Source organism: Podarcis muralis, chromosome 4 (assembly GCF_964188315.1).
Source record: "Podarcis muralis chromosome 4, rPodMur119.hap1.1, whole genome shotgun sequence".
Lineage (NCBI taxonomy): Eukaryota > Metazoa > Chordata > Lepidosauria > Squamata > Lacertidae > Podarcis > Podarcis muralis.
In genome coordinates, this window is record NC_135658.1 from 59,758,674 (window position 1) to 59,830,762 (window position 72,089).

At 43.3% G+C, this 72,089-nt stretch overlaps 1 protein-coding gene and 2 long non-coding RNA genes across 3 annotated transcripts; all 3 read right to left on the minus strand.

Annotated features, from left to right (window-relative positions):
* Positions 1-4,391: 4,391 nt before the first annotated feature.
* Positions 4,392-13,705, minus strand: LOC144327520 (uncharacterized). The gene is made up of 3 exons (XR_013392594.1): positions 9,557-13,705; positions 7,900-8,016; positions 4,392-4,631 (listed from the first exon to the last, which is right to left on the minus strand). It is a non-coding gene; the product is annotated as an uncharacterized LOC144327520 (long non-coding RNA).
* A 13,347-nt stretch (positions 13,706-27,052) lies between these two features.
* MID1IP1 (MID1 interacting protein 1) lies at positions 27,053-28,845 on the minus strand. The gene has a single exon (XM_028727383.2). It carries the CDS (start codon positions 28,498-28,500, stop codon positions 27,991-27,993), a length of 510 nt encoding a protein of 169 aa, XP_028583216.2. The 5' UTR covers positions 28,501-28,845; the 3' UTR covers positions 27,053-27,990.
* Positions 28,846-45,042: 16,197 nt separating this feature from the next.
* LOC114595342 (uncharacterized) lies at positions 45,043-48,606 on the minus strand. The gene is made up of 3 exons (XR_003706262.2): positions 48,445-48,606; positions 47,865-47,977; positions 45,043-45,915 (listed from the first exon to the last, which is right to left on the minus strand). It is a non-coding gene; the product is annotated as an uncharacterized LOC114595342 (long non-coding RNA).
* Positions 48,607-72,089: the final 23,483 nt, after the last annotated feature.

The window sequence follows — 72,089 nt, forward strand, 5'->3', positions numbered from 1 at the left end:
TACTTCAGTTCACTAGTCACATTCAGTTCAACTGGGCTTGTCTCGAAGTTCAGTGTGCTTAAGGCGATAACTCTTTATAGAAAATGAAGGCTTTATGATAGGTTTACCCCAGCAAGCTTTAATCACACAAGCAAACACGGAACTGTCCTTTACTCCTGCACTGCAGGCAGGGAAGTTCCGTAGGAAACGCCCTGGCTCACAAAGGATACAGTTGCACACAACCCCAATCTCTGAGCGGTGCAAGATTCCAGGGGTTCCAGGCACTTACCCACAGTTCAGTTTCCTTGGAATGAGGAACAGTGGAGACTGTGATGTCTATAGGATATATGGTTAATTTACAGGTATAGACAACCTGAGCCTGTGATGGAGGGGCTCACAGCATTAACACTCAGTAAAGTTTTACTTCTCTCACAGCCTTGGATTCAAGCAGAAATCAAGCATGCCTCTCCCTCTTGGGCAGGGGTCAGCAAATTTACTGCACCTCGGGCCAGTGTCTCCAGCGCCGATTGCGTGGCGGGCCGGAAGGCTGGGGAGCGCGTGCCCATACGCGTGCGCACACGCTATTTCCAGCACACTTCCGGGTCAGAGGAGCACCGGAAATAACTTGTGCACATGTGCATAGGCCTCCTCCGACCCAAATGTGCACCGTAAATAACGCTTGCGCATGCACAAATAACGCTTGTGCATGCACAAATAACGCACGTGTGCAAATAATGCTTGCGCATGCGCACAAGCTATTTCCGGTGCTCCTCTGACCAGGAAGTGGGCAGTCACGCAGCGCAGCGCCGGTAAGAGCGGGCGGCGGCAGCGGGCATCGCCACGGGCTGGATAAGTGAGTCCCTCAGGCCTTATCTGGCCTGCAGGCCTTAGTTTGGCGACCCCTGCTCTTGGGCTTCTGCCTGCAGCCTGCTTCTGGCCTAGCTGTCACACACCTCTGGCCCTTGTCCTTCTCACCGACAGCCAGAAGAGGGAGGGGGACCCACCTCTTTACCTTCTGGCACAAAGTCACTTCCTATATTACCCTAATAACCCATACTTAGGGGGGCATTACCTTACCAAGACACTGGCTTGGCTGTTCCAACAACGGAATCCTCCATTAATTTTAACTCTTGCTGGATCCAGGAAATAGAAGGGGCTCAGGCATACAGCCTAACCCCACACCAAAATCACAGAATTGCATTTCAGTGTGTCTGATCTGTCTCTTGGGAACTGTGGTACTTTCAAAATGTCCTTACCGTTCACCTCTAATCCTTGATTTCATTTCCACTGGGGTTCTAAATGAGTTCAGATCAATTTTGTCCTATACACAAGCCAGATAGTTCGGGTAATACAAAATATAGTTGCTTGTGTATGATCAATATGGATCACAACAGTTTTGCAAAATCCAGCACAGTTTTGCTGTGTTGGTACTCCACAAAAACCACATTAAAGCAATCCAACAGTATGTAAGCAGAACTGACTGAGCAGGGAGAAAACAGGGGCGAGTCCTCAGCCGTGGGCAGTTTAAATAGCCTGCTCCATGCCCCCGGACCGTCCGGATTGGGAGGCCTAAGGATGACTTGGCCAAGGACCATCCAGTGGCGCAGGGGTTATCCCGCCCAGTGCACATGAGGAGGGCTTGTTCCCAGCCCGCAACGTCATCTCCCTGGGAATGGGAAATGGCTTAAGCAGGAGATCTGATTTGTGCACAGAGCATCCATGGGAGCCACCCCTCTTTTCTCTCTCTTATGTACTAGTCTTCAGTTCTAGGAATTTTCAGAGTGACATACGCAATAATGAAGATCACAACAATACCAAAAACAAATGAAACCGTACAAGAAACAAAATTACTAATAAAAGTCAGAGTTGAAATGTTAAATTTAAAAGGCCTGGAGAAATAAACATGGAGTTCCAAGTGCTGAGAAGATGTTGATGCCACACAAATCTCCTTGGAAAAGAAATTGCACAACCAGGGTGCCACCACTAAAAGGGCCCTATCTTTAGTCACCACCTGATTGGGGTGTGTGTCAAGGAAGGGCCTTCAAGGCTGATCGTAGTGCACAACTCTCCTACAAATTAAGAGTTGTGTTTGTAGCTATGGATTAGTCCCTAGCTGGATAACTGAAGCTGCTATGTGAAACTGGGAAATAAATTCATTCCCAGATCAAATACAGTAGACATACATGAGATGCCCATTTCAGGAGATGCTGGTTATAATTAGAAGCTGCAGTTCATGCTAGAATGCATCACAAGTTTTGTTTTTATTCTGCTTATATATGTTGCTTTCTTTAGATTGCACTGATTAGTTGCTCATGGCATATAAAGTAAAAAATAACCCCAAGAAAACAATTCTTAATTCAGCACTCAATGTACTAATAAGGCCCAGTACAATATTAAGCCATTGCACTTAGGGAAGGAAATGTCTTGTAGAAAATTGTCCGGGTACTGTTTTCCTACGTGCCACAAAATTCAAAATTGAATGGCAATCTTGTTTCATGGATTCTTCTTCATTCCAGGAAGTGTGTACTTAGGATGCAAATTTCAGTATTTTTCACAGAAATTGAGTAGTTTAGTTGATTCCACATAGCCACATTGTCATACAGCTTAAAGATTTTGTGACCAAAATCTCAAATCGGTTAATGATTAGCCTTGCTAGGGAGGATAAAGGTAATAATATAAAGAACAGTGTGTCACTAGTAAAATCTGGTCTAGCAGGTCTGCCCAACCCCAGAGTTAATTTAAGTAAGTCCCTAGAGATTTTGTTAAATAGATAAACTAAAAATAAAACTTTGATTCCCTCCCTCCTTTCTTCTAGTTTATTTAAGATTTTTTTCATGTATAAGTGTGGATCATTTAATTTTTCTTTAACCCTCTTATCACACCAGGATTTGTATCATTAACTGCATTTGTGGGAAGTGGAGGGCAGGAAGGGAAGGAGGGATTGACAAAATATGGGGAACTGTATGGTGGAAACAAATAGAAAGGTGAAAATCTAAAATATTAATAACAAAACAGAAAGAAAATAAAGGGGAACTAGTTAAATAAATAACACCAGAAATAAATGGTGAGGCAGGATATGAACATAAGAAAAGCCCATTGGATCTGGCCAATGGACCACTAGTCGAGCATCCTGTTTTCACCATCAAGCAGGACCTGAGCACAATAAAACTTTCCCCTCCTTTGGTTTCCAGCAACTAGTATTCAGAAGTATTGCTATCTCCAGCTGTGGAGCCAGAGCATAGCCATCATGTCTAGTAGCCATCATGTCTAGTTATCCTCCATGAATTTGTTCAATCTTCTGTTAAAGCCATCCAAGGATCTGCTAGCAGGAACTCAATCCTCAATTTCTTTCTCAGTTGTCTCTGCTATGACAAATTTTCAGTTGTACGCCTCTTGGACAGGGAACTTTCCTCTTGTAATTTATACGAAAAAGAACAATAACTCATTGTCTGGAAACAATGGGTCACAGTGGTCTGCATCTTCTGATGGCCAGGTGGCAGGACCAACACAAAATCCTCAACAAAGACAGCCATTATACTTGTAGATTCCTTAGCAAAGAGTCATAGGAACACCAGTTGGGAAAACTCTTGTGTGAAGAGGCAAAGTCTTTACAGGGTATTCCATTTTAATATTAAATTTCCTTACTTTACAGAGTTTTGTTGGATTTCAACAAACGTCACTAGAAATACATTAGAAGCGGCTACCTCTCTCAAATGAGGATTTAATTTAGGCACAATCAGATAAGAATGATATTTTCATTAATCCTCAGAACCTTAAAGGCATTGTCCAGTATGCTAGGAGTGAAGGTACAGATACGTTTGATGAAACCATTAAGTTCAAAATGATAGTTAGGATATGCTTAATGAGTTTTAGCTGGCTCACGCAACAGACAGATTATAAGTGATGTAGATAATTCATAAAACTTAATTTAAAATGAGAGAGCATTTTTTTAAAAGAAACATTCAATCATCTTTTTTAAAAGAAGGAGGGAATCTATCAGTAATGCAATAAAGGAACAAAGGTAAGAAGATTCAGAAAATGCCTTGATGTCCTCTTCTACAATCCATTATTGATGTGTGTGTTGGTGTGTGTAATGTGCAATTCACATTGCAACTCAGAGCATGGAAAGCTAAAAAAAACACACCCAGAAAACCAACCACCTTTGGTTGCACTACATTTAGAGTGGTGGCTGGAGGGAAAGAAATAGATCATCTGAATCATTTACCAGGAACACAAACCACAATGATGCACATCTTCCAAATGAATGTTAAGTGGCAGTATTCAGAATATCCATTATGGAGAAAATTGAGCTCTATTCTGTATATGAATCTGTATATTTCTCTTGATTCAAGTGTCTTCTGTTTTGGTCAATTGGGATAATAATAATAATAATAATAATAATAATAATAATAATAATAATATCATCATCTTGTGAGACAATGGAGGAGTGCGCCTTTAGGGTTGAAGTCAAGCTGATGGAAGGTTGCAGCGCCAGTTGTGGCTATAGAGACTGATGCAGGAGAGACATGTTTTTTGCAGCAGGGGCAGACAAAGGCTTCCAGTTGTGCTGCTGCAGATGCACCATGGCGTTTCTTCTCTCTGCACTCCTCCCAGAGGTCATTTCTCCTCTCATCACTGCTGTGGATACATGACTTGATAACAACAACAACACTGACAATTGTAATTATGATTGTAATTACACTGCACTATCCCTGGAAGAATGAAAGGACAGATTCCTGCCTCTGTAGGAGTTTCTGCAATACGTTTAGCAGGATGCGAATTTGTTCGATTTTGAGATTTTACAAGGAATGGTTGGTTAGCTGACCGTTTTCAGGATGTTTTATGGGAGGTATGGATAACTTGTGGCCTTTTGGATATTGTTGGACAGCAGCTTCCATCACCCCTGAACACTGGTCACTAGCTTCATGGCCATTGCCCATAGTTACTTATTTTCTGAATCTGGCCCACTTGTGCTCAGGATTACAGGAAGAAACATCATTGTAATATACAGAGACATCCCACAACAGCCAATAGCTGCGTCCACATTCAGAGCAACTCTATTGCCTCCATCCAAAGCTGCTATGCTAATGAAAAACTGTTTAGTCATGGAATCTCTCACAACAATATATTTCTATCATTCTAACATTCTTTGTCAAAACACATTTTGCCTTTCATTGTTTTTTGTTCTTTTATATATATATATATAAAAAGTATTTAACAATGTAAGTATTAAACGAAAATGTCATGCCTCTCAATAACTTCCATTGTTGCAACTGTGGGAATGTAGATGGCTATGATATCACCACTGGGAACAATTTTTAAATTCCCATTGAGGGGGAAAAAGAGTCTATCCTGAACAGAACCATCTCTGTTCCATAGGCCCAACAGAATTTAAATTGGGAACTCAACCACCACAAGACCCCCTCCCTGCCAAAAGTGACTGAATTCACAAGGTACAAAGAGGAATATCCCATAGCTTCTGGGTAAACAAATTGCCATATATCTAAAACGCTGACTCATAAGAAAAATATTCAGGGTAGCACTTCTCTGAAATAGGGGTTTTTATGCTGACAAATAGTTAGAGAAAGATGCATGTAAGCAGACCTTTTAAGTACCCCCATATTTTATTTTCCTCCAACTTTAGCCCCATTTTCAGGTAGCAATAAGAATAAAATTAAAGAGGGAATAACATGTGCTAGTGCTTTGCTTCTCCCCACCTTCTGACGGTTGTAAAAGATGGGGGACACAAACAGAAACAAGCCACATAGACCACAAGCAGTAAGGCCAGAATTTGGCTTCTTTCCTTCTCCATACAGCACAGTCATGGGCTGGGGAGAAGCAAAGACTTGTATACATAAACACACCCAGGCAAACAAGAGGCAAGGGGACTTGATGAGGGCAGAGAACAGGTGGAGTGAGTGGTTGGTCTTGGGACAGTCTTGAGGGCCATATAGAAAGTCCTGGATTGACACATTGGGCCCCCAGGCCTGAGGTTTCTTATCCCTGTTGCTTGTCCTGCAATTACAGTTATAGTGAATGGCAAAAGAGAGAGAGATACTTGGCACCCACTTATTTTGTGATTCTAGCACCAGGCAAAAAAACTTTCATTATTTTCTAAGGCATTTTAAGTTGTGTTTTATATTCAGTTGTTTAATATTATATCTACCATATGCTATTTTATATTTAATAAGTCTTTTCTATTTCTTCTTAATATTATTGTTTACATTATTGGATTTTTATTGTATTGTGCAGATGCCATCCTGGGAAACCTTTCATTGTTTTCCTCTTCAAAATAAGTCAAGTCTCATTGTGGCATTAGTTGCAGATGTCTTTTGCCAAACATGCCTCTGTGTGCATGTGTGTGTGCACCCGCACACTTTTTTATGCACATGAATTTTTCATTTGCATGAGCAAAGTAATATGTGAGTTGATAGATGAATGAGTCTCAGCCGTGTCATTTTTCATGATTTCCAAATAGTATCCAAAATCGCAGACTTTACTGTGTCTGAAACTCATGAGCTGTGAGCTCTTACTACACAACTCGCATGAATGGAGAGCCCTCGCAAATTAAAAGGTGACACCCCACTGAGTGTAACACGTGAACCAGTCCTCTGCGAGAAGAGCCAGAAAACCTAGTCAGCAGAGAGGGAGAGATGCAGCGAGTTACAGCATATGGGCTCTGGACTGTTTGTTCCTTATTTAAACAGGAACTTCTGTAAGTAGAAAGTTCAACAGAGCAATAAAGTGAGCAGAAATAATCCAGATTATGTATTATGAGTAAATAGGGCAGTGAAACACAATATCTTAGCTTCGTCCATGAGCACAAGTGCACTTGACTAAAGGTAAGATATGACTGGTGGGCACTTGCTCAGGCTTTACACTTTTCTTCAATCAAAGGATGTGCCTACCATTTTTGTGGGGACATGGTACTCTCACTTCAGTGGAAAGCTTCTTCAGCGAGAAAGTTGGTGATGATCAGGAATCTATGTGAAATGTCCTTTTTATTCTGCATTTGTGATGATTTATGCTCAAGATGTTATGAGGTTGGTTGTATATATGTGACCTTGTTTTCAATACTGTTCATGCAAAGTGTTGCTAAGTTTCTAATCAGTGCATGTCCTGTGCTTTGTGTGTGTGCGTGTGTCCCACTTTTGTTGCACTATAGTCCAAGAGTGCCCCTCCAGAGGGCAATAATGCAGTATTGTTAGAGAAGCATCACAGAACAAAGCAGAATGATATGTGGACAGGCCACACCCCTACTGCAGACATTTTGTGATTGATGAAAAATATGAAATATGCCCACAGGTTCAAAAATGTTGGCAACTCCTAATTAGAGTGCCAGACAAGACCTGGGGAGATCTATGCTCAAATATGCACTCAGTCATAAAATTCACCAGTCGCCAACCTTAACTCTAACCTACGAGGGAGAACTATGTATGCTGCCTTGAGCTTGTTGGAGGAAAAGCAGGATATAAATAAAGCAAATAAGTAAACAATAAATAACAGACCTGGAACTCAGGAGACTCAGGGTATTACATTAATTTTTCCATCATTTATCCTCCACCTTCCCACAATTTCTTGTAAGCCCCCAAATGGTAATGATTTTCCTTTTTAAAAAATATTGTGCGCTTCTTCACCTTAGTGATGTGATACCAAACAGAGGACGATCTAAAGGTCTGGGTTGTAATCGTAGATTCTGTTTCCATAAGCTGGCTTTTTTTTGAGAAGGTTTCCTCAAAACTTCCTCACCTTCAGCTTACAATGAAGATGTGAAAGCAAGTAAAATCCACCTCTTACTAAAATCAACAGGAAACCCTCATGCTTCTGGCAACAGAGGATGTGGTATATTATTCACGCTCAAGTAGAACTCTGCATGCGACCTGATTGCTTCTTTCCTATGAAATATCAGCCATAAAGTACCTGTGAAGAGCAAGGCATTCTTCTGAAAGAATTTTTCCATGGGGTGCTGGAGGAAAAAAAAAGGGAGAGGAAGGAATTCGCCCCTGCCTTCACCTCTGCTCTGGAATGCTGATGGTCCTGTGGAGATTCCAGAAATTGTTGGAAGTCATAATTATTGATTGAGAAGCCACATGTGCATTCAACTCCCTGCTAAACAACCAGTTCCCTCAGGCTTAAATTATCCTTAAAGGCAAGGTAATTTGTTCCTGTGGTCGGACTTCACTTAACACAAACCTCGTATGCTATTGAATATACATGGAACAAGCAGAGAGCTAGGGCACAAGCACCCAGAGATGGCCCAAGGCATTTCTGTGCCCATGGCATATGATTTAAATGGCACCCCTCCTAGTGGTAAAAATAATGGACAGAGCAACCCAACTGGAGAATCCAGGCTGGAAGAAACACCAGTTCCAGAGCCATGCTAGTCATGCACTGACCAGGACAAGAGTTGGGAGGGGATTGCCTCTTGACACACCCTGCTCACACTCATTTTATCTCCTTACAACCATTGGAGCACTGATGGTGGAGGGGCAGCAGCTATACCAAAAAGGCTTCCAAAGACAGGTCTTGTCTCTGTTGGGAGACCCCCAACATCCTATGCCCCCTAGGTCACCTTCCAAGAACCACAGGTTTGCACCCTAAATTGTACTCGTTACATTATTTCTTTTTCGACCTTTAAATAACACCTCGTAATCCGCATCTGAGTCGCACCACAGCTGTGAGATGGACAGTGTGTGTCTGTATTGAAGAAAATCCTCTTCAGACATTATTTATTTGATTTATATGATATCTCCCCCCCCCTCCGCAAGGAGTTCAAGGTGGCATGCATGTATGTTTCCCCCCTCCCCATTTTATTCTCACAACTACACTGAGTGTTAGGTTAGGCTAAGAGACAGCGACTGGCCCAAGGTGACACAGTGACCTTCATGGCTGTATGGGAATTTGAACCCTGGTCTCACAGGTCTTAGTCCAACATTAACCACTACACCACACGGACTCAAATCATAGGACTGGGTAATATACAAAGACTCCCACACTCCTATTTGGCTCAGGAGCTGCAAGATTCAGTGTAACGGTGGTTAATGCTGCAATATTTGGCCAGTATTATTTGGTGTTTTATCCAAGATTCCAGGGTGCTGCACATATGGAATTCAACTATGGTGCAGAATTTATTTGACAAGGTAGGAGTAAATACCACAGCCTTTCTTACCTCCTTTCACATCTGACAGACCTTCTGCTTTTATGCTCTGGGAAATTGCATGGGATATTTTGACAGCTGAAAGTGATTTTTGTATCTGACACAGCCGTTCAGGTTCAGGTTCTAAAATATTAACAAGCAATCTCGTGCTCTCGTTGCTTCTCTCAGGGTTTAGATTACAGAATTTTGCAAAGTGCAGTGAAAAGGATACGTTCATGTTCCTCTTATTCAGGGATGAGGAACCTCAGTCCTGGGGCCTGCGTGTAGCCCCTCAGGTCTCTCTGCCAGACCCCTGGGAATCTTCTTAGGCCATGCTCCTCCTCACACACGCCTCTCCCCAGGTCACACCCTCCCATGCCCTTCTCAAATACTTCTTCCTGGTGGAAATGGGTCCTCAAAGCAATAGTGTCTTCTGCTTACCTGGATGGAGCGTGGAGAGTGCCATGTATTGGCTCTCCTGGCTTGCTGTACGAGGAGCTGCCTGAGTTAACTCTCGGGCATGGTGTTTTTAGTTTCTGTTCTGCTTGCGCAGCCTGCTGTGTGGTTTTTAAGTTGATCTTGTCTATGCTACCTCAGTGCAGCTTCAGAGTGTTGTGTTTGTGAGTGTGGGTGAAGAAAATATGGGTTTTCCATGGCTGAATGTTGCCTACTACACCAAAGTTGGAGCCACATCCATTGCTCCTCCCCCATTTGCCTATGGCCATATCCTATAATAATTATAATTTATTATTTGTACCCCGCCCATCTGGCTGGGTTTCCCCAGCCACTCTGGGCAGCTTCCACAAATACCAAAAATACACTAATATGTCATACAATACATTAAAAACTTCCCTAAACTTCCTAGCTGCCTCTGGCACTCATAGCTGTCAACTTTTCCCTTTTATTAAGGGAAATTCCTTTATTTTGAATAGGATTCCTCACAAGAAAAGAGAAAAGTTGACAGCTATGCTGGCCCTATTCACCACCACTAGTCTGTAGCCTCTGGGAAGTTGCCCATGAGGGAATGTGGCCTTTAGGCTGAAAAAAAAAAAAGCTCCCCACACCTGTCCTATGTCTATACAGTGGTACCTTGGTTTTCGAATTTAATCTTTTCCGGGACTCTGTACAACTCCCAAAACCATTCAAAAACCAAGGCATGGCTTCTGATTGCCTGCAGGAGCTTCCTGCACTCAATCGGAAGCTGCGGAAGCCACGTCGGATATTCAGCTACCGAAAAACGTTCACAAGCTGGAACACTTACTTCCAGGTTTGCGGCATTCGGGAGCCAATTTGTTTGACAACTAAGCTGTTCGGGAACCAAGGTACCACTGTAGTTATATTTTTCTGATTTCCCATTTTACCCCATGCTTAGGTTCTTTTGAAAAGCATAACAGAAGCCTCCAGAAGTGAGCTGCCACAACGTGAGGAGCAGAAGTTCAAATGCACTGGTTGAAGGGGAGCAGGTACAACTTACTGGGCTGCTGGGAAGGGGAAGGGGGGTCAAGCCAGGCTGCAGGTTCATTGGAGCTAGATCCTGCTTCAGGATACTTAAGCAATTTGACCTTCCACAACAGTTCCTCAAAAGCGCTTCCGGTGACATGAACATTTGCCAGCCAACCTTGACCCAAATCTAGGAAACACTCGCAGGAGTAGCACACAGAAAGGAGGGATATAAAATACTGTAATTTCATCATTGTTTTTCCTGCTTGGTCTCTTAAAAGAGTAAGAAGATAAACGAGACCTACGGGAACTTACAAGGCAAACATGGTGACTTGTGGAAAGAACTGTCCTGTACAGATAAGAACAGAATTAAAGTCTTTTGATATACAACTGCACTTGATTTATTTTAAGGCAATAAGGTTCATTTGGAAACAAAACATGAGTATTTTAAATTCCCAGCAGTATTTGTGAATCTCATCTTTATTCATTTTTACACTTAAAATCTGTGTTTCTGGGTGTGGGAGAATTCAGTATTGGGTTCCTTTCCCATAACAGCTGAGTGTACTAGGAGGATATACTTAAAATCGCCTCACCATCTCCATGACACAAGAGCCAGTTTCCATCATGGAAACTAACTTCCCAGAAACAGAGAGTACAACTGATACAGGCCCTCTCATCCTGGAAACAAGAGATATCCCAATGTTTTGTTGTAGTTAATAACTGCAAGGTGTTTAACGTGTATTGCAAATATAAAAGAAAAAAGATGAACAGTGGTGGGAGTGGAATAAAATTGGCTAGCATCCAAGCAAGGCTTATAGATTACAAAAATAGTTTATTTGGCTACATAGAAACTGAGCAGATAAAGAATCAAACCGTAGAAGAAGCACATACTTCGAAAGGCTGGGGAAAGGACACAGGAACTAGATAAAGAGTGAGTCAGCATGAAGCTATGCTCAAGAAATGAAAAATGAACACTTGGGAAATGAGACAAGTGGAAATTTGGTTAGCTCCATAGGCATGAATCAGCAAAGAGATACTGAAATACTATCTCTGCACCATGCTCCCATCCATGAGAATGGATCAGTAGCTTCCTATAAAAAAATAAGGGCCATTGACCTTTTATATTTGGATACAAAACACACACAAATAGTATGTTGGATATGAAGACCTTGAACATACAGGAGTGGCAATATCTTTCCTCTTGTGTGTATTTTAAAGTGAAATGTGATCTCTAAACATGCACTTCCATATTTCACTAGTCACATGAGCATTTTGTATTAGGGATCTATAGCAAAAAAAAATTTAAACAAATTTCAATAAGCAGACACAATGAATCTATAATAGGTGATCAGCAGAGTTTATGAGGCAGAGGGCCTGTCTGAATGGTGTTTGCGGCATGTAGTTTAACAGGAATGGCTGGACCCGTGGAAGTCCAGCTATGCCAACCGATGCCAAAGATGTTTACATCCAGTGTCACGGGGTTATTGCAGTGCAGATTAACATTTGGCATGCCAGTATGAATGATCATGTGTGGCAGTGGAGTATCAAGAGCTGAACCAGGCTAAATTCTGCACATGGGTTCAGTTTTTTGTAGCCACCCACCATGCACAGTAGAAATCATAAGAACAGGGCAAATGCTGAATGCCTGTATTCTCTGTGGTTGCACCATCATACAGTGGTATCTCTGGTTACATACTTAATTCGTTCCGGAGGTCCGTTCTTAACTTGAAACTGTTCTTAACCTGAAGCACCACTTTAGGTAATGGGGCCCCCTGCAGCCACTGCGCCGCTGGAGCACGATTTCTGTTCTCATCCTGAAGCAAAGTTCTTAACCTGAGGTACTATTTCTGGGTTAGCGGAGTCTTTAACCTGAAGCGTATGTAACCTGAGGTATCACTGTATTATAGAAAGCACTTGAGAAGATCCAGAAGAACTCTCCCTTTTATCAGAGAGTTGTATTTTATTTACCTACAATTTTATTTTATTTTTTATTTTCTTACCTGTGTTTTCAGCATTTCACAGCCTGCAAGTCATAGCACCATATCTTTCTGTGGAGAAATTTTGTATCATACAGAAAACAAAATGTTCTGCAGATGTAGTCATTTAGGCCTTACATCAATTTCATTGTGAAACTGGGACACTGCAGATTAACTCCTTGTTCTAAAAAAGAATTTCTTTTGGTTTCCTCATCTAATCATTTCTGCGCAGTCAGTTCAAAACCAAGATTTCAGCTGGGCCAGGCAAGGCTATGCCTTGGTTCACTATGCTCCTCTTTCAAATCCTGTTGTAAGTGACTAATGAAGTTAAAGACTTGTATGGACGATCCAATTTTTCTGGGCTATGGGAGTGGCTTTTCTCTTAATGCCACAGTGGCATTAAGCACATTCCTACAACAGAGTACTCCTTGTGCTAACACAGTAAAGGAGGGAAAGTAGCCGAAGATTGGGGGTGGGGTGGGGGAGGGAAACATATCCTTTCGTTGTTACTCGTTGTTACACCATGGAGATGTGTATGCCAGTGCAGGAAAGTAAGTGTGCACATTGTTCCAAGAAAATGCCGGTCTTAAAAATATTGAAATAATTGGATTATTTTCCACAATAATTTTTCCTTTTAAAAAGTATACATTTATATTAATTAAAAGTTTATAAAATCCATTTTTTCTTCAGAGAATTGGGATCCCCTCCTCAGTGAATCTCCCCCATTAATCTACACTGGAAAGCTTAGGCCAGAGTAAATTTGGTTTAAGTGCAAATATATATATATATTTTAAAAAATCTGGGAACCACACTATTGGGGAATATGAGTTTGGTACTTAGTACTATGCAGAAAGGCCCAGCTCTCTTACCCCTCCATTTTGCTCAAGTGAGGCAAACGCATAGTCCAACCAGCTCCTGAATCCAGAGCCCAGGCTAGGTGCGGTGGGCTTCCATTTCCACCAGAGCTAAACATTATTTGCCTGCCCCCAGGGTCTATCTACATCTTCCCAACTCCCAGCAAGGTGTCACATGAGTTATCCGCCAAGCGTGGCCTGTGCTCTGATTGGCCATAAAATGCCAACTGTCAATTCATTCCAGGACGGGGGAAAGAGCTCTTAAAAATGGGCTGTGGTGAGCAGCCAGAGTCCACCAGTCCCTCACCTCAGGGCCCATCACCCATCATCAGAAAACCCTGGAACGGACCACCTACACTTTTCCTTATCAGGAGACCAAAAGCCTGTTAGTAACTAGGTCAGCATTGGTAGATTTGGGCTAAAGTGTTTTTATTTTCCATTCTATTTTGTCCCTCTCCAAAGACTCCTGGAAAGTTTGTTTGGGGTGCTGGGAATTGTAGTTCTCGGAGGGGTAAACTACTGTTCCCAGAATTCTTGGGGCGGGGAGAGAATGTGCTTTAAGCACTTGTTGTGTACGCAAATTGCAATTTGGTGCTTATGCAATTACAATCTCCCTCACTATGTTTTTGTCTTGCTCTCCCTTTTTGGTCTCCTGACTATCTCATCCTCACAATGCCCATCCTGTGTATGTCCCTTACACTGATTCATCATGTTTCTGTCTGACTCCATTCAGGAAAGCAAAAGTGTAGCCAGTCCTATCGTTAGAGCGAGTTTTTGAGTGTCATGAAAGGCTAGCGACAACTTGAACATTTATTTATTTTATTCTTATTGTATTTTTACTCCCAGGAAGAGGCATGTGTGGGATTTTGTGTCTAAGGTGCCAAAATAACTTGGCCAGCCTTAGGTACCTTGACCTAGGGCGGGGCGCCATTTGCTGTTCCTCCTCAGGCAGCAGGAGCCACAGTGCAGGGCGGGGAGACACTAGAAAAGCAGATGGATTAAGATAACAGTGAATTAATGAATTAAGACTAAGTGGGAAACAAGTTCCAAGATTTAAAGAAAACTGTTAGGAAAACAGTGATGAAATTGGAGGGTGCCGAACAGTGGCAAAGATGCTGTGTCTGATGAAGTGTTTGAAAATGTTGAGAGTTCAAGAAAGGCAATGAATGGACAGAATGTGGAGCAGGCCGAATTGGCGTGTTCACCAGGGTCACTCCCTAGACGGCAAATAAGTAGAGGTAGAGCTTGAAGTTTGGAAGCACTCCAGGGTCGGATTTAGGTTTGATGAGGCCCTAAGCTACTGAAGGTAATGGGGCCCTTTATATGTCCAGCTGTCCTTTGTCAATAACAAATTGTTGCTGTTTTTTGTGGAGTGTGGTAATTTATGGACCTAATAGGTATAAAGGTCCGTATAGTTAAAGCCATGGTTTTCCCAGTAGTGATGTATGGAAGTAAAGGCTGGACCATAAAGAAGGCTGATCGCCGAAGAATTGATGCTTTTGAGTTATGGTGCTGGAGGAGACTCTTGAGAGTCCCATGGACTGCAAGAAGATCAAACGCATCCATTCTTAAGGAAATTAGCCCTGATTGCTCACTGGAAGGACAGATCATGAAGTTGAGGCTCCAGTACTTTGGCCACCTCATGAGAAGAGAAGACTCCCTAGAAAAGACCCTGATGTTGGGAAAGATGGAGGGCACAAGGAGAAGGGGGCGACAGAGGACGAGATGGTTGGACAGTGTTCTCGAAGCTACAAACATGAGTCTGACCAAACTGCGAGAGGCAGTGGAAGACAGGAGTGCCTGGCGTGCTCTGGTCCATGGGGTCACGAAGAGTCGGACACGACTAAACGACTAAACAACAACAATAGGTATCTAAAGCCACATATAGAAATGAGCAAACCAGTGATATTTTAGGGAGCAGGCTAGCAGGCGGGGCCCATTACTTACATCATAGGAGCCTACGCAACACAAAACACTGTTGCTGTATGTAGGTTTTATTTTGTTTGTTTTTCTATCTTATATTTTAGAAATGTACATCCAGGTTTTTTTCCTTTAAATTTTTTTGGGGCCTCCAAGAGCATGGGTCCCTAAACTATAGCTTGCTTAGCTTATATGTAAATCCGGCACTGAAGCACTCCCAGGTTAATGAAGAAATGCTGTGTATCACTGATGAAACTGCAGTCAACGCATTTTCAAGCACTAAAACTGATTTCTAAGAAAGGTCATGTGAGTACACAGAAAGTTACATCTACGTTGAGGAAGAAAGATACCTATTCACTCTGCACATATCTGTGCATGTGTCTGCACAGACTTCCTGGTCTCCCACCTATCTTTCCTTGGCACTTGTAGTTTTTCTTGGTCCGCCTCTATCCTTTGGGCCTGCCCCCATCTCTCTCAGCTGCTAATCTATTAGTATGTCACATGTAGCTAAAACAGTCTTGCCTTAAGTGTTTTTATGTCTTGGCCTAGACAGAAGGTAGCTTAGGGAGGCGTTTTAGGTTTTAAAATGTGAATTCCTAAGTTCACAAGTTTCTTATGTATAGTCAGACCCTAATTCATAGCTGTATGCCATGAGCTTCTAATGAACCCTTCCGGACACAGACCAGTTGATAACTGGTATAGCTTTTCCATGAAAAGGAACAGAAGACACTTGCCTCTTCTAGGATGTGAACTTGGCCTTTTCAGAAACAAATCCACTATCAGATCCATTATTGTGTATATTGTTAGGCTTAATTTGAACAGCACAAAACAAAACTGAAATTAAAATCAGGTGCAAAAATACATTTTAAATTATCGGGGGTGGGGGTGGGGGGGTCTTTAAAAATAATAATTACTGCCACTTTAAACAGCTGCATAAGGAGAAGGAACTGATTCAGGCACCACCCCTGAAGTTCTACAGCTAGCCAAGTATTTCTCTCAGTCACTAAATAAATATACAATCGGTTAGTCACAAAACAAAATAGAGGTGTGTTGTGCAGAAGCAGGGTTTTCTTAAGCTCCTTTTTCCGGCCTTAGCTAGAATGTAAATTAAGAAAATCTGGATTGTCTTTTACTTGTTTTTAAGAGAAAAGTCTTTTTTGAGTGAAGGGATTTTGAAGCCACAGGGAGTGCTCACCCCTTTTTTCAACTGTTGTCCCTAGTAGCTTTTCTCCCTGCAAAATGCATGCTTTCCATCGGGGTGGGGGCAGGGAGTGGAGGAATTCCTGTGAATTGTGCTACTACCAACTTGACTCAGAAGCCTAGATAGAAACTTGGCAAGCAGCCTTACTGTATCATGACCATATAAAGAAAATGTCAGTCCCTAGAGGATTACGGATATCAGGCTTTAGTTTTGAAGGCCTCTGACTTTCCATTTCTTTCTCAACCTTTTTCTCTTAAACTTGTTAAACAGGGCTGACTACTTCACTGAGACCAGCATTATTGGAAGCAGTTTTTCTTGCCAAGAGTTTGTTGAACAAGAAGAGAGACCTCAGGGATTTGGCAACCGTGCAGAGATTGCATCAGCTGATGCATACGTATGGAGGATGGGCAGGAGGGAGGAGATGGTTCCTAGGATATCCTTGGCCTGAACAGAGTTTTGTCATCGTTTTCTGCACAGTAATTTTTATTCAGAACCTGAAGCAAAAAAATGAGCATTGTGACATACCCAGGGGTCCTAATGAAAGAGTCCTTGCCGCTCTTTGTACCTTGGGACCCTCTAGGGTCAGAAGGAAGTCCAATGCAGCTGGGCATCTAAGGGCAATAGTCAAGGAAACAGTAACACAATGACTTTCAGCTGTGCAGTGTAAATTGCTTGCCTTCTCCTCCCACCCCCTGTACTCTCCAAATCTGGTCTGGGTTTCCCCCTGCCCCCAACCCTCCAAAACAGATTTAAGGAACTTGTGGGGAAAGGGGAGGGCAGGGAAGTTGCACTGCACGGCTAAACGTCATTGTGGTAGTGTAGCTGTCCACTGTGCTTCATCTTCGTCACAGGAATGAAATCCACATACAATAGGCATATGATGGAATACCTTGGCAGATAACAACAAATGAGTGGTGCAACCCTTAGCCACAAAAGCTGGTGGAAGAGTTGAGAGCTAGTGTAGGCTGAAAGACTGAGCAGAGAACCATTTCTGGTTCAAAGCACATCTCTGCCCTGATCTCACTCGACAGCTTTATCTCTCAGCCTCAGCTCCCCATCTGCAATATGTAGACAAAGCTTTTGGCCTGCCCTTTACAGGGATGTTCTGTAAAACAAATTGCTGCAATAATGTGCATGAAGTGTTTTGAACACTCTGAAAAACATCATATATGACAAATAACAAATGAGTGGAAGGAGAACTCAAGCAAGTGGTATAATCAACAGCCACTAAAATTAATGGAAGAGGTGGGAGGTAGTGTAGCCTAGTAGCTAAGAGACCGAGCTGTCAATTATCACTGGTTCAAAGTTTGTCATGACCTCACTAGGCATCTGTAGGCAAATCATTCTCTCTCAGCTTTAGCTCCTCATCTGCAATGTGGGGATAACATTTCTTATCTACTCTTACATGGATGGGTAGAAGTTGCTGCAATACTGCATGCTAAGTGCTTCGAACACTTTCAAAATTGCTACATAAATACTCATCGTCATTTTCTTTAAGAGGGTTTGGATCCACATTCAGGCTTTGCGTGAAAGGGGTGAAAACCACTGGTTAGAATCATAGAACTTGCGTACCTAATACCTATGTTTTGTCTATGAAAATTAACATTGAATAGACATTAAACAATGGGGGGGGGGACGAGAATTTTAACAATTCATTAATGCATAAGCTTTCATGGGTCACAGTCTACTTCATCATATGAGTGTAATCCTAAATTGGCAAGTTTCTGTCCATACTTGTGAGGTGGGGGGGGGGGGCAGGGAAATAAAATACAAAAAGAACAGACAGTGATGATTATCTAACAGCAAATTTGTTACAGTGACTACTTAGCAAAACTGAGTTGGTGATTACAAACATAGGGTTTTAATTGCTACTTGCTTTACAGCATATTTCTAGTTTGGATGGTTGCTGTTCACTTTACTTTCAGAATATGGTACTTAAGATACCCACAAATGTACGAAAATGTAACCTGCAAATAGCTAAACAAAACATGTTTAATTCCCTACTTACCAAATATGTGTTGGGGGAGTTCAATAAACACTCACGTGGCATTTTGCAATATAATTTTCCACATATCCTCCAGACTCTTCCTGCTATGCATCATGAGATTTTTGATTTGCAGATATCCAAGTGGTTCAAAATGTTGAAAGGATTTAATCACAAGTTTGTTCACATGCCAGTCACAGGTTTGCTAAGCAACACTGAAGACTCAGTGTTGAGATTACCTCAGTTCCTAGGTAATCCATCCAACATTATCATTTTAGCCATGGGAATAACTTGTAGGTATCCTCCCTGGAATACATTATATATTGTAAAAAATTCTAGCTGAAATATGCCCTCCTTACTATTCCAGTCTGGCTTTAAGGCTGGTCTTGGCACTGAAACTGCCCTGATTACCCTTGTTGATGACATTTTGGAGAGAGATGGTGGTAATGTGACACTGCTCTGTCTCCTCAGCTGCTTTTAACACTGTTGACTCCATATCCTTCTGGAGCATCTCAGAGAGGTTGGGGTTGCAGGCACTGTGCTTCTGTGGTTCTGCTGCAGAAAGCAGTCGTAGGAGTTGTCCTGTGGTGTCCCACAGGGTTCTGTCTTGTCCTCCATGCTATTTAACATCTATGTGAAGCCTCTGAGAGCAGTCAGCAGGAGATCTGGAGTGAAGTGCCCTCAGTATGCAGATGACATCCAGCTCTATCTCTCCATTCCATGCTAACTGGGAGAGGCTTGAGGTGTGTTAGACCTGTACTTGAGGAATAGTGGGGTGGATGTGGGCCAGTAAACTGAAGCTGAATCATGAAAAGAAAGAGGTGTTGTTATGTCTCCCAAGCTCTCATGTCTGGAAGGTGGGAAGCAGGCCTGCCCTGGATGGGGTTATACTCCCCTGGAAGGAACAGGTCCATAGCTTGGTGGTGGTGCTGGATTCAGCACTGTCACTGGAGGCTCAGGTGGCCTTCAGGGCTAGGAGTGCCTGTTTCCAGCTGTGGCTGGTTCACCAGCTTACTACCGCTTTTGGACAGAAATGACTTGGCCACTGTACTCAATGCTTTGCTAACTTCCAGAATGGATTGCTGCAATGCACTCTAAATGGGGCTGTCCTTGAAGACAACTCAGAAACTTCCACTGGTCCAAAATGCAGCGGCCAGATTACTGGCTGGAGATCCATTAAAATCTCACATTAAAATCCCTGCTTAAGGTGCTCATGTTACTGTTCACAGACCTAAACAACTCAGGCCCCAAATGCGTGAGAGACTGCCTTCTTCCCTACAGATCCCCTCAGATGGTAAGATCCGCAGATGATCTTGATTGTCCCACTGCCCTCAGAAGCTCAGGGGGGTGGGGGTGGCAAAAGGACATTTTCTGGGGCAGCTCCTAAGTTGTAGAACTCTCTGTCCACCCTCTACCAAAGTACATCTGGCTTCTTCATTGTACAGCTTTTGGTGAATGCTGAAGACATACCATTTTACCTTGGCTTTTGACTCTGCTAAAACTCCCATTCAGCCACAAGGCATAACCCTACATCAGAATTGTGAAGATGCCGCCCTGAGCTCTTTCAAGGAACGATGTGTTAATGTAATAAATAAACACATATCTATATACCTATTCTGTCATTTCAGCTCTCTGAATTATCAGTACATGCTGGAAATTCTTCTGCTCTTCCTGCGGCTCATTCTTCACTCAAAGCTATAATCCTCTCCTTGTGATATGATAATCTTTTCAACGAAGCTATTATATTGCCACAACTAAGGATGAGGATTTGAAGGACAAGCAAACCTGTTGCTCAAGGTTGCTTTCATATCTTGCTAGCACTTCAAAAGCCACTAGAACTGTGGTTCCCAAAATGTTTCTCCCATGGACCACTTGAAAATTGCTCCTGGTCTTGGCAGACCATTTAACGATTCTTTTACAGCAATTGTTATGTTTTGTGGTAGATACTGTATGTTTTTAATGGTGTTTTATTGCCTGCTTTTATGTTATTGTATTCCATAGAATTGTAATGATAATACAATAAAATACATACAAGGAATTAAAAAATCAATTAAAAGTAAATATGAATATTGAAATCAGACAGACCACCTGAATGGACCACAGCTTGAGGACCTTTGCACTGGAATGCACTTTTGTCAGAAGGTTCATAATTATCTTCTACACATTGACAAATTGTGATTATTATGCATCTACATCATAAATAGGGTAATAGTGAACTCAGCTGCCTGAAGGTCTGCAGCAACAGGATTGAGGGAACCCAAAGGTATACAGAATTACAAAAACCCTAAGAAAAAATCCAAACAGGAGGAAAGCAAAAAAAAGGCACCTTCACTGTTCTATTTTCAGTGCTTGCTTGAATTTTTTGTTTAATCAAGCCTATTAAGCCACGTAGCTGTTGTTTTAATCTCTTTTACTGTTAGTTTTAATTATTTTAAAATGCTTTTAATTGTTTTTAACATTTTTTATTGATGATTTGAAAATTTCTTGTAAACCACTGTAACAGTGAAGGCTCGCAAATGCAAATATCTTTAAGTGGGAACTAGGCTTTAAGAGTGCACATCACCAAATCCTCAAATCACTGGCCAATGCCATTACAGTGGTACCTCGGGTTACATACGCTTCAGGTTACAGACTCCGCTAACCCATAAATATTACCTTGGGTTAAGAACTTTGCTTCAGGATGAGAACAGAAATCGTGCTCCGGCGGCGGCGCAGCAGCAGGAGGCCCCATTAGCTAAAGTGGTGCTTCAGGTTAAGAACAGCTTCAAGTTAAGAACAGACCTCCAGAACGAATTAAGTTCTTAACCCAAGGTACCACTGTACATTTGAACTGACTTCCAAATTTAAAAAATTTACCCTACCTAATCAAATGTGTAATTTATTGCAGCTGCATTGACCTTCTCAGTTGCAATGGTATGATGAGACCCAAATGCAACTAGAGCCAGATAAATGTTTTGCAACCTATTTGTTTTCACTTGACTTGCAGCGTATTTCTCATTTGCCACATTGTCTCTGAATGCCTTAAAGCAGAGCTTTCCAAACTTTTCAAGTTGTTGACACACTTTTTGGACATAGGAATTCAGTTTTGTATCATTTTGCGACAGAGTAATTCAGTTTTACTAGCAAACTAGTGGTTAAACTAACCCTTTCCAACCCCAGGAGCAGCACGGGGGAGTGTTTGTGGAACACACCTACACACTGCAGTTGACACACTAATGTGTTGTGACACACAGTTTAGAAAGCTCTGCCTTAAAGAAACTTGAGCCTCCAGCAATTTCTCTAGGCAAGGCCTGACCATGTATAATCAGTTTGCATTCCCCTACTACAAGAGCAGCTAGCCACCAATTTGAACACGCACCAAAACCCCTTTTAATGTCCTCAGCACAGGTGTGTAAATAACATGGGGAACCTCATGAGTATCGTTCAATTGGCATTGTGTTCTCCCATGTAATGAGCAAATCAAATCAGGAGGGTCACATGAGCAGCTACAAGTAGCTGGTGACAGTGTCCTTTGTGGTCATTGTCAGTTTCAGAAAGTGTAAGCCAGGCATCCCCCAACTCGTCCCTCCAGCTGTTTTGGGACTACAGTTCTCATCATCCATGACCACTGGTCCTGTTAGCTAGGGATGATGGGAGCTGTAGTCCCAAAACAGCTGGAGGGTCGAGTTTGGGGGTGCCTGGCATAAGCCATCTACAGTACACAATGCCATTTCCCTCACAAATCAAGCATTTTGAAGAACACACAACTCACTATGGGAAAATGCATCTGGAAGAGCAGGCTTTATAAAAGGATACTATGCTGGTGAATCATTAATCTGAAATAGTAAACTGATGCCTCGGCTCAGTTATCCATTGACTCTGGATGCTGGAAGTCTAACTGACTGGGGAAGGAGGGAACTTAGGAAGAAGCATAAAATGAAGATGTAACAAGATAGCTTGCACCTATGATACCTCTCTACAATACCAGAAACCTGGCTGAGCTTCACAGGGTGTCAAAGATGTGACTGACATCATCCAGATTGCTAGACTGCCTAACCTTGCCATTCCAGCTCCTATTAACACAGCCCATATTTATGGTGTGGAAACTAAGGATAGAATTTTTTTCTCCCTCTTTCATAGTACTAGAACCCGAGGCCATCTAGCTGAGTGTTGTAAGATTCAAGGCATGCAAAATATATTACTCCTTCATGCAGCTCTTGGATAAACTATGGAGCTCACTCCCAAAGGAGCCACTGGTCACAAACATGGATGGCTCTAAAAGAGGATCAGACACACCCACACCATATGTTTAAAGAACTTGGCTTCCCCCAAAGACTCTTGGGAAATATAGTTCACTCCTACACAAAACTACAACTCCCAGCCCCCTTAGCAAGCTACAGTTCCCAGGATTCTTTCAGGGAAGCTATGTGCTTTAAGTGCATGATGCGGCTGTGACATTTCATAGACAATAAGGCTATCAATGTCTACCCAACATAAGGGCTTGGATGCTGTCACAGGCAGCAGTATGCCTCTGAATACCACTTGGTGGGAATCACAAATGGCCACTGCTATCACACTTGAGTCTTGCTGTCTTGCTTGTGTACTTCCCATGAACATCTGGCTGGCCACTCTGATGTATTGGACTACATGGGCCTTTGGTTTGATCCAGCAGAGCTCTTACATTTTTTTTATACTCCATTTCAAATAGCCAAGTTTACAGATTGGCTAACCCTACTTGCGAAGCGTGTACAGTTCATTTTCCAGTCACATACTGGGGAAGATCAAGATGTGGAATGTCTGCCTGTCTGCCTTCGTATTTCCCTTCATGCATGCTAGACATTTGTGGCCTGGAAGACCAACATTGTCCTGCATCAATTGGCTCTTTAAAAAACCACACATTTTAACATCCCTTTTGATGTCTTGTCAGCATTCATTGTTCCAACTTGGCTAAGATGTGGATGCCTTTTGCCAATAGTTACTGACTTCCTCTATAAAATGGAAGTGTGAAAAGTCTCCCAGAAAGTTCCATTCACTCTTTCACTAGTCAGATCTGCTTCCTGATGCCTGGATGAAGCATGTGGTTTGTCTGAAGCTGCCCAGTTTCACTGAGTCTTTGCAACAGGTTGAAACAAAAAGAACAGTATGGGTCTGTTGGACCCTGCCTGTTATTTCATCTTCTCCAGGCAACGTAGCAAAGCATTTGGCAAAATACTGCAGTTATATCTTTTCTTTAAATGCTATTCCTAATTGCATCTTCTCTATAGCAAACCTCTCATTTAATCCGAAGCTTGACTAATTGGCTATTTGTTTACACCCATATTCTTATGAATTGAACTTACCAAGAGCATTTGCTTAGGAACTTTCTTTAAAAAGGGCTGCCAACACACCAGGTATTTTTCCCTAACAGAACAAGCCTAACTATGTCTATTCAGAAGTATTTGCTGTTGACTTCAATTAGACTTTTTACCAAGTAATGGATTAGGATTGCAACTATACAATGTAGTAACATGTTCTATCAGTGCAAAGATTTCTGCTTGCGCAATGGAGATTTCCCTCTCTCCTCCACCTATGCATCCCCTAAATCTGTTATTGGGTTTTCTATAGAGCAGATTTGGGGAGGTCCAAAACACATGTGAATGGGGGAGGGAAGTTCCATTGCACAAGCAGAAATCCTTGCACTGACAGAATGCGTTAGCTGGAAACTGCCCTAAGTGTATTAAATTCTGGCTTTTGAATCATAAGACTACAGTGGCAGCAAATGTTTATTATTGGCAGTAGTCTAAACCACTGGCCAAGATAAGGTAGGTTTTTACTCTCAAGTAAAGACAACAGGAAATTAAAAAGCAAGTAACTAGGTTGACAAAATCATCAGAAGGCCGAGGAAAATTTTTATTTGATTTGCATAGGATGTAGCAAGCAGCAAGCTGAGTAGCCAGCAGGGAGGGGGCCTGTTACGATTGAAGGCAGCTTAGAAAAATGTAAATATGGAAACTCCTGATAAAGTAAAGTATCTCTGTTTCATCTCTAGCCAGTGTTGGAATGTTTCATGAGATCTAACTTCAGGGAGAAACATCTACTATGGCATTAGTGATGCAATTACTAGTTGAACCCATTAATAACAATGTTAGCATGGTATGCAGAAAAGTATCTTAATGAACTAAAATCACTTTCTTTGACTTCTTAAAAATGATTCAGGTAGAAAAGAATGCAATGGCATCATGGCTGACATTCTGCAAACTAAACACCTCGCATATCTAGCTTAGGGAGAGGGACAATAGCTTGGTGGTAAACATCATCTACATACAGGAGGTATCCCAGGTAATAGGAAAGACCTCTGCTTTTGACCCAGGAGAGCATTGCCTGTCAGAGTAGACAATGCTGAACAAAATGAAGAAATAGTCTAGCCTGGCAAGAAGCAGCTCCCCATGTTCCTATGATGTTTTCCTCGTGGTGCATTCCCATCCATGTCTACTCCCAGGTCTCATTGAGTTCAGAGGACTTACTGTTGGAAAACTGTAGAGAGTTGAAGACTAAGTTAAGAATTCCCAGGAACTGAACTAACTCCAGATTTGGGGGTGCTCTCAACTAAGTGCCCTCTGAGGGTCAACTTCCAGGTCAGTGCTTCCCAACCAGGCCAGTGCTACTTGAGACCAGTGGCAGATGACTATGACCTACCATTTCTAATTTCCCACAATGTCCTGGAACTTCTAAAGTAACTGTGTCAGGGCATTGTGGGAAATATAAATAGGTTGTCATTAAAACTTCCCACAGTGCTCCAATGCATGGTGGGAAATTTTAAATAGCGTGCTGACCAGCATAGAGTACCCAGAACAGGTGACAGTTGGCCCTGCTCAATCCCTAACTGTCCAAGGTTGCTGAGGGTAGTGTAAAAAAACAAAACAAAAACAAGTCTGCATTGTTGCTGACAGGATTATTAAAGTACATGTTGACTTTAAAAAAGCAAAGTTGAAGACATATTAAAATAAAAGTGAATTCCATAAAAACTGTTAAAATCTTGGTTTGACTATAATATTAATTAAAAACTTTCAAAAATTGTATGAATTTTAAAAATAGAGTAAGGCCATCCATTCCACCTCTGGTGGCTGCCATCAGATCTAAAAGATTTAATAGCGACATTTTTTCCAGTTATAAAGTCATTTTTTAAAAAGAAAAAATTCTGCACTTGTCTACTCAAAATTAAGCACCATTGATTATATTGGGATAAATTCTGGATGAGGAGACATAGGATTGTAACCTTAAAATAAGATTTCAGTTTAAGCCATTTTATTATAAAAGAGACACAATATTTTTAAAACCATTTTAAGAGCAATTATATCATTTTTACTCATGTAAGAGTGCTTAGCTTCAGCAGGATTATGTACCTTTTCTATTTTTCCACTTCCCTCAAAGATATAGCCCAGAACAGCCAGAAATGCTTTTGCATTAGCATATTATTGTCAAAAAGTTGAAACAAAGCCCAAAGGAATTTTCAGATCTGAATCTATAAAATGCATCCGCATCTTTAAAGGGTTTACATCATTATATGGCTTTTTTGTTTGTTTGTTTAAAATGGTATTGCTGAAATGACCAAACAACTACTCTGTTGTTAAAAGTAGGTTTAAGAGGACTCCAGATTAGGCTGGGTGCATATGAATATAACCACAATGCACTTTATGTATATGTTCTGAAAAAATAGGAAAACATTGGTTCAGACTCCAAGATAGCATAGAATCATAGAATAGAATCATAGAGTTGGAATAGACCACAAGGGCCATCGAGTCCAACCCCCTGCCAAGCATACCTGAATTTAAACTAGAAAATACCACAGAATGAAGCTGTTGATTCCAAGAACAGTCTAGAAGCATCCATGTCACAACATAAATAACTTGCAGAGTTAAGTAACTTAAATCTGATTAGTAGTTACCAAGTCTTAAGGTACTTAAATAACTAGGTTTAAAAGATTGACCTGCATCCATATAAATATCTTGCACTCACTGTAGGTGTTGAATTGTAAAGGCAACTTGAAGAAGAGCTAAGAGAACATGGTTTCTACTTGTTGAGGTTCTTTTAAATTAACTATATGTTGCTTTGAAAGGCAACTCCCTGAGATGGATAGTTAACTTGCACTGTCGTGCAATCTACCTCTCACTGAAGTCCATAAGAAAACTGTCTCTGGTTTTAAAAGGGCTCAGTTCAATATACAGTGGGCACATTGCCCACGCATAGCAGGGCATAATAGAGCTGTGAGTTCATACCCTCTTGAGTGAGGGGATGGCCTGGAAGCAAAGCAAGTCTGGATGTGGTTACTGAATGGATGGCAGAGATCCTAAGAACCCCTTGTATGACATTTGTGTTCCAGGATATAAATGTACAAAATAAGTATGGGCCTGTCCCTGTGCACCACAGGGGGAGAGTGGGGAATACAGGCCTGTCAGCCCTGTAGTGAACTAGATCAAGCATACCCCCCACCCCTCCAAAAAAGATAATGTCAAGAATCATTTCATATGCAGTTTGTGTGTTGCAAAATAGATGTTAGCATTAAATTCTAGTAGAGGCACAACATAAAAACCAGTGAAGTCCATCTTAGTCAATATATTTGCTTATTTATTTTAGAATATACTCTACATCTGAATAAAAAAAGTTTTAAATAAATCTTCAATGCATGTACAACAATGAGACCCTTTTATCTTTCCATTGAAATTGGGGTGCACATTAGTTAACTGGTTCCATCCTCTGCAACTGAGTATAAATAGTTCTTAAGTAGCACAATTGCAGCCTCATATAGACCAGTTCAATGTAATGTAGAAAGGTAAGTAACTTTACTTAAAGGAGAACAATAACTGTTCACCTCGCTTGTAAAAAAAAAAGTTTAATTAATAGTAATGAATGTACATCCTTGTGCGTTGGTAAAAAATAAGACGCCTGCAGATCTAGGAGCATGCAAAGAGAATTCTTAAGACTTTATATACATATATATTAACGTTACAAAAGTAGTGCAAAACATGAAAGAAGTGATGCAATCGCCACTACTATTGCCGCCACCACACATGTGCGTGCACACACAGTTTTCCAGTGATTACAAACACACTCTTTCAGTAACTGGCCTGGGCCACTGTACATCATTCAGAGTCCTCAGAATCTGGAAATATTATACTCGACTACCTGGTTATGCCTGCTACACCAGGCAGAGATTCATCACCCCGCCTCCATGGATGTTCAGCGTTGCCAACAGTAAAACCCCACTAGGTTATGCCTAGCAAGAAAGCCAGTCCCTTCCGCCCTCACATTCTTCTCTCCTAGACACATACAATTTTACATCTGCTGTTATGCTCGCCACTGGCCCCCGAGATGCTCCTTCTCTGCTCCAGTTACAAAGCCACCTAAGAGCATTTGCTTCTCTCGCACTCAGCACACACAAACACACACGTTCTTCCCTAGCCCTTTACAAACTCAAACGTCCTCTGACTTTCTCACCCCGGCAGGCAGGCAGGCAGGCTGGCCGCGTCCTCCCCCTCCCGGGCTCAGTGTCCCCAGTTATTGCCTCCGATCTCCTGCTTGTACCGGTTGGTGAGCACGTTGGCCTTGCGAGTCAGTTTGGAAAGCACCGTGTGCAGTCCGCTCAAGTGGTAGTGAAACTGCTTCTCCAGGTCCTCTTCCACCTCCTCGTCCTCGGGGAGCCCTCGGCTAATGTCCACGGCGCCGGGCCCCCCGTTCAGCTTGTCCTTCTTGCGGCTCGCGGCCTCCTCGCTCGCCTGCTGCAGCACGCCCCACTCGATGTCGTTGCGGATGGACTTGAGCAGCACGTAGTGGCTGTACATGTCTCTGCAGGAGCAGTAGGCGCCGCCGTTGGGAGTCAGCGAGGCCTCCCGCTCCCCGCCGCCCGCGTCCAGCTCCTCCAGCAAGAGGGGCACGTCCCGCAGCAGGCTGGGCACCATCACCGTCTGATCCATGTTGTTGACGGCCCCGATGAAGCGGTTCATGGCGTTGAAGAGCGAGTGCTTTTGGCTGTACGACTCGCAGATCTGCATCATCCTGGCGGCTGGCGGAGGCGCGGCAGGGCAAGGCGGGCTGCTGGGCTGCTGCTGTCGCAGGAGGAAAAGGGCGCCGAGCAAGACTTCGGGGAGCAGGGGCAGCTGCTCGGATGGGATCAAGGCGAGGCCCGAGTTGAAAAAAGCGCCAAACTGATGAAAAGTTGCTGCTTTCCTTTCCCGCCTTTGGTTTCCTTTCTCAGAGAAAAAAAGCGAGCGTGCCGGCTCTTTCTCCCCCTGGCGCAAGGGATCTCTTTGCCAAGGACGAAGCCGTCTTTCCGCCCAGCTTCCCTTGTCCAGTAAATAGTTGCCGGCTGGAAGCAAGAAAGCCTCTGCTGCAAGGAGTGGCTGCGAAAGAGAACAAAAGATGGCGATTAGGACCAGCCCCGTGCCTTGCCCCAAACCCTCAGCAGCAGCAGCAGCAAGCCTCCCTCCGCTTCCCGCCCAGCTCCAAGCCTCTCTTTATGCCTCAGCCTCTTCTGACCCCAAGCTTGCTTTGTGTTCCGCCCCCCACCTTCTTAACGTTTAGAGCTGCGTTCAAACCCAGATCTTATTCCATCCAGGAGAGAAAATGGGATGTAGGCGAGGAAACCACTTGAATAAGCGTCTCCCTGCCCCCACCCACCCGCCAGATCCCATCAATGCAAGTACTTCCGCGGCTCTAGATCTCCGCTCTGAAAACCTCTGAGCTAATGGAAAGTGCTCCTGAGCAGAAGCAAAGAGCCTGGAGAACTGCCGTCTGCCCTCGGTAGAGTTGGCAATAGGCTCCCATCCGGAGAAGCTGGAAACTCGGCATCCTCTTCCCTCGTTTGTTTCCGTTGCAGACCCCTTTCCCGCCAGACCCACCCCAGCCACTTGCATACCGACACAGGCGAGCCTGCCAGAGGAAGCCGACCGCGGCTCACTCCGGGTTTCCTCCCGCCTAAAGGGAACTGCCTTCCCGTCCCCCCGGGCACTCAGTAAAAAGAAAAAAGACTGAGCTGGATTGAGGAAGCTCGGCTCGTCAGCCGTGGCCGAGCCCCCTTCCCTTCCCCGCCCCGTCGCCCTGACCCAGCCCCAGAAACAAGGCACCCAGGGGCGCACAGCTGTCGCCTGCAAGCCGGCAAATGAACAAAGCCGAGCCGAGGTGCGTAGGGCAGCGCGCCGCCGCCTCCCCACTCACTCACCGGGCTCGGAGCGGCGGCTCACACTGGCTGCGTCTGGCCGGTTCTGTGAGCGTCCCGGTGTCTCGCTTCTAGCTCTGCTCCCATGCTCTGAGCCAGTCGTATTTATAGCGTGTATGTTAAAACAAGGTGTTTCCAAGGGCCACCCCCTTGCAGTGAAGCGGGGCGGAGGAGGCGCCTCAGTCCGAGTGACCACATGTAACACCGGGGACGAGGCGGCGGCGGCTCCGCCTCTCTCCCGGCACCCAGGAGGGAGGGAGGGCGCTGCGCGTACCCGGCGACTGCTAGTGGCAGCCGGGGGAAGGGAAATGGTCGAGCATAGCCCCACACCCCACGAGGAGACCAAAGGAAAAGAAGGCAGCTCCGAGAGGCCCAGCTCGTATCTGGGGCGAAGGGGGCTCCACCGCCAGCAGCGGAGAAGCGGTGCTAGGCATCGGCGCCGATTTGGGGCGAGATCATGCTCCAAGTCAGCGACAGGGTGATATCACCCGAAATCAATGACATGATGCGGGGTGCACACACTATTTGAATGGCAATGCCCATCAACTGACGGGGCAGCCCCCCAAATATTTTACTGGGGGGCCAAAGGGACCTCACGCCCTAGTAATTTGCTCATATGATGCTGCAGATCACACTAGCAGTAGAGTTGGGGGTGCAGGTGGGGGCAGGAGTGACAGGATAGTACAGTGGTACCTCTGGTTACGTACTTAATTCGTTCTGGAGATCCGTTCTTAACCTGAAACTGTTCTTAACCTGAAGCACCACTTTAGCTAATGGGGCCTCCTGCTGCTGCCGCACCGCCGCTGCGTGATTTCTGTTCTTATCCTGAAGCAAAGTTCTTAACCCGAGGTACTATTTCTGGGTTAGCGGAGTCTGTAACCTGAAGCTTATGTAACTCGGGGTACCACTGTACTTCTTTTGTCTCAAGTGGTGAAATAGGAAGTGCCCCGCCACATATCCACCCCTGGCACAGAAGCACGCCACCAACTCTATGGGGGGGGCATATGTGAGGACAGGGCTGAGTGCCCCCCAATCTTGAGGGGCCAGGCCGTGGCAGCAGCAAGTCTCCTTTGGCTTTCCTGTGGTGGCAGAGGGCCCCACCAGGCCTCCATGCAGTGGCAGAGGGTAGAAGTCCGCAAAACAAAGCAGGGGTGGCTTTTACGGGTTGGACCCTGTCCTCTTAGGTCTCTGCTTCCTCTTAAGGCAGTATCCTGGTTGGTGCTGGCATGAAAGTAAAAGGTAGCTGGTGGATAAGGAAAGTCATATCAGTGCCAGATTAAACCCTGTGGAGGCCCCTAGGCAGGATAAAATTGAACTAAGAAAGTTTGATTGTAATGTTATTTTAAGATCATATCAATATTATTTTGTTCCATTGTCATGGGGTGTGGGGCCCATTGGCCAGTGCCTACTTTGCCCATTTGGTAATCCAGCACTGATTCATATGCACACTCTCAACCTGGTCAGCTGTAGCCTCAGGTGGTGAATGCCCCCAAGATGCACCCCCACAGAGGCCCTGCCTACTTCTTCCAAGATGTTGCATTATTTTGAGTGAGAACTCGCCTCAAATGAGTGCTGATGGCGGTGCTGCTTCTCTGCCAGGAGTGGGTATGTGGCAGGGCGTACTGTGTGGGTGGCAGTGGCAGTGGCAGCAGCAGGTATGGCAGCACTGGTGGTGGTGGCAGCAACAGCAGTAGCGGGGTGGCACTTCCTTTTTCACCGCTTGAGGCACCATACCTAGCACTCCTGCACCACCTACTCTGCTGCTATGACCGGCTGTGTGATCCCAGTGATGGAGAAGTGGTGCCAGAAATCAGCATCAGTTTTGGGGGAGATCACCCTGATTTCTGGCATTTTCTTGCCTGAAATTGGCACTGATGCTGGCAGCAGTACTCCACCTCATAGCTGGGTCTGCCCTGGTGGAGCATGCCATTAAGCCCAGCTGAGTGACGATGACTTTGGAGTAGTGAGAGGCCATTACTGCACCAGACTGAGCCCCAAACATTTCAGAAGTAAAGATGTCCTTTAATCCCAGACAAAAGGCCAGCTTGCTGTTCCTCCACAATTTCCTATCACAAAAAAGGAGTCTCCAGAAACAGAATTCAGTTTATTTTTCTTTCCTGGGATCAATCCAGATAAGAGGCAGGGAAATGCTGAGCAGTCAGTGGGCGGTTTTGTTTGTTTGTTTTGTTTCATTCTTAATGGAAATGTGGAGACAGCTCTGAGGAGCCACTTAACCCTTTCTAGGCTGGAGCAATGGGTGGGGCAGCCGACTGGGGACCTCGCTAGGGACCAACTGCTTTTTTTGTTTGAGTTTCTAACTTTAGTCTAACAAGACTCTCTCTCCCCCCACCCCGGTCTCAGGAAAGCTCTGACCCTTTCCCACTGAGCCATTTGCTGGATCAAAATAATCCCCAGCTGCTTCCATCTCCCAGAGGAAAGATTTGGGGTGAAAGAGTGCAAAATGCACCAACATTGACTTTTCATCCCCAGACAAGAAAATATGAAAGAAGTCTCTGGTTGCTTGCAGGCAGGGCTTTGTTTATTTCATCTCTTATCTGTTCTTCACTGTAAGGTCACAGGGTGGCTTACAATAGAAAAAAACAAGTTAAGTGCAAATTCCACTATATTCTTATAGTCCAGGGATGGGGAATGGGAGCTCCCACCCTTGTTTTTGGAGTTAGCATAACTAATAGCCTGGGGTGATGGGAGTTGTAGTCCAGCAGCATCTGAAGGGCCACAACTTCCCCATCCTAGTTTTGTTTCTTGCAGGCCCAGCAGCTTTAAATTCCCCCATCAACCCTGGTTGTAGGTTGCTGATTGTAGGGAGCAGAGAATTATTATTAGACTATCAGGTTTTCCATGGCAAGAAATATCGGTTGCAGTCAGTTAGCAGACAGTAGGGGTGTGGAGAGAGATGTACATTTTCTCATACATCCATATTTACTTGGAAGCAAGCCCCACTTAGTTCAGTGGGACTTAATACTCTTTGGGAAACCTGCATGAGGGCAAAGTTACTTCTCGAGCCCAGATGGAAGAAACGATAGAATACAAACACCCCGGGGTTGTTGTTGTTTTTTTGGGTCGTCATTCTCCCTATAAAAGGAAGGTTGTTTGTAACGTCCCCACCCCAATCTGGGGGAAAATGGCGAGCAAATTTCGTCCGATCCCTTTCTTACCCACTGGGTTGAAATTGTGCTTTTAGTTTCTATTTGTATCTTATTGGCAGCCTAACTTGGCTTCTTATTTCACATTTGGGAGGGCTGCCAAGTACATCTGCCTCGACTTTCTACGACGGGAAGATCCCGGCAAGCCTGAATCATGTACAACTGGGCGTGCACTCGGTGGTTTTCCACGCCTCGGCTGCGTGAACACCACCCTCGGCCAAACTGGACACGCCGGTCCCGCGTGCTCCCCAAAGCTGCACACACGCGGCGCGCCGTCTGGAAGCCCCGTCGGAAGGACAAAAAAGGAGACGGGAGCAGTACGAAGCTGACACGGATCGGCGCGCGACGCCGCGAGGGGTAAAGGAGGACACTCGAGCACGAGCGCGCGCGCGCCCTAGAGCCTCGCGCGCGGCCTCCCGGAGCTCAAGTCCGAGAGCCTAGCGGCCTGCCGGGATCACCCCACAGCCTCACCTCCAGCCTCAGCCAATCGGCTCTCGTCCTGCCTGTCATACTCCGTCCTCATATGCTAATAAGCAAGGCTCGGCGAGGCCCAATCAGAAACAACGCTCGCATTCTCTTTCTGCTCCAGCGCCCGTGGCAACAAAGGAGTGGCAGCTGAAAGAGCAGCATGAGGGTCTCGTGGCGGGGAGGGGAAGGGAATGGTAGCTGAGTGTGTTGCCCTGGCAACCTATAAACCACAATAAGCCAAGGCACCGGGACATAATGGGCCCTTATTTCCCGCACACTCTTACCGCGCTTCCTCTGTAAGAAAGGAACGGGAATAAACCTCTTATATTACTTACAGCCTCCTAGACTCATTTCATCATTATACACCCTCACATAAATCAATACCCACAAAAATACAGCTGGCATAAATGCTGGCTTGCGTTATCTAAAGCAGAGTCAGTGCATCTGCAAATGTAAACGATTATGGTGGGAACAGTTGCTGTAGGCGTAAATTATCCGATGGGAAGTTCTCCTGCGCAAGCTCCATTGAAATAAATGGGAACTGCTGGCATATGTTCGTGCATTGTGTATTCCGTTTGTTATAAGTCCCTTCCAGGGCTGATTTTATTAGTTCGTTCATAGGCATTTATAACTTGGCCTTCACCATGGAAGCCCAAGGTGGGTTACACACAGCCCAATACAATTAAACCATGTAATGCATATATATTAAATGGTATTATTACCATTACTAGTGCTGTTATTTCATTATAACAGGGCTTGAGTAAAGAAACTTCCCAGTGCAGTATGCCCTTTTATTTGTGCCCATTTTCTTCCAGGAGGGGGGTATTGTAGATTTTGTGTAATAAGTCTAATAGAAAAAATAATAAACTGGAAAAAGCAGGGAAATAATTCAATGGTAAATCACAAGAGAATTCAGTTGGAATTGTGCAATGACACATAGTTGAGAGTAAACAATACATCTTTAGCAGCAAATTGCCAGAAGTTGTAAGAAATCTTTCAACACATGAAAAATGTTAGGTCATACTACTGACACAGAAGAGGGAACATCATATTCTGGCTGTGTTTTCTTCTATGTAATGACTGTTTAAGAATTACTATACTAGTATAAATATTTTTTATTTTCTCCCCCTAGCTGCCTACTAGACACCCACCCACACATACCCATGCAGTTTTCTTAACCCTATATATATATATATATATATATATATATATATATATAGCAACAAATGTAGCAAAATAGGTACAGATGTAATATATAGCTTCATTATATGTATGTGATGGTTTATGAAAATCAGCATAGAGGCTTAGAGAGGGAAACAGTCAGGACTTTATTTTGTCTAATTCCTTATATCATGTTATTTCCCCCCCTAAGCAGCACATAGCTTAAATCTGCACATCATCAAAAGGGACTTGAATTTGGTTAGTTTCCTAATTCTGAAAAAGAACAAAAGTTGCAAACATATGTTTCTGATATGAAAATCAGCACGTACAAAGATTTTGTGGAGGCTCTGATGCCCGCTTGCTGCCCTCCTATAGTTGTGCAAAGAGTAATCTGTGTCCCAATGTCAACATTCTTTACCATTCATTTATCTTTTAACAGCAGTTCTTTGGGGAAAGCAGTGAGGAAGCTCACGTATTCATTACCAGATGAAGCATGGCATTCCCCAGAGATTGTTTTTAGAGGGAAGACTTTGAAGCGTGATGTTTTGTTAATGACTAAAGCGCAGGTACTGAAGGATATACTGAAGGCCTGTCTGCATAGGAACTTCCTGCACAAACACCGTACCTAAGAAATGAGTAGCGTTATGCAAGTGTTAACCCCTATGTCAAAAAGAAGAGTGCCCTTTATGGCTCAGGGCACACTCTCTTCTGCAGCCAGCTGACAACACCTGTTTGCAATATCCTAAAAGGAACTAGCCCACACAGCTTCCTTGTGTAGGTTCCTCTTCAGAGGTACTAGAGGCGTGCAGCCAACCCATAATACTGCACAAGGGGATGGAGGCAATTCCCTGGCTCTAAACAGCTCTGAGAGAGTGTGTGTTGTGGCTTCATGTGCCCAGAATGTTCCATTGCAGTGAATACAAAAGGAGCCTCCCTGAGGTAACAAACCCACTAGTCTTAAAATGTGTGAGTTAGACTTGTGGCCTACCTATTGTGGGTCCCAACAGCAGCCAGCTACCATCTAAACCTTTGGTAAAATATTAAGAAATGTCCACAAAGGCATGTATGGGCTACAGGTGGGTCTCGGACCTAAACAAAAAGTTGAATATTGTGCTAAGAAACAGTACTGTATTAGGGGCTGTGATCTGAAGGGATTACAGTAGCTTCTCTGCTTTTCAAGTTCACAGCTGCTGACTCTATAATGCTGTTCACACAAGTATTCTGTTATTGTTGAATCAGGTGGGGGGGGGGAGGAAATAGATTCAGGGTGGATTAATAAAGAAATAATTTGTAATAAATGAGGAACTGAAATAGAATAGTGTACAGTCTATTAGGCAATGGTCAGGTATCAACCTATTAGCCTTTGATTGCAAATGGACACTTTATAAAAGGCAGGTTATATTATAATTTGTCTCTGGGTAGCTAGAACCTATGTCTTTCCTTATTCTAAACATAATTGTTAGGAAGAAGCTACCTATTTTGTCAAATGCTGCCCTGCACTCCCTTTATTTTCCTGACACCCTTTACTCAAATGCCTTGTTCCTTAAAGTCTAGTTACCACTCCCACCGCCCAAAAAACTGGGTGAGGAATGTGTGTGTTTGAGCAAAGCTTTATCGTCAAAAGCTTAGATAGCAATGCCTGCCAGTGCCACTTCGAAATTAAAGGTAGTTATAGATTTTTTTCTTCTTTCCTTTTTAAAAGCTTTCCTACACATACTATGGCAGTGACACCTGTAAGGAAAAAATGAGCCCTCAAGTAAAGAAAACACTTTTCCCCCCTGGAAATATGACACAAGGCTCAAAGAAGCCTGAAAAGAAGGCCAAGAAACCCAGATTGATTTTTTCCGAATGAGGCCCATCTTCCCTGTTGAGAAGCAGTGGTCATTAAGTGTAACTTTCTTCACTTATCTATATTTTACAGACTTGTAAATCTGCAGAGTGTGAGAAGAACAGAAACTAAATGTGAACCTCCTTTTCTCTCTGACTTCAATTTCTGTTATCTATGTAGGAGCCTCCAAAAGTAGCATTTTGTTCAGTTCACACCCTTCCCTTCCTTAAAGGTTTGCAATGTACTTTTATCCCTTCCTCTTTTTGCAAACCACTCACCACTGTTAGCATTATCCTCACTTGACGTTCTTGACCTTTTTCTGTTCTAGTCTAACAGCACATTGCTATACATGTCTCCTCAGAAGTAAGTCTTCTTGAGTTCAGCTGGACCTATACCCAGGGAAGTGTATATAGGTTTGCCGCCTAAAACTGTACATTATAGAGTCTTTTTCTTCCACCTTAGGAGCCAGGTGTTGTAGGACTACAACTTCCATCATCCCCTTACCATTGGCAGTGCTGGCTGGGGCTAATGGGAGTTGTAGTCTAACAACTTCTTGAGGACATTATGTTGGATACCCCGGCTAGTACCTTTAAGCTTGCCATTTGGTTGCCCACGTTAGGGGTTGCTGATTATGTTTCTTGGTGACTGTTAACAACATGTATCTACACTGCAGACTTCAACTGGTTTAATAGTCACTGTGTCCATGTGCGTAGCTAGGATTTTTGTTGGGGGGCAGGCCTTTTGTGGGGGGGGGGGCAGAACCTCAGTTTGCTATGTATTTTTATTGATTTTTATTCATTTAGAGGGGACAGCTGCCCCTTCATCCCCCCCCCCCCCCCGGCTATGCCCATGACTGTGTCTCTTCACAGAACCTTGAGTACTATAGTCTTGTGAGGGCGCTGAAACAGAACGTTCAGCCTCTTGAGCAAGCTACACTTCCAAGCATTCTTTTAGACTTAGAGGATGTCTTGCAAGTTAAACTTGATTAAATTGATACAAGTCATTTTTGGGAAGCTCACAATGAATCAGATGAGGCATCAAAGGCCTTTGGAGTGAAATACTGTAGGATGCCCTTGCAACAACTTGTCCCTTCCTCCCACTCAGGAACCTTGTGGAAACAGAGAAGGGCTGTGTTTCTCTCATGCAATTGGTGGGAGGCATCAGCACCACTGCAGGGGTGTGTTAAGTTTGTAAAACTGATAAGGCAGTGGGAGGGCCTGGGGAAGGAAATGTATTAACTCCCCAGCTGCTGGGCTTGTTGTTGCTCAGGAGAAGGGTTCCTCCTCCTTTCCAAGCCTGTGGCGTTCAAGTTCCTTATAATACCATTGACCAAGTCAGCTCTTTGTCCTTTGTCACACAGCCCTTACACTCTCCACTTGGAGGAACAAATTTATGCATTTAAGTTTGAGGTGTTGTAGTCTATACTGTGATTCCACCACCTCACTTTCATGGTGAGGTGTAGTCCCTGTAATAAAATCCCTGACATTGTATGATACAGGAACTGTCTCAAAAATACTGTTTTCCCTGATAGTGTCATGATTTTGTATAAATGCCTTACCACATGAAAATAAAGATGGAAATGTCCATATGCTGGATTTGCCATCTTCCAAGAAAATGGACCTATGTCTTTAATTTATTTTTCTTTTGCAAGCCTCAGTGCTAGTCAGTTATATATGCAGGCCACATCTAAGGTGAGTGCTAGTCAGGTATATATGCAGGCCACATCTAAGGTGGTTTCATTTGGCCCAGAGATGCAGATTTTATGGGAAACCTATAGTCCAAACCTATAGACCATGCAGCCCAGCCCTGCAAGGGCAATCTGTATGCAGAAGCCACATTCAAGATACAGATCGCCTTGCTGGATGCACACACACAAAATGAGATGTGTGGTACTGTGTAGAAAATAAATCCTGCACCCATTACATAGAATTGCACACACCGTAATCCATGCTGGTCTGCACGTATCTTCAGAACAATGTCAACAAACTGCTTGGGAGACAGAGGCATTCAACCCAGTCTTCCTTGCTGTCCCCAAGAGCTGTCATAAGTTTAGTGATAAGCACTGATGTAAGCATTTGTGGATTGAAGCTATGGGGATTAAAACAAATAAATGGGGAACATGTATAAATCATTTTTGCTCAGCCAATACACAGATACTAAGTACAGTGGTACCTCAGGTTACATATGCTTCAGGTTACATATGCTTCAGGTTACAGACTCCGCTAACCCAGAAATAGTGCTTCAAATTAAGAACTTTGCTTCAGGATGAGAACAGAAATCGTGCTCTGGCGGCGCAGTGGCAGCAGGAGGCCCCATTAGCTAAAGTGGTGCTTCAGGTTAAGAGCAGTTTCAGGTTAAGAATGGACCTCTGGAATGAATTAAGTACTTAACCCGAGGTACCACTGTACAGAGCAGTTTTAGACTGCAATCCTACACCCACTTACCTGGGAGTAATCACCATTCAATTCAATGGGATTTATGTCTGAGTACAATGTGTTAGATTAAACTGTTCTTTGAACAGATTAAATTATATCTTTTACCCTTTCTTTGTTTTTTTTTTACTTATTTCTTTAAAAGTAAAGATTTCACAATAAAACAACCAGATGTCTGGTGTGTGGAAGGCAGCCTCTCAGAAACAGCAGGCATTTGGGAAGATCGCAGAATGCAGATCTCTGGAGAGATGACTTGAAGAATGAAATAAAGGCACTCACTAAACCATTTAGCCACCTCAAAGCTAAAGTACTTATAGCAATACCCACCCTAACCCGATGAGAATTTCACTGACACTTTCTCCTCCTTTAATCACTTTCTAATGCAGTTTAGGTAAAGGTCCTTTACCTTACCTTTTACTTTTTAATGCATTTTCTTCTCTCATTAACAGGGGGGGAAACCAACACAGAAGAAAATTTTTGCACAGCATTATAGTGAGTACAATTATGCTACTTTTGTTTCTGGCTTTTGATTTCTGTTTTGGTACCTTTATGAATTCTGAGTTGGGAGGAAGGGATTTGTGTAAAGATTTTAAAGGAAGAGCTTTCCTCTCTCTCCTCTTATTGGATAACTTGTGAATTGGTAAATGAGTTGGTGTTAGAGGACTAAATGATCCTGAGTAATTCGTCTAGGCTGGAAAAAAACGATTCACTGCCTCTAATACCATGTCATCCTGAGTGCTAGCGTGATCGTCACATTCTTGCCTTCTACTTCCTGATTATGACTGAGTGCCTTAGTCCAGGAGGAGAATTGCCTCATGCAGCGTGTAGCAAGAGAGCCTCCTGCTGGGCAAATATGGCGAAACATTTAGCACTGTAGTTTTATTATGCCAATCCATTGTGATTTAGTTTCTGCTCTTTAACAGTACTTATTGAAACTGGAAAGTGTTCCATCTTATACCACCATAATCTGTAGGCATCTTTGTGGATGTGGTATTGCCACATCCTAAAGTGTATCGATTTGAACAGAAGCAAATTTCTCTCTCTGCCTTAGTACTGCATAGAAATCACGCAAACATATGGTAGAGCAACTCTTTGTCCCTTCTCTTGGCCTGGTTTATTGGCGTTGTGTTTTTTGCTTGGTTACACTTTGCAGGATTGTATAACCCTGAGAATTTGATACATGAAGCTCAATAGTCTCTACATGCTGTTCTTGCTTCTTTAAGTACAGATGAGATTGTGATATGCAATTCCACAATGCTTAAAAGATTAAAGGAAACCAAGCAGACTCACATCTCTTTAGATAAAGACCTACTGCCCTTGCAACACCTAAAAACATAACATTATGTTAATATGGGAGCACCAGAAATAGCAGATTTTCATACACAATGCACAGCTACACCAGACCAGACAAAAAGCAAGGTAATGCTGAAAGGCATGCTGCCTCTTTGTCCAGGCTTTCTGCGGGATGAGGTTTAAAGCTGATTGGAATAACTTTCTTTATTTGTTCACCTGCTGCCCTGTAGAGTCTTATTGATGTTTTAGCCCCTCCCTGGGGGAGGGGACCCAAGACTCTCCAGAGGTTGGATTCCAACTCCCAGCAGCCCCAGCAGCTCAGGATCAGGATGATGGGAGTTGTAGTCCAGCGACACCTGGGTTCCCCATTCCTGTTACTTAGCCTTTAGAAAAATCATTAATGGTTGTTTTAAAGTTCTTGCCCTGGAATCATTTGTAGAAGGATCAGTTGTAGAGATGCTAAATCAATAAACCAGCCCCAGGTTTGCAGATAAATGGAAATAAATATCATTTGGAAGCTTCAGACCTCGCTTTGTCATCATATTTCATTGTAGTGGAGCAACTGTCCACCTGCAGAACACAGTTTGTTTCAAAGTGGCCACACAAAAAAGTCCATTTGAGGGCTTTAGCCTTTACATTTTTTCGATTGGCAGACTATGGGCCATCTGATGACACCTTCTTCAGGTCAGCACCTGGATTGGTTCTTTCAAAACAATTATAAACTTTTGAAGGTTTAAAGAGCATTTTCTACAGTGTCCCTGCAGTATGTGCCTTTGCTGGATGCTGCCGAATGTAAACAGTAAGGTTCATTAGATGCAGCATTCAGTTAATCTTGCCATTATGACACATGCTCATCTGGATTTGTAACAGAAGACATGTTTTAACCCAGAGAAAAGATGTACTTTTAAGGTGATAAGAGACTTTATTGTCATAACAAAATAATCCTCAATAAACCTGGGTATTTTCATGTCTCTCTTTAATATACAGAGATCCATACTCCTGGCGTGATGATGCAAATTACTGAAAGATGATATAGTAAATTCTGATGTATACATTAAAATGCAATACCTGTGACTCCAGAAGAGCCTTTAAGCTCTTTCCAGTCTCTAGCATGCATTCTAAAATACTTTATAAATCCACATTAAACTGACAAGAGATTTTACACTGATGTGGGGCTTTTTCCTTATTGGAATTATTCAAGCTACTGTGTTTTGAAAATAGGAATAGCTTGATACGTGTCAATAAACGGGACAATTTATTGTCCCTCACCTCCCAGTGCTAAACAGAGGGACCACAATGGAGGATTGACTTGAATCTTGAATCAGCATCTTTTATGCATGTCATTTTCACCTATACTTACACCTACAGCGTTGAGCTTTGTGGGGTTGGGGCTTGTACCCTTCATTGCGTCAGATAAGGTAATAATCTGAGCATTATCTAAATATAGGGGTTTGTCTTTAATCATCTCACCAGCTCAACTGTTTTATCTGAATCTCCCTCCTGAACAGATAAATCTAAATTGCACATTTTCTAAACCGCTTAGCTTAAGGGCAAATCTTGCAGGTATCCTCAAATGACTGTCTTGAATCTTTTGCACCTGTCTAGCACCATCTACTGTAACTTATTATATTGTCTTCAGTTTCTGTGGCAGCATGCTTATGATTGTTTCAAGATCCCACATAGTGTTGCTAACACTTCGTAAAAAGTGTGAAGTTTGTATTTGCTCACACAAGGGTAAAAGAAAAGCTAAATGGCAAGTGCGTTCATCTTTTAGAAAAGGCAGTATGCATTCTGTATACTGTGGGCTGCTGTAGATTTGAGGCACCTTAATCTTCTGCATTGCCCTCTTCTACAGACCTCTGGAAATCTGTAGGCTATGTACCATTGTCCGTATAAGAGTTTATTTCCCTCTTCGTCTTCAACCCAATTCACATGCTTAGTCCTCACATGGGACTTTATTACTGCAGATTTTCTGAAATGTGACATTTGAAATTTGCTGACACATGAACATTGCTGAAGACATCATAAGCCAAGAGACTTTCACGTGGGGTAGTATCAGACATAGCTTTCTGTGAGCACTGAGAAGCAGCTGGTTTTGCAGAGAGCTGTGCAGGGCACTTTGAGGTCCCAGCAGTCACCTGGCAATTGGTGCTTGCAGAGAGGAAGAGCTTTGAAGCCCCAGCAATCAACTGATTATTGGGGCTTCCAAGTGCCACATACAACACAGGGTTTTGCAAGTGTTGCCAACCAGCCGATAGGCAGTGCCTGCATCTCCCTTTTTGGCACAACCATATATTTACCTGCCCCACACCTGACATCATATATGGCATCAGGTGGAGGGCATGTGCATGTGGCTTGGCCGAAACAGCCTTATGGGCCAAATGGGGGTGCCTGGTGGGCCTAATCAGATCTGTGGGCTGGAGGTTCCCTAATATATCTACTCAGATTTAAGTTGTATTGAATTGAAAGGGGCTTGCTTCCAGGTAAATAGAGTTAGGATTGCAGCCTTATTTGGTTACTAAATCACAGATAAGTAGCTGGTTTGTCCATTAACATGCAAGCAGGAAAGCCGACCATGATCCTTCATTAGGTCATAATGCAAACTTCAAGGACCCTAATGAAGGAGTAAATATTATTTTCAAAAGGATCAAATGGGTTCATGGAAGATAGCTATTAGCCATGATCACGCTGGGAACAGACAGTGAATGAGCCGTTGCCTTCATGCTTGGGCATATGTCTGGCCATTGTTGCTTATAGAATGCTGAACTAGATGGTGCAGTCCAGCAAATGCGCTCTAATGTTCTTTTTGATTTTTACATTGCCCATTCTGCTACAGCAAAACATATGCAAGGCTGTTCACCATGCAGTGAGAGAGTGGGAGGTTGTGATTTTGAAACGTAATATTGTATATTTGGGCATGTTCATATCCTCTACTTTCTATCATCTTCTGGCTAGGTAGATTCCTCTTCTCTTGGAGAGATGCAGGATGAATTTGCTTAGATTTTATCAGGACAAGCTACTAGTTTTGATGTGATGTTTTTAATCCAGAGGCATGGTTTCAAAAAGTATAGAGGAAGAAATAAGCATTTGCACTTCCCACTATGACTGACATCTCTAGTACCAAGGATAGAGATCTCATTTGATAGGCATGCCTAAAAATGCTCTAGGAAATGAACAAGTAGCAGTGTGCATTTTCTTTTGTTTATATGAGCCAAGGAAGGATGGATGAGAAACTGATGGATGAGAAATTGATGCATATGTCCATTCTGGCTTCTCGCTGCTTCTTATTTTTCCATTTTCAAGTTCTTCACTTTTGTGCATGAGTTTGCAAATTTCCAGTCAGAATTTTAGTACAAATTTCTCCTAGCATACACATTTTGAAGCAGTTTCTTGTAATATATGCATTTTTGTGCACATTATTTACTTGGAGAACTGCATCACAAAAATTGGAGAAGTGTGAATTTTAAAGGATAGCTGTGCTTTGGTTCACATGCCATTTCAGAAAGTGTGAAATGGGTAGGTTCATACTGAGATCCAAATCAAACCAAATATCTCCTCCATAGTAACATGTTACATTCTATGCACCCTAGCCATAAATGTATTATAATATGGATGTAGAGGACTTTTTGAAGATACCATCACTTACAGAGGCCTGTTTGATGGCCATGCATGATGGTTGAATGTGCTGCTTTCAGAGCTATGGTCGGTCCAACTCCCTACTTTCTCTGCTTTTACCAAAGATGTGATGGCACATCTTTTTAATTTCGTCTTTTGCATTTTTCCTAGTATTGCTGCTTGTAATGTACTTCATGATGCTCTGTTGATTTAACAGTGTTTATAATGCTGTTGTCTTGATTGTATTTATTTGCAGTACACTACTTTGGTTGGTTTACAGAAGGGTGGCAAAACTTCTTCTTGTTGTTGTTGTTGTTGTTGTTGTTGTTGTTGTTGTTGTTCTATCCTCACTATTCCCTAAAAATAATAATAATAATAATAATAATAATAATAATAATAATAATAATAATAATTTATTATTTATACCCTGCCCATCTGGCTGAGTTTCCCCAGCCACTCTGCGTGGCTTCCAATCAAGTGTTTAAAAACAACACAGCATTAAATATTAAAAACCTCCCTAAACAGGGCTGCCTTCAGATGTCTTTTAAAGAGAAGATAGCTGCTTATTTCCTTCACATCTGAAGGGAGGGCGTTCCACAGGGCGGGCGCCACTACCAAGAAGGCCCTCTGTCTGGTTCCCTGTAACCTCACTTCTCGCAATGAGGGAACCGTCAGAAGGCCCTCGGTGCTGGATCTCAGTGTCCGGGCTGAACGATGGGGGTGGAGACCATAGCTGTCAAGTGTCCCTTATTTGAAGGGACAGTCCCTTATTCCAGCGCCATGTCCCGCTGCTGTCCCTTATTGATGGATGTCCCTTAAATTTCAAAGGAAGCAGCTCCTCTCCCTCCCTCCCTGCTGGCCAGGGAGGAGGGAGGCTCCAACTGTGTTGCTTGGCTGTGTTGCTCTCCCAATAAGAAGTCTAAGAACGACTGGGGGGTGGAGCTTGCATGCCTTGTGTGTGGCTAGTTAATGCAAGCTGAGGAGGTTTTTGAATGCTGGACGCCATTTTGTTGCATGTGCTGCTGCAAACTTTGCAGTGCAAAGCCAGGCTGGGTAGCCATCTTAAGTTGAGGCTGCATAGGCCTTGTGGTGCATGTGATTCAGATTCTATTCAGTTGAAACTCTAGTTACAAAGTTGGTTGGACAGTGTTCTTGAAGCTACCAGCATGAGTTTGACCAGACTGCAGGAGGACAGGAAGACCGGAGTGCCTGGAACAGGTGAGGCTGCAGGTCCCTTATTTTGGCTGCTGGTCCCTTATTTTCAAATCTGTAAGTTGACAGCTATGGTGGAGATGCTCCTTCAGATATACAGGACCGAGGCCGTTTAGGGCTTTAAAGGTCAGCACCAACACTTTGAATTGTGCTCGGAAACATACTGGGAGCCAAAGGTGCTGTTCAGAATCAGATCCCTCTTGAACTAGACAATTTATAGAACACAGCTTGCTTATTTTGGCAAACTTTGGTACTACCTAAATAGGAACACATCTTTCAGTGGCAGATTAGCCTTGCTAAGACTACTCAGCCAGTCTTACATAATAGGCTCACCTGTCTTTGCCCAGATTTGTAGAACAGGTTGGATGAGAGCCCCTTTTTCCTAAGGCACAGGCTATGCATTTTTCATTATGATCCCACAAGTAAGCCTTACGATTCTTTACTTGCCCATTCAAGCATGGTAATTAATTTGCTTCACAGTATATAGAGTATTATTAGCTCTTGTGATCACTTCTATGGTGGGCAAGTAGGTTCATCCAGCAAATAACCATGATTTTCAAAGACGGCCAAGGAAGCATCTTACTGTGGTCCCAATGGTGCTTCTGGGTGTCCCAGAAAGAACTACAGTATGCACATGCTACAACCAAATATATGCAGGTTTTCTGCCACTGCAGTGTTTTATAGCTGTCAGTGGATTTATCCTACAGTCCCAGCATTCAGTAAAAGATGTCTGGAGGAGATTGAAGACCACTCTTCCCATGATTACCTTGCATTTGCTAGTTTAAAAATTATTGCAGCAGCATTTTTCATTTGTATGCATGGAGAGAACCTGGATTTGCTGTAAATTTGTATTTCAAAGCTGATTTCTTTGTCCAACATCATTGGCAGTTTACATTCCTTGTCCCATACCCACCCCAGACATGGGGGATGCTGAGGAAATTGAAATAAACATGGAATAAAAACATAATTTTGTTCAGGTGGGTAATAAATCAGATGGAGAAATAGTTTTGCATGGGAAATGGAAAACATATGTTGCATTCCTTGAGCTTCATTCTTCTTAGTTTGCCGCTTATATGGTGAATCTGATGAAGGAAAACAAGAATATATCACAAAGAAAATAATGCAAGCACAGGTGCTCCTGTTCTAAACCTTTCAAATGGGCAGGAAAAAGAGGGGTGTGGGTGTGACATTGAAAAATAGTGTATGAAACTTTTATAGCCATCTTAGCTGTAAAAATAGCCATCCTGAAATGGCAACTGCCTAGGGTCAAATGCACAGCCTCTTTTTGTTCCTGGAATGTATATTGAAACAATTTTTGCCTATTCTCTGATTTCTCTTTGAACTAAATCTACCTATTCTGCCAAAATCTGAATCAGTGTCACAGCAGCAGAGGCTAACTTTATTTACCCATGCCTCACCAGTCAATTTCCATTCCTTACACACACACACACACACACACACACACACACACACACACCAGTCTTTGAAAGGCTAAACCAGATGTGACAGAGTTCAGGATCTTTTTTCCTCAGACCTCAGTGTTTGTTTGTTTAATTTAAAGCAGTCTTGGAAGGCTGTGATTGGGGAGTTAAAGACCAGTGGAAAGAGGTTGCTTAGGCTTTCCACTGTCTGCATTTGTCTGCTAAGAGTTCCCCTCCCCAAGCAACTTAAGTAATTGTCTTGCAAGGGTCACTGCTGGCAAAAAGGATCCACCCCATTGTAAGGGAAGAACTTCTGAAAGTAAGACAGAAATGAGTAAAGCATAAATGTTGGCATGTCTACAGCCATTTCAAATGTGTCTGTGTAGAATACCAAGACAGAACACAGTCAAACGTCACAACAATTTTTTAAAGAAGGATAGATCATGGGTATAGTCACCTAGGGACCCAGGTGGAAGTGGTGGTGCCATGGACCCCTTTTTTGGCAGCCAGGTTCCAGCAGGGTCAGCTTCCTATGTGAGGGGAGGCAGACTCAGTTGGCCTTTAGGCAATGGTTTTTCCACCTGTCTTGCCCAAGGAACCTTTAGAAGGGAGTTGTTGCCTTGGGCATTATGTGTACAGTGGTACCTCGGGTTACATACGCTTCAGGTTACATACACTTCAGGTTACAGACTCCACTAACCCAGAAATAGTGCTTTAGGTTAAGAACTTTGCTTCAGGACGAGAACAGAAATCGTGCTCTGGCGGCACGGCAGCAGCAGGAGGCCCCATTAGCTAAAGTGGTGATTCAGGTTAAGAACAGTTTCAGGTTAAGTACAGACCTCTGGAACGAATTAAGTACTTAACCTGAGGTACCACTGTATGTTTGTTCTAATGAGCTGAACAGAGTGAAAGCTTATGAGTCATGGGGGTGTGGAGAGTGTGTGTATGGCCTTAACAGTGCTTAGTTTATTTTTTGGTTATGTTGTTAATATTTTTTTATAGATTATAAATGCTGTATTGATTTGTCAGTCATATAATATGACTTTTGCTTTAATTGTGATGTTCAGCTTTCTGGGGAGTAAATTGGTAAGGTGCTGAGAAATCTTTAAAAATCACAAAACTACACTCAGGAAGCTTTAGGGAAAACTTTCGTTCTGGAAGTTAAAGCGTATAATCTCAGACATGGGTGTGAGGCAGCATGGTGTGACTGTCATGAAGGGACCTTGCATTTCTAAATTTGCCACCACGCTACTGGGACAGATCAACCAGAAAGGTGTGACAAGCCTTCTGCTGATTGGAGCAGACAGGAGACACGAAGAAGTTAACCATACAAATTTACCAGCAGATAGGTTGTCAACAATGGGTGGTTGCTACACTCCTCCTCCTTTTCATCTAATACTAAGGAAGCCATTATGAGTTGGGTGAGGGCTAGCAAATGGAGACAATAAAGCAGACAATACAAAGGTTCTCCTGGTCAGCAGGGAGATGGACTCAGAATAGGGATCAGTTCTTTTTAAGATGGGATAATACTCCCCCCTCCTGTCCTTCAGCACTAAAGACTCTTCCACTGGTACTAAAATAAGCAAACTTCCAGGGCATGTGGCACCCACAAGAGGACCTCGCTTGATGACCTAAAGGCTTGAACATGATGATCTTGGAAAAGGAGGTCTCACAGGGAAGCAGATCCCAGGCTGTTCAGGGCTTTACACTTCAACAGCAAAACCTTAAATTAATCAGAAAGCACATTTTAAAATGTTAATTAAGACAAGTACTTAAAAAACTGCAGATGGCAGGTGCTTCCTTCGAAAAGGCATTCCCTCTTCTCTCTCCCACAGGAGCAAATGCTTCTTTTGAGATGGTGACTGTGGTGACACATGCATGCATCATCTGAAAACAATGAAAGTCTGCCTTTTTCTTAATACCTATTGCTTTAAGTCATATGCAAATTTATATCAATTTGATTAATTAATCACTTTAAATTCATTTGATTAATTGACTAAGATTTCTTAATTGGGTGATGGCCCTGCTTGCAATGGTGTGAAATCTTTATATATATATATAAAAATAAATTGTAGGAAGCTTTGCACGTGAGCAGTCTTCAAATTACTATTTTTCCAAGCCTGTGAAAATATTGTTCTTCAACGTGTGGGTAATGAAAATGCTGTGGGGAAATGGCTTTTGACAACTCACCATGGTAAAAACACAGCACCAGTTCATGCGCTTGAGGCCAGTTGCAATGCCCTGGTCAGGGTGATGACACAACAGGAACTTTTCCCTGACTTAGAGGAGGGCACGCCAGACACAGAGGAGGAATGTTGAACCATTTTAAAGAGAACGGCAGTTGTGACTGTTGGAGATCGCTGAGGGAAGAAAAAAGCATAAGAAAGACGCTTACAGAAGCAAAAGCAGTAGAAAGAAGAGCACTGCTGCGACGGGCCAAAGGCCCATTGAGTCGAGCATCCTCTTTCTTCCCACAGTGACCGCTGCCATTTAGATACAGGTGGAAAGCCCACGAGCAGGGCATGTTCCCTAGCAAGTGGTGTTTAGAAACATAGGCTGCTGAAACCAGAAGGTACATGCAGCCATCCTGACTACTTGCTGAGCTGATAGACGGGCCGTGTATTTGTCTAATTCTCTCTTAAAGCTGTCAAAGGTAGAGGCAGTAACCACATCTTGTGGCGACAAATTCCACAAATTATCCTGAAAAGTCAATGGGCAAGATAGAGAAGATAGAGAAGAAAAGGAAGGCAATGACTAAAAATGAAAGGCTGAGCAGCAGCCAGCCCAGCACAAACAACAGCCAAGGTATCCAGAGGCAGAGAGAGTATGTAGGAGGGAGACTGGGTCTAAGAACATGAGCAGATCCCTGATGGATCAAGGTCAGCATCAGAGTGGCCAATCAGATGGCCATGGGAAGCCTATAAGCAGAACATGAGCTTTTTAAAAAAGCAGCCTTCTCCCCACTTGTGATTTGCAGCAACTGGCATTCAGAGGCATACTACCACCAACAGTGGAGGTGGAGTGTAGCCATTGTGCCTTGTAGCTATTAATAGCCTTACCCGCCATGAATTTGTCTAATCCTCTTTTAAAGCTATCGCTGCTGGTGGCCATCACAAAATCATGTGGGAGCAAATTCCATTACAAAGCTACTCACAATCTTGGCTCTAGTTATATAGCATTTGTGTGTAGGGAAGATATTTGATTTTTACTGTAAACCTATCCCTGTTCTGATGTTGTTAACTCAAGAATATTATAGACATTATTATTAGTTTGGCTTACTTTAATAATGGCCCAGAGAGGGACTTTTCATGAATGTCAAACCCTTTTTTGGTATAAGTATCCTCCCTCTCAAAGTATTTTTTTTACAATAGGCTGCTCCTAGATGGGATGAACCTCCTGCCATAGCCTAAACTGCCCTATTGACCAGGACTCCTCTTCTCAGCCCAGTCCTAAGAAAAAAGTAAGCAAAGAGAGAAGCTTTGGATTTTACTCTCCCAAAGCTCAGAAGGCGGAGTGTAGCAAAATCTTAGGAAATATCCCTATAATGCAGGGGTAGCTTTTACCAGTGTGGTGTAGTGGTTAAGAGCTGTAGACTCGTAATCTGGTGAACTGGGTTCGCTTCCCTGCTCCTCCACATGCAGCTGCTGGGTGACCTTGGGCTAGTCACACTTCTCTGAAGTCTCTCAGCCCCACTCACCTCACAGAGTGTTTGTTGTGGGGGAGGAAGGGAAAGGAGAATGTTAGCCGCTTTGAGAATCCTTCGGGTAGGGATAAAGCGGGATATCAAATCCAAACTCTTCTTTACATCCATGCAGTTCTAAGAACATGGGGAAGCTTCTAGTGATAAAATTACCTTCTAAAACTTAGAAAGCCAAATGCTAAAATACAAAGATTTTTATAGAGTGGGAAGGGGAAGACAAGAATTACATGCACAGATGAAGTAAGTAAATGTAATTCCGCTAGCTACATGTTACTTGCTTGAACAGATTTTTGAGTTTGGAGCGTGTGCAGAAAGTGGCCTTTATCTATTGGGTGGAGAAAAAGAAAAATCTTTAACATATTCCAAGAAAAATGTCACCTGCTGAATTTTGGCTCAGCTCTAATAAATACACAGTATGCTATTCACCACAATTATCCTCCCACCATAATATCCATTCTTGTGTGGTTTATAGAGGGCTTGTCCTGACTTAAGAAGGCTATGGCTCGTGTCCAGTTTTCTCCTAGAAAGACTCATCATACTTAGGGGGTTTAAGCCCATTCATTGGCCAATAATAATGTTCAGTTGAATATTATAGGCACAGCATACTCTTGATGCTTGGAACTCCCCTGTGACCCACCAGCTAAACTGGTTTGCAGAGTTACTCACCTCAGTGAACATTTGCTCTGAACTGCTGAGATTTCCCCATGCAGCTGAATAAATATAATTGGTAAGTGCACTTCTCTAGAGTACATTGCATTCTGTTCCTCTTTTCTGACGTCTTGCTCTCTGAAGCATGGGGTGGGGCTGCACAGTGAAGGACTTTCACAAAATAAAATAAATGACAGTAATGCAGGCTACAGAGAGGCTCCAAGTGAGAGAAAGTCTGCAATGCTCTTTGAAATGAAGGGAGATTTCTGCATTTAGCTGAATGAAAGAATGTGTATGCTTTACCACTGAAAAATGTGAAATTTTGAAGTATGGTAGTCTAGGAAGCTGTGTTTTTTTACCCATGTAGTTTTAAATAAAAAATGAGCATCCATTCTAGCAACCGGAGAAGCCCTATGGTTCAGTACTTCCATGATGCTGAGCGGCATTAACCTAGGACCATAAAATCACTCAGGAAGGCACTGAATAAAAATGAATGCCTAGCAGAAAAGAACCAAGATTAGAAGATTCATGGGAAGGAGGCAACTGAGTTTGCACTCAGTCCTGCTGGAGTTCATAAAAGGACTAGAGTATGTATTATGTACATCAGGGTTGGTATCCTGCAGTAGCAAAACATGAGTGTGGCAACTGACTTCTACTGTGCTACTGACTTCCTTTGTGGGTTTAGCTAAGTCACTTTAAATTAATTTCCAAATTGGGCAGACAAGGTTTTCCAGTGAATCATGTTTTTGTTTCAGAGTTCCTTTGGCTCTCACTGCAACTTGTATTATCACATGTTAGAAAGGAAAGGATGGGGATTTACTGGGCTAAGGCAGCAGCAGAAATGAAGCAGTGGGGTGGGGTGGCTGGGGAGGAGCTCAGTATGCCCTGGGGTGTAGGTGGAAAGAAGTTTTTGAGATGGAAAAACAATTATGCTGACTCTCATAACCCTCTATAGATTTGTTTAGACCTTTCTGCCATGTGTTGAAGTGTTAATGTAAGAAACTATCTCTCAGTCTGTGAAAAAGGAAGCACCTAGAGACTTGGGGTGGAGTCAGGACATGTGTTGACTGAGAAGGCCGGATACTTAAGCTGATCTAACTTTATTTGGAAAGCAGTGAAGATGGAGGTGAATACCTAGCAAAGTAGAATGCCATGGTTAAAGTCACAGGAGCCAACTCCTAGGGACCGAGCCCCCACAAAATTGATGAGCATCGTCATTCAAATGGTGTGTGTGCACTGTGTCTTGTGATCAATTATGTGGGGCGGGGCTTACCTTGCCCCACCCCCAATATTTTATTCAAGTTGGCACCTCTGGTTAAAGGTCACAGGGTAAAGCACAAGCTGCAGTATGAGCTAACATTGCTTTCTTTTCCTGTCCATCTGGGCTGATACGTAGCAATGGAAGAGAGATTAAACATCTATACACTTCCATTCCTAGCAGAGAAACTATAATAACTCACCCAAAGCTATGGGTCCTACTCATAATACAAGTGATAAAAATTGATTATCCATTCCTACTTGTTTCATGGGCCATGGCTGTTTTTTCACTGGGATCGTAAGTTGGTTTATACAGAGGGAGCTAAAATTATTTAAGCAGCAGAACTGAAGCAGAGTATATGCTGCCCATAATGATGATCTCAGGCAGTTGCAAGGAGTAACTTTTGATCTATGGAAGCAGTCCTGATCAAGGCTCATTTGATTTTAAAGAGAGAGTTGCAAACCTCTTCCTGTGTGCTGACACAGCTGCAGCAGGGTTTTTGTTGTGTTGTGTTGTTGTTGTTGTTTTTGCCATCTTTCAGTGGTGATGCTGTCAGAACAGGACTTTGGGCTGGAAGTCCAGGGCCACACTTCTTTAAGCAAAAAATATGTATCAGGACCTTTCCAAAAGATGTGGAGGGATTCTTATAGGAATAGGTCTAGACTACTTACAATCTCCAAAATCAAGATCAGAACTTTAATGACACCTAGAAGCTAGTACAGTTTATATACATAGATCTAGTGTTGTAAAGTTCTAATATCTCAATTTTAGTACAAGGTGGACTGACATCTTCTGCACCAGCTGCAGCATTAGAGTAGCTGGGGCAGGGGTAGCCACTGGGGATGTGTGATTTGGAGGCAGGGAAAGGACTAAGCAGAATAACCCACTCCCTCCACTCCCCTGCTGCTTCCAAAAGCTGCTTTTCCCATTCTAAATGGGCCATGGGGAATAATGGTGTATTACTACCATGGTATGTAGGAAGTTTTAAGAAGTTGGGTTTGAATGCCTCTATCTCCTTTCTTCCTGTGTCTTGACTCTGGCATGGAAAGAACGGTGCTTACTGTGTGAGAGAAATTAGTGACTGCCGTTATTCAAGCCAGCTTAATTATCTGCACGAATTAAGAACTAAATACTGAACTATTTAGAATATAGAAATACTCCTAAATAAATATTTTTTTGCCAGTGGTGGGGACAAGCAATGAAAGGTGCCTATCCATAATTCTATGTGCATATGATATTCAAAAATACACTGCAGAGCCCTGGACAGAGTTGCCCACTCCACACACAGGTCACCCTTGTAGCTGTGTCTTCAACTTGAACTGCTAACTTGGGGCATCAGAGGCAAGTATTACCTGATTCTTGCAGATCACATCACTGTGAAAGGGACCACTGCAGGGGCCAGTTGTATAATTTGTAGCCCTAGCCTTAAACATTTCAAAACAGTGCTTCTGAAATTACACTTATTTGTGTGTGGTCCCCCAATGGGTTATGCAACATCAGGCAGGATACAAAAGGGGGGGACCCCATCATATTGATAATAAAATTATAATGAACCAAAGAGCCAGATTTTCCAGGGTTTTCAGCTTGCTGAGAGTTAGAAATGAGGTAATGGGGAGGGCAGGTAGGGACCTGGAGGATGCAATAAGAGTCAGATGCAATGGGGGGGGGGAGTGGTTGTGGGGGAATAGATGCTCAGCAGGAATTTATGGGCACAGATTATCTACGTTTAGAATGAATTCAATTCATGAAGTCTGATATGTTGCCTAAAGCGAAATTATAATTATTTTCCTCCAATGAGTAGTAGGGGGAAAGAGGGTGGGGAATAGGTATGATAAATTGGTGGAACCATTTTTTCCAAGTACTGAGAAGACCATAATATCAAAAGCCAATTAAGGTTTTACCCTTGGATTTCAGCCTAAGAACTTGGACCAAGCCCTTTTCAAAGCATTTCAAGTACTAAATGGTGTCCATTAATGTTTGATGGAACAATCACATTTCTGATATATATTTAAGAAGGTGAAGTGATGGGCATTACAAAGTCTGAAAGGAGCACATGATAGAAAGAGGGCTTTTTATTTTAAAAAACCCATAATTAAGACTTTGTAAGAATGCCATTCATGTGCCCATGAATAAGAAATCTGAATTGTGTACAAACAGAAATTCCAAAATGTAGCACAGAAACAAGAAGTGAAAAATGGCACCATTTTGCCATCTAGTGTAGAAGGTTGATACTACAAGTTAGTATTAAATGCTGTGTGCAATTAATTCCCACACAGTATCTTGAAAGCTTTAATTCCCTACTGCTACCTAGTATTCATTTTACTGATGAAGATTTTAATGGGAAGCAGAGAGTTTCATTGTATAGCGAAAATTACAGGAAGTGCAATTCCCCCCTCCCCACCGCTTACATCCATGTGCAAATAAGGAAGCCACGATAAATATTTGATGGCTAATGGCTGTACAACCGCCATCTTATAAACCTTATCTTACTTGCAAGTGGTTCCACATTTTAGTGGTGAGGGAGGAAGAAGTCATCTGTGCAGCTTTGTGACTCATTTGAAAACCCTCTATTTAGCTCATCAGACACTTCCTAAAAGAGGCTGTTAATAGCCGTATTTAGTCTTACTCACATGTCAGACCATTGCTGAGGAGCCATTCCCCTGTCATGCGCTATTCACACCTGGCACTTGTATGTTCACCATGAATATCTGCAGGAAAGGAGCCTCTGTAGGTACACCTGTACTTGCAAAGGCTTTCATGCAATCTGGTTCCCTGCTTTACATGCAAAGGCTCTGCCTCTGCAAGCATTCACAACGCATGCACAGATGCCAGGTTGGGGCTGCTGGTTATGTGCAATGCTACTCAGTTCAGCTTGCCTGACACACTGTTCTAACACATAAGTGAAACATCTGAATAGTCACTCACCAACATATTTTGGTACAGAGCCGAAACTGATTGAACACCCTCCTTGAGATGAGGCTGAAACTGCATTCCAGTTCCTCATTTAAAAGTTTGAAACAACTGCATGAGGTGCCTAAATAAAGAATGGAAATCTGTATGCTCTTGCACCCCAAAGTAAGCTTGGGCTACCTCATCTCATGCAATTTGATAATCTGGAGACTCTTCTGTTCAAGAAGACCAAGTGTTTTCCCCAGTGAAAAGTGCTGTTTTTGTGCCAGCCACTTGAATGCATGATGACCAAAAGCCACACTTACAAAGGTTCATGCTGAGGGGATGAGTGTTTAATTTGCTTATTTGCAGGGGTACCCAGAATAATATGGATCTGGATGGTTCAAAAATACAATACTCTGGTTAAGGGAACCCAAATTTGATGTGTATGATACATCATTATATGAGCACTAAGTCCCCTTTTGGATCCATTTTACATTTAAAGCACATGGCTTCTCCCAAATAATTCTGGGATCTGTAGTTCCTGCATCACAGTACTACAGTTTCCAGCACCCTTAACAAATTGCTTTCCAAGGATTCCTTAGGAGAAGTCGTGTGCTTTAAATTTATGTTCCATATGCTTTAAATATATGATGTGGACAGCGTTAGAAACTGAGATATGAAAGCTAGGAGCTAAATGGCACCTTAAACCTAGGTTATGGGCGCAACAACGGAATGTCTAGGTGCACTTTTTTATAACAAGAATGCAAAGCTGAAAATGAATGAACTGCAGCTAAAATATTATGTTCACTTTTCACATGCTCCAGTCCTTCCCCTGCCCACCCACCTAATATTATTAAGAGGATCTCTTCTCCAGTCTTCAGAGAGTAACTGGAAGTGGGGAAGAAGAGAAAGGTCCTCCTTTCCTTCCACTCTGCAGTTTTAATCTGAAATCTTAGGTGCAGTACTGCGCCCAGAGCTCAGAAACTGCTCGCACTAATGAAATTCCCTGTTGTAAAATGCGCCTAGAACAATGGGAGTTTCGAACACTGGATGTGGATCTGCTCCCAGTGACTGATGAAACAATTGTATCTATGAAGAAATTGTTTCATTGTTTTTAGCATTTGTAAAGGTGGCTTACTTGTTTTCAGAGTTTGCTGAAATGGTTATATTGTTTCTGGAACTTGTGTATGTTTTATTCTGTTTTTAACTTGTTTGCTGCTTTAATGGCTTTATACTATGAAGCAATCAATAAATTGTTAAATAAATAAAATAACTTCACAATACCCATGTGAGGGAGGTAGCCTAAGAGCTGGTGGCTGACCCAAGTTAGGAAGTGAGCAAAAATAATGAGAAATGAGTTTTAAATATGAAATTACACATGCTCAGAGTAATTTCTTTTGAAGGTTACCAAAATAGTTTTGTTTGTGTGCAACTGCATGTGCTCAAAGTATTTTTGTGTATGCGGTTCATGAAAGTTTATCTTACTATACAGTGGAACCTCGGGTTGCGAACGTGATCAGCGCGGGAGGCATGTTCGCAACCCGCAGCGTTCGCAACCTGCAGCACTGCATCTGCACACGCATGGGATGCGATTCGGTGCTTCTGCGCATGTGCAAAGCACGATTTAGTGTATCTTCGCATGCGCAAGTGCCAAAACCTGGAAGTAACCCGTTCCGGTACTTCCATGTTTCGGCGTGTCCGTAACCTGAAAACACGTAACCCAAAGCATCTGTAACCCGAGATACCACTGTATAATAAAACTGTAAGACTTTGGGCATGTTGTAGTTGGTGTGGCTACCAATAAGTGGCCACACAAACTGCTGCATGATGACAGAACAGCATGTGGGCAGCCCATGCAGGCAGGTCAGATGAGTGAGTGCATGGGCAACTCAGGTGAGCTGCAGAGGAACAGACAAGGCAGAACAAGGCAGCAAGTATCCTGCTCTGATGCTGCACATCTCACACAATGCTGCCATTTCAGCCATAGCAGCATTGGAGGCTGAGGAAGAGAAAAGCAGCAGCAGGATGATTTGGCTTTGGCGAAGCAAGCAGGCAGATGGCTGAGGCCAGGAAGGGGGTAAGGAGGAGATAACTGGGAATAGTTGGCGCCAAACAGGTGGGCTGGAAAGGGGAAGGTTGGGTCAGTGTGTGGTGGGCTTTGCAACCCTTTCTGTGCTTCCCCTGTTGTCTCTGCCACTGGCGGGGGTGGGGAGGGTAATGAAAGGGAGAAAGTTTTTAACCTGTAAGGGGTGTGGTGTTTGACAGGGGTGTCAAATAGGATGGGTTGGCAAGCAATACAAGCAAGTGTACAGCCCTTATTGTAATACCCTTGCTAAGCTCAAGGTATCTTAGAGGTGTTTTCTGGTACCTTATTTTACACAGTCCTTTTAATCTGGCCTTGTAGGCACTGAACCACCTGGTTGGAAGGAAATACCTGTAGCAATCTAGAAAGTGTAAGGATATTGTTTATATATTGTTTCCTTTTTATATATGAAAAATTCAGATTAGGAATGTGACAAAGGGATAAACTTGTGACAAAATGGTACAGGACTCATTTCTACAATATTAGTAATCTAATCTATAGAGTATTCTACCCACATTTCTCCCCAGAAACAATAAAACCATCATGGAAATGATGCAGGAGCACAATGATATCATAAAAGATAGTACACCAACTGCTAATTTGGACTGGACATTGGAATCTACTCCAAAATGGCTATCAGCGTAGACCAGTAGTTTTCAACCAGTGTGCCGTGGCACCCTGTGATGCCTTGAATGATGGTCAGGCATGCTGTGGGCAACACTGGCCTCTGTCCCTCTTTGCTTCCCTCCCTCCTCTGATGCCGTCTTGCATCTCTGTTTTCCAAAGGTTTGCACATCTGTTTGTTGCAGCAGCCCTGGCTACAAGCTTCTCAGGAGAATGGTGCCTCTAGAGCTGGCCAGGGGGTGCTGGTTGCCAGGAACTGTGGTGGCCTCAGAGTAAGCAAGCAAACAAGTGGGCGAGGGAGGCCGGCCAGCCAGTCCACCAGCCCTTGCTGTTGGGAATGGACAGACAAGACTCAGGCATCTGTGGGGCAGTGTGAGGAGGCACCTCTCTTTGAGGGGTGGGGGTGGGGTGCAGCACAGAGAGTAGGGGTGGCAGCAGTGGCTGCCCAGAGGACTCCAAATGAGAAGGGAGAGGAGAGGAGGCTGAGGGAACACTTCACAAGGGAGGGTGTTTGAAAAAGGGTGAGAGGCTGCCTGCTTTGCAGGCAAGGGGTCACATAACTGGGCTCCTGAGCCCCACAGGGGTGCTGCAGAAAGAATGTAGTTGGGCAAGGGCACCTCCAAAAGGTTGAAAACCCTTGTAGATAATTAATGTTTCAACCAGAAGAACCACCAAAATGTCTTTAAAGTATGAAGCTGTACTACCATTGCAGGACCTAAGCATGTCTTTTATTTTTACATCATGGTCAATTACTTTTTAAAAGCACACATACAGACACCTTATTTCACAGCCATTGTGTTCTAGGGCTGAATATGCATGTTCGGAGGACAGAGAAAGACAGAGGAGGAGGGAGGACATGGCATTGCCTTTTTGTTTTATATTTTATCATTACAGATTCTGAATGTGTTGGGTCATTATCCATTGAAAGCAGGTCGAGTCTCCATTCATTAGTCATCTGCCACCAGCACATAAGCCTGAGTGTTCCCTTGGCTGGTAAACAAGCATAAAGAGCACTGTAACACTTACTAATTAGTTTCCCTATACAGTATTTCATCAGCATGCTTTTCATGATTACTATTATCCTCACAGTGAGAATCACTAAATACTCTGGGTTTGCAAAAATGTGAATTGGAAGGAGAGAGGTTTCCCTGCTCTTTCTCCCTCCAAATGTCAGGCATCTTCCTTTATAGATGTATTTGTTGCAAAGATACAAATCCAAGAGCAACCTGTCCGTAGCTTGCTGTTCAAAACGTGCACTGGAGATGGGCTGGGGCTAATTAATCACCTCCTTTTCCAAACCTCAAAACAGACTTTGTTCTTGTAACCCTTCACTGCCCAAGGCAGTGGAATTTGTATGCTTCCTTTTAGACAGAGGCCACAGATTATATGGCCTTGCCTAGTTTTGGACAATTAACAGTTCGGTACAAGCTGCAGAGCCTTAAAGTGTATTGATGTGTCTTTGTGTGGTAGGCAACTAAGTTTTACTCAGAGTGGATCTACTGAGAGTAATCTACTCATGTTCATTCATTTTAGTGGGTCTACTCTGAGTAAAACTTAGTTGAATATCCCCATTTTGCTGCCATTGTAAACTGATTTTTAGGCTGACCTTGTGGTATATAGCCATTTCATTTTATCCTGCTCTTCTTCCAAAGAGTTTGGGATATTGTAACTGTATATCTCCCTTTTAACCTCACAATAACCTTGTGGGGTAGGTTAGGCTCATGGGGGGGACTGGGGAGTGTTGGATATTTGCAGTTTAGTAGCGCTGCAGAGAGCTTGCTGGGGAGACCATGCATAACAAGGAACTCAAAAAACTTTAACAAGGTTTTAATAACAAAAACAAAAACTCCTTTTACACTAAAGATAACAACAACAAACATGGCCCAACCACCAACCCAACCCCCAGGGAAATGAGAGAGCTAGGTGCTGCTCTTTATATACTACATCCAATTGCTGACACAGCACAACCTAGCAGCACCTGCTATGTTTCACAGCTGTAAGACTGGGTCTCGTTATTTTCCCTGGCCCTTAAAGACATACACAACTTGTGAAACAATAATGAACCTTCACATTTTAAAGTGACTATTCAACAGGGAGGGCAACCCAATGAGCAAGAAGGGAACTGAGCTTGGGTCTCCTTATTCTAAGTCTAGCACTCACAACTGCTACACCACACTTGCTTTCAGTGTCTGTTTTGATGGCATAGTAGTAGGATTAGTGCTCATCACATGTGTAATAGCTGGCAGAGCTGTCCCTAGAGAATGACCATCTTCAGCACCTCTCTTCCATTGGTTCAACTTTTGAATATTTAATCCCACCTTTCTATCCAGGCACCTGTGTGTTTTGCATAAGGTATGAGACAGATTTATGTTTTCAAAAATGAGGATCAGCTATTGCTTTGTAATCTCAGAATCCTAGATGTAACTGGATACCTTTAAGCACCTAGGAGAGACTAATTAAGTCTACAGGGGGTCCAGACTCTGAGCTTTCTTCTTTAAAAAGCTATATTTCTAGCCCTTCGAAAAAGGAAGTTATAAAGCAAAATGTGTAGGCAATGTTCTAAATGATTTCTGCGAGATGAGCCAGCCTAGCTGCTCTTGCTTTTCATTGATTGTTTTAGCCAATGAATGAAATCATAGCTGGAATAGAGGACTGAGTTTTTTGGAAACCAGAAAATAGGAATCTGTGGGGTCCTAAAGAGCTGCTTCTCCCCCACCCTTTATCTTTCCTGCTTCTGTCTCATTTTCTATTCCTAGTTCTAAAGATTTACTTAGATTTCCTGTCACCGACAGCTGTCCTTCCTTTTGTCCTAAAAACTAGATTTCATCTTTCCTCTGGTGGGCCCATCTGAAACCAGGTACTCCCTGGAAGTTATTTGCTGCAAACACTACTATGCTGTATATGTGGGAAGATGCTAAAGATCCCACCCCCTGTGGCAAAGACAAAATGTAAAAACTTTGCAAAGAGGTTTGGGCATATCTCACAGTAAGCACCTGTCTGGAAACATTCAAAGTATTTTTGTAACCATCTATTTATGCAGTGGCATTTCCTCCACCTTTGTCTGAAGGGTACAGTCTCCTCATCTACCTCAGGATTCTATTACAGTCACCTGCTCTGCTTTTTGTGTAGACTAGGCCTCAGCTTCCAGCCACAGGGAGCATTCTGTTTCACCACTGTAGCCTGGCATTTGAACATATACACAGGTAAAATGTTGATGAGCATAAAATGGCTACAGAAGAGAATGCGCCCACAAAGCCTGCTGTTTGACACAGCTTGTTTTCTGTCACCGAATTTGGCAGGCCACCCAGTGGGAGCCAATTTATCACCCGTTTCAGGCAATCATCCCTCATTCATCAATTTCAGTGCTGAGTTGGAGACAGAGTGATTAGGCATGCCAATCATCACCTCAGAATGCCAGGGCACATCCAGTTGCTTGAGCTGCCGACATATCACAAAAGAGGAAGAACAAGTTTGATAAACTTGGGGGGGGGGGGGCGGGGGATGAGGTACGAGTGCAGCTGTGAAGCCTGAAAGAGAATACCAGACAGCACAGTACCTGCTAATACTTGTCACTTTGCATAGGCACACACACATTCACACACCAAAACCAGCAACAACATTATCAGATTAGCAACACCTGCATCCAGCAAAAACATAGCCTAATGGGTAAGAGAGCTGTCAACTGTCATTGACACTATCCAGAATGGCACAATACATTATGCAGGTGAAAGAGGCAGTGTTTTAATGGGTGTGATTATAATGGTCTTGAAAGAAACAGAGTTATTAGGCCTGAAGTTTAATGCCTCTGTTTTGCCAGTGAATATACATTGTGATGCACAGCCATGTTACCCCTTAGCTTATACAAGGAGTGGGAAGCAGGGGAGGAACATAGAAGGAAAATGGAGTGCTTGAAGGTGCATTCTAAAGGAGCAAAGTCTTCTTGCAAAAACATGCAGTAATTTGCAGACAGGACCTTCTGACAATGCTCTGCATATAGGAATGCGAGGAAGGGGTGAAAGTGCTCCTTAGGTATGTTTTATGCTAGTGGCCTCTACTCCATCCCTGTATACTTGCCCCATAACTCTGCCTAATGGCACTGAGTTAGCACTTCTCAATCACCCAAAATCCACTCCTTCAATCCAAGCCACTCCCCCACCCATCAGAGGCAGATTTAGGGGAGCGTGATCAGTATGGTTGCACTGGGTGCGGAGCTTTGGGAGCACCGCCAGGGAAGCCACAACTGTGGTTTAGAATGGAGCATGAGAGACACAGGGGTGCTGGATTTTGGTGTCATGCAGGAGACTGCTGAAATTTGAGACCCCCCAAGATCCACCACTGCCCCCACAGACAACGCTGTTTCACTATCAGATTTGCTTGAGAGAGAAACTAGCTATCAAAGAAGCATTACAATAAGGGATAAAGCTAGGAGGAAGAAAGCTTATGGAACACTGTCTTCCTTTGGAAAAATGAGGAAAGCCATTCTGTGATACCATTCATGTTGCATCAATACTTTTTGGAACCGTGTCATAAATTCCAGAAACTGAGCATGTACATAACCCACAACCATTAATATCCATGGGAGGGATGCTATTTACCGCAAGAGGAAGTGGGTTGAAATTACAGTAATTTTTCTTGATAATTTCAATATAGCATACACAGTGCCTTGTATTTATATCACACATGTCTATTACAGACAACTGCTTGTATCAGAAAAGGAATTTCATAATGACTGTAGTCACCTGCAGTCAAATAAAATACATGGCTTTCAGATAGCCACCACTTCCCACTGCCTCTCTGGTAGGGTTTCCATACATCCAGGGAAACCTGGACATGTCCTCTTTTGGGAGGCCAACATGCCCACCCAGGCAGATTTTTACATTTTAAAGGAAATAACTGGGGTTTGGGGGGGGGAGGTGGGTTTTTTTTTTTAAGGGGGACACATGCTCAGGAGGAAATGTGGAAGCAGAAGCACCACAGCAGAGTGCGGCCATTGCAGCAATGATCAGGTAGGAGCTGGCGTTCTGCCTCCACTTGGGCTGGCAGCGCTCGGGCTGTTCTGCACATTGCTGCTGCTGCCAGCCCAAGCTGGGGAAAGAGGCGCACAAGCCCGGCTCAGGCTGGCAGTGGCTCAGGCTGTCCTCTTTTTTGCTCTTCAATATATGGCAACCCTATCTCTGGCTTTGCTGCCTCTTCGGCCCACAGGCCATGAAGTTCACCAAGTGGCTCAGCGTGAAATACCTCTCAGGGTTGCTGTGAGGCTAAGATGGGGGCAGGGAAATTTTTGCTATTCTGAACTGATTGGAGAAAGGGGAGGGCAAAAGTGTAATAAAAAACCCCAATATATTTTATTCTTGGCACTCCTGGTCCAGTGGAGATGTGCATAAAAGCCTTTCTGGTGATAAGTCAAGATGGAATCCATTCGTCTCCTAGCAACTACACAGTAGAAATTGGGGTAATAATCCCTTACTTCCTCTACCCTTTCTAGACCTTCTTCTAATCTGCTATCTCCACAGAGACCAGGTCTAGCCACTTTATCAGTGAGCAGGAAGCTTTGTGCTGAGGTGACACTAAGAGGGAGAAGGCCTTTTCTATTGTGGCACTCATGTGGAACACCCTATCCCAAGGGCTTTATTTGCTCCCCTTCCCAGTCCTCTACTGACTGAAGGCACTGCCATCTTTCAATACAACCACTGCTTGAATGTCTGTTTCTCCTATCTCCTTGTTGTTTGCTTTATACACTGCTTCTTGGTTGTTGAATAGTTGTGTTGTTTGCTGCTTAGATTTTAAAAATAATTTTATCTATTTACTCCCTAACACTTATATCCCAGCTTTTTCCCATCATGGAATCAAAGGCAGCCAACATGTGGTTCCCAAGGTGTCACCTGTCCAGGAAAGGAACAGACTGGGGATCCATCTGTGCTTTCCATTTCCCATAGTGGTTTAAAAATCAATCCCTTTCCTCAGGGAACTCTGGGAATTGTAGTTCTGTGAGGAGACTAGGGATCTCCTAGCAATTCTCAGCACCCTTAACAGACTACATCTCCCAGAATTCCTTGAGGAAAGCTGTGACAGTTTAAAACACTATGATACTGTGTTATATATATAGTGCAGAAATGGAGCGTGGCTTCAGCAAGGTGGTGGCCTCATACGCCTTCAGATGAATGCTCTGAGTCCTTATTGAGACAAGCTGTCTTGAGTAGTTCTTTGGAATCAAACAGTAGGATAGAGATAATAAATAAATAAATGCTTTCTCCCAGAAGGCTTTCCACAGTTCTTGGCAACATAATAAAATAATTTTTTTGCCTTGCATATGCATGTTATGGGACCTCAACTGTTCATCTAAATCCAGTGTTTGTTGTCACCTTAATTAATATCTTCAGCATCAGCTCAGAATTTGAAGCATCCTGGATTAATTTGTTTTAAACCATGGAAACTGAGACGAGGGAATGTGGGGAGAAATGGGATTGTTTGATCTTTTCATTGCTTTTGAGCATCTTGCTGACATACCTATGCTTCGCGGGCTGTCACTCTTCTGATCAGGGACAGCTTCTGACTTGGCCTCGTGTGTTGAAGAGTCACAAGTGAAGAAATTGGTTTGATTGAGCAAGAACTTGCCAGAGGGTAAAAGAGATATTTTACATTCAAACGTATAATGCAATAGTCCATAACAGATTTTATTCTTGAGTGTGTGTGTGTGTGTGTGTGTGTGCGCGCGCGTGCATGTGTGTGTGTGTGTGCGCACATAAATCATGCTAAGTTTGTTGATGAGTACAGAATTGTTTATGGTATATGAACTTACATCTGGTTGTTTTTTTAAAAAAATATTCCAATTTGTGTCAACTGCATTGGTTCCTCCTGTTTGACCAACTCATGTTCCTGGTTGTTGTTGTTGTTTAGTCATTTAGTCATTTCCGACTCTTCGTGACCCCATGGACCAGAGCATGCCAGGCACTCCTGTCTTTTCTGGTATAAGCCTTTAAAGCCCTCAATGATCTGCGACCTCAATACTGATTTAAAGGTCACACTCGCCTACCGTATTTTTCGCTCTATAGGACGCACCTTTTCCCTTCTAAAAAGTAAGGGAAAATGTGTGTGCGTCTTGCTGTTCTAGCTTGGGGATGGCTGCGCAAAGCCTCCGCAGGGCAGTGGGGTGAAGGCACCCCACTGCCCTGCGGAGGCTTCACAGGCTGTCCCTGAAGCCAGAACAGCAAGAGGCTATCCCAGAAGCCAGATCCCTCTTGCTGTTCTGGCTTCTGGGGTTCAGAATTTTTTTCTTCTTGTTTCCTCCCCCCCAAACTAGGTGCGTCTTATCGTCCGGTGCATCCTATAGAGCGAAAAATATGGTATATGAAGTGACTTGTTCTGATAGCTTGTCTGCTGAGGCCCTCCTCTGTATCCTTCATAGGTTAAGCAGGTGGGTTCAAAGGACAAGGTTTTCTTAGCCACCATAACTAGGCTCTGGAACTCCTTTCCTTAGGAAGTTGTTTTCTGGCCTATTGGTAGACTGCAAGTCCCCCCCTTTTTTTTGTTTTAGAAGATATATGGAGGCAAGGCCTAGGTCTATTGTGATGACTTTTAAACATCTGCTGCTGCTATCTCATTCATTATGCTCTTGTGGTTTGTATTTATGACCATTTTTTATTCTTAGCAGTTTTGGTGTTCTATTCCTTTAAACCAGGCATGGCCAAACTTGGCTCTCCAGCTGTTTTGGGACTACAGTTCCCATCATCCCTGACCACTGGTCCTGTTAGCTAGGGAAGGTGGGAGTTGTAGTTACAAAACAGTTGGAGGGCCAAGTTTGGCCATGCCTGCTTTGAACAGAAAAGCATTACTGACTGGCTGTGGAGGCAGAGCATTGCCACTGATAGCCTTATCCTCCATGATTTTATCTAATCCTCTTTTAAAACCATCCAAGTTGGTGGCCACCACTGCCTTTTGTGAGAACAAATGCCATACTGGCAAAACCCAGAAGTAACCATTCGTCTGGCTGTGTAGGACTGTAGTGTATAATGTATATCTGGGGTATACGAAGCAGAGGCAAGTGTGAAATGGTGGCTGAAACAAGCTGAGGGAAGAGGTATTTGTGTGTCACAGAGAGAAACAGTGAGAGAGACATGGTATAATTTTCCAGAACCATACAACTTCAAAATACTGATGGTGTAGATCTAATTGCTCTTACATTGTGGTGAAATATAAATCTAGCCACATGAGGGTGTAATTACAAGAAGGTTTAACTAATGGAGAATGACTGGAGGAACTCAGTTTCTAATGATTATATGTAACTCAAGATTTCTCTTAGATAATACTGTAATAGACCAGCTCAACAAGACCACCTCAAAAGCAGCACCTAATATGGTGTGAAGTTCTAATAAAATCCAAGGTACATTTTGCTTCATAGCATCATTGGTGGCTGAGATGAGCAAGAAATCAGTGGAAACCAATTTTCTTTCTCCAGATTTTCCCTAGCAAGGCATTTGGCCTTGTTTGTTTGTTTGCATCATGCTTACCCATGTTGAATATGCATAACAGAAAAAGAAACTGGTTCATTTTTTTATGCCCTTAGCCCATCCAGCTTTATTAATAACCCATCTTTACGTAAGCATTTCTTCCCATGTTCATCTTTGTAAGTTTGCCCACCTGCATTCATCTTGCAGCCTGCATTTTCAGACCTTGTAGTTTTTAGAGTCACATTAATCTGCAGTGGATTGTTATTGGGCCGACTATCCCTTAGGGAGTGTAATGAAACACATTCATTAATTCTTGGGGCAAGAGGGCTAATTACTTTTTTAAAAACCTGTGCTAATTGCCAATAACACACACACTCTCCCTCCCCTTTTCACTTTCTAGCCTTATAAGGCTAGTTTGATTTACATTCCACAAATGTACCTTCTAAAAACTAGAAGGGAAAACCCTGCATGCTGTTCAGCAAGAACTGGAAATGATAAGCAGTGTCGTATAGTGGTTACAGTATTGGACTAAGACCTGGGAGACCAGGGTTCAAATCCCCACTTGGCCATGAACCTTGGGGCAGTCACTGCCTCTCAGCCTAGATAGATAAATTTATTGTCATTGTCCGTATATACACAGTATACACAACAACGAAAATCAAACACCCACCCAAAGACCGGGTTCACATACACATTTGCATGTATCTCCAACACTCTCATCCTATTCAGACATAATCTATAAAAACATAACATAATCCAGAATATAACATAACCTATTAAAGGCATAACATAACCTAAAACCTATCTCATTCCTTCCTACTCCCTGCCTGCTATTTCTTGCAACTGGCCCTGAGATCATTATTTAGTGCAATCAGAGCTCTTGGATAGAAACTATTCAGAAGGCGTGTGGTTCGTGTTTTCATTGTCCTATATCTTCTGCCCGAAGGCAACAGTTCAAAGAAGTTGTGAGCAGGATGGGTGGGATCTCTCAGGATATTGTGTGACTTCTTCAAAGTGCGAGACGTGAAGATCTCATCCAGGGTTGGTAGTTGGAGCCCAATAACATTCTGGGCAATTTTAATTATTCTCTGTAAAGCTTTTTTATCCGTTTCAGAGCTGCTCCCATACCACGATAATATACTATAGGTTAAGACACTCTCGATGGTACTGTGATAATAGGACAGAAGTAGGTGCTGAGATAGATTCAGTCCCCTGAGCATTCTCAGGAAATACAACCTCCCCTGCACCTTCCTCACAACCATATTAATATTTGCAGTCCATGAGAGGTCCTCAGAGATATAAATGCCCAGGTATTTAAAACTACCAACCCTCTCCACCTCCTCGCCATTTATGTGCAATGGTAAAAATACACTTTTCTTTCTCCTAAAGTCAATTATGAGTTCTTTGGTTTTTTTGGTGTTAAGCATAAGATTGTTTTCTTTACACCATTGAATTAACCCCTGTACTTCTTTCCTATAAGCAGTCTCACCGTTCTCACTAATGAGCCCCACCACTGTTGTATCATCCGCAAATTTGATGATTGTGTTCGACTTATACAGTGGGGTGCAATCAAATGTGTACAGGGAATAGAGAAAGGGACTTAGCACACATCCCTGAGGGGCTCCTGTGCTTAATACTAGAGTAGAAGAGTAGTAAGGTCCCATTCTCACTGTCTGCGGCCTATCAGTCAGGAAATTCCTTACCCACAGACAGATCTTCTGATGTATACCCAATTTGGTCATTTTAAGAAATAACCTGTCTGGCAGAATTGTATTGAAGGCAGAACTGTAGTCCACAAACAACAGCCTTGCGTAGGTTCCCTGTCGTTCTAGATGACTCAGTACAGTATGGACAGCGATGGAAATAGCATCATCAGTAGATCTGTTTCTTCTGTATGCAAACTGGAACGGGTCTAGAGTGGATGGAAGACCAGCCTTAATATGATCTAGCACCAATCTCTCAAAACATTTCATAACGACAGATGTTAGGGCTATTGGTCTATAGTCATTGAGAGATACCACCACTGACTGCCTAACTGACCTCATATCATTTTCGTGGGGATTAAATGAGGAGGGGGAAGAACCAAGTATACCATCTTGAGCTCCTCAGAGAAAAGAGAGCATATAGATGTAATAAATCAAAATAAATATACCTACCTACCTAACAAATAGGTTAAAGTAGCTTCTTGGCAAAGGACTTGGCTTGCTATAATGCAGGGCCAGTACTGACTTTCAAAATAGCAGCCTTTGCTACTGCTATTGGGATACCATTAATTCAGACATGTAAATAGCCACTTACGGTAAGTAAGAACAGCCACCAGTAGCCAGGCTGAGAAGCATTACAAATGTTGTTTTTGCCCATTTTGGCCCCAAAATCCTGATATAGGTCTGCATAAACAAGCAGGCTGGTGAACCCTTTTTTTAGGCAGGGGGTACTGACAACTGTGAACCCAGACTTGAGTTGGCTAAGTCTGAAGCAAGAGGAGGAACAATCAAAGTAATAGGTCCTCAGCGTGGAGAATGCTATTGGGTGACAGAGAGAAGACAGAACTGCTCATCACCTACTTTGCTTTTGTCTTCACCCAAGAGGAAAGTAGTGCTCATCCTGGTGATTACAGACTAAACGATGCAAGGAGGGAACTGCAGCCCAGGATAGGAAAAGAGGTGGAAGGGAACACTTAGCTACTTTAAATGAATTCAAGTTTCCAAGGCCTGATAAGCTGCACCCAAAGGTGCTAAGAGAGCTTGCGGATGTAATCTCAGAGCCTCTGTTTATAATTTTTCAGCATTCTTGAAGAACAGGTGATGTCCCTGTTGCTCTGAAGAATCAAAGAAGGCCTGGCTTGGCACCCTCTCTCTCCTTGCTGCCTTGTCATCTTACATGCATTTGCATCTCTTGTATTATTCCCACTGCTCATGCAACTCCACATTGCTCAGCATCAGCCAGGAAGCCAAGTGAGCAGCCACCCGAAGAGAGCAAGGCCTTCTCTGAGCCGTCTGCAGCTCATGTATTGCTTCTTGTCAAAGGCTGGCTCGGGCCAATCTGGCTTTGGCAAGCTGACACCTCCTTCAAATGCCAACCCAGTCTGCTGCTTCTAGGCTGTACCATGCAGGACAATGTTCATCTTCTAAATTAATGCAGCGGGTGCCAACTTTCTATCTGCACCAATGCTGGGCAGCTTGCATACAGCCCCACTAGGAATTTTGTTTTGAGGCTCAGTAAGCAATGTTTGCAAGCTCTTTCCACCCTTGCTCTGCTTTGCTTGATCAGATTAAGTTTCCCAGCCAGCTGAGAAGTGGCAGGTTGTGTGCCAGGCTTTCTTTGCAAACTGTTTTCCTGCAGGGATGGCCTCCTTATTATGCTATAAAGCAGAATGGGTGCTATTCTTCAGTGCAGTGCAGGATCTGACCCTGTGGGGGAAAGCCCAAGAGCTGGTCCCCCAAGTACTCAATCAGGATTACTGTTGCACAAGGGCCAAGGGAAGGGAGGGATGTTCTGGGGTCCTGAGCATGATGGAAACTCTTTGCTCAAGGGGATAATGGAAGGAAGTGAATTAACGTCCATCTAGAGGAAAAGAATATTTTGTCCAAGATAATTTGGAGATGTGCTTGCATGCAAGGCATAAAGGTTTAAAACCCTTGGCTAGGCTTGGTCTTTGCTAAGGGCAGGGTTCTTCCAGATGGGTGCTCATTGCAGGACGGATGTCCCCCATGCAACGAGGTTGTTGGCATCAAAATGCCAGCCAGTTTTTTCCTCTCATTTAATCCAGATTTATCCTTCCTAGGGGAAATCTTTTTTAAAAAAGCAACTACAGTTGCCAGTGACCCATTTGCGATATTTGAACAACCTATTTACAATATTAAGTCCTCATCTGGAAGCACCCAGAAATCTCACAGTTCTAGCACACTCCTCAAGCATGGGACAAGCTCCACTTAGTAACTGAAATGGCAGGCATTCATACCAGCAAATCAAATACCAGCTCAGCTATCTGTTTTGCTCTTTCTCCAATCTTTTAAGCAAGTTGTCTGCCTTTAAAAAAAAGTTTTTTGAAAGCACATGAACATTCATGTCTTTATCTGTCTTTTAAAAAGAAAGAAATATTTAAATGCACAACAACCAAAGACTTGAGGCGGCGGGGGGGGGGGGAGAGTCTTGGTGACATTACAGGGGGGAGCCAATCACCACTGTGCACTGTCACCTTCTGCTGGAAACCCACAGAACCAAACCCCAACCTCAACTTAGGAGAGGAATAGATGCATTTAGACTGTTTGCAGTGAGGAGCCTTCTAGGTTGGCCCCACTGTGTTGTATGTGTTATTAAAGCTGCTACTCCAAAAGGCAGAAATGGAGACCCAGTGGTCTTTGAGATGTTTAGGTTCTAAATCCCCATCACCAACCAGCCAGCATGGCCAATGGTCAAGGACTATGGGAGTCCCAATACTTTCCCCCCTTCAAGAGTTATAATTCTACATTACCAGCAGCACATTTGACCAGAGGGCCACAGGTTTCCCATCTCTGTCCCCAGATAATATGGGTTTTGCTGCACTTATAGCTGCATGGAGTGATGAACTGGCATTACTTGAAGAACTTGAGGACCATAAATGTGTGCAGTGAATGCCCAATGATGCTACTTCATTGCAAAACAGCATTGTGGGGAGGGTCTTGGTGCAAGAAGAGGGAGTGCTTTGTCCTTCACCCCACATACTCATTGCTTTCTCTTGTTGTGACTGTGAAAGCATTCCCTTCCAGCTGTACTCCAAATTGTCCACCCCTTTAGACCGCTTTGCAGCGAAAAAGGAGGGCCATTGGAAGGTTCATCACATGCATTCACACGCAGTTAGACCTTTGCACTGTTTGCCAAGCAGGCACAGCCAAGCTTTATCACCCCCTTTCCAGCTTTAATTATTGCCTGACACCAAAATTGATCAGGGGAAGCTTATACAGGCAAAGACACAAAATGCCAGGAAGCTTTGTCTGCTTGTTAGGCTGCTGTTAAGGCTTTGGAGCAGGTCAGGTTAAAAAGGCGGCACCCTACTTCTGATTCACAAAGGGTACTCATGGTTTAAAAATCACCACAGTGGAACATCTTTGCTGCACCTCCACATGCCTCTCTCTCTCTCTGCATTACCGTTGAGCAGAAATCAGGAAGAGAGCCCAGTTTGTTCTGTGAAAGCATACCTTTAATTAGAGTTGCCATTCCTGCCCCCCTTTGCCCGCTCTCCTCCTGCTCATTTAACAGCAGCTGCACACAGAGAAATTAGGCAGGCTTTTCTAGCAGAGAGATAAAGCAATGAGGAAGAAAGCTCCACCTGCCTAATTTCTTCCTGTTAGTCTGCTGCGAAAGATGCAGGAGCAAAGCCAGGAAAATGTAGCTGCCCTGAAAGCATGGTCCCACAGGGTTTCCCCTCTCTGCTAGTTTTTATCAGCTAAGAGGTACAAGGGTCCAGAGTGCAAGTGGTTGCCCTAACCAATCGAAGCACTTTTTCCACATCCTCGAGTCTTACTGAAACTCACCCAACACAACAGGACTGGACAGTGCTCTGGACGCCCCTTGATTCATCTGCTAAAATAGCAGGCACTATATCCCAGTGGATGCAAGGAATTTTATTCTCAAAATGCTATGCAAACAAGTCATAATGCGCTATCGTCAGTTCTACCACCTCCTTTGGGCCAGACCCTATATTACCTGGAAAAGCTCTGCTGGACAGCACAATGAGGATCCCCCAGTAGCTGTGGCAGCAGCACCTTCATCCAAATGTCCCACTGCAGCACTAAGAGCTAACTGATGCTTCCATTTCCTTATGAGCTGGTTGCAAATTTCCAGCTCCTTTTCCTCATGACCTAGTTAAATCTGGCTGAGAAGGAAGGGCTTATCCCCCTGAGCATCAGAGTATTGCCCACTTGGCAGATCATGCTGCTACGCAACAGTGCTGCTACTGCCAGAGCTCAGGGGCACCATGTAGGGCCCAGCATCCTTGTCTCTCCCCTGACCGGGTGACTGGGGTTCTGCGTCAGAACCTCAAGGCAGACATCCTACCAGGCAGGGAAATGAGGCTGCAAAATTGCCCCAGAGACCTCTCAAGACCTGACCTAAATTGTTTTACTCAATCGTAATTAGGGATTCTGGTGCTGCTGCACTAGGGGACAGTAAGAGCCAAGAAGCAGGGTCCTCTTCTCCAGTGAA

What these genes read in the sequence shown, in the direction of transcription:
- MID1IP1 (XM_028727383.2), bottom strand. Translation starts at nt 28,500, where the DNA reads ATGATGCAGATCTGCGAGTCGTACAGCCAAAAGCACTCGCTCTTCAAC.